Source organism: Zingiber officinale, chromosome 2B (genome assembly GCF_018446385.1).
Source record: "Zingiber officinale cultivar Zhangliang chromosome 2B, Zo_v1.1, whole genome shotgun sequence".
Taxonomy (NCBI): domain Eukaryota; kingdom Viridiplantae; phylum Streptophyta; class Magnoliopsida; order Zingiberales; family Zingiberaceae; genus Zingiber; species Zingiber officinale.
Genome location: NC_055989.1, coordinates 115,239,042 through 115,311,130, shown reverse-complemented (window position 1 = coordinate 115,311,130; position 72,089 = coordinate 115,239,042). Strand labels below are relative to the sequence as shown.

Genomic DNA, 72,089 nt, shown 5'->3' with positions numbered 1-72,089 from the left:
TTATTTACATCATGTTCACCATTGCACTATATGTATGATGATGACCATTACCTTCCTTGTGGTGTGAGAGAATCATCAGTCATTTTCACTGCCCATTAGGCTACTGAGGGGTAGTGGTAGATGGAGTTGGGTGTAGCTTGTCTTGTCGTGCCGCTTGGCCATTCAGAGTAGTGGTAGCTGGCATCATGTAAATAGTGACCCTCTTATTATATAACTAGATAGTTACTCTACATCCTGTCGTTCTCGGCCATATTGATGTAGTGGTAGTTGGAGACACGAGTAGTTGTCAAAGTTCTACCCACTCAGTCATATTGATGTAGTGGTAGCTTAGAGTGGAGAGTAGGAGTGACGCATACATGTTCATATGCATATGATGTGCAGTGCATACTTTTGAGATATATCTGCATGTGCTTGTGATATGTTGTATTTGCTTGGGATATGATTAGTGCACATGGTTGTTATGATTCATACATATTCATTTATTATATGTGTATATGCTATCATATATTACCTAGGTGTTACGAGCATATCTGATATTGAAGATATTTACTATCGTTAATGAGATTTAATAAGGATAGTACATCACTCCACTCGAATATCTGTATAGTTTGAGAATACCTAGATATATTTCTAGATGAATTCCTTAACTTTCCACTTGAAACTCAAGTGGTTCGGGATTATGTTATTTTTGGGTACAACTCCAATACTCTTTGTCAAAACGAAGAATGATGCCTTCCTTTAATTCTATTATTGCTCATGAAGCGATCAAGTTTTGATTGATATTGAGGATGATTTGGGATTTGATGGATATGGTGAAATCAAATTTTGTGATATGTATGATATGATGATTTAGTAGTGGATATTTGACTTGATGATCTACTGTTAAGTAATTATCGTTGATAGTGACATGAGGAGTAGCACGTGTGTGATATTTATAGATTTGATGATTTGCAGTTGGTGATCATATTATAAACTCATTGTCAATGATCTTAAGGTTGAGTGTGCCCATTGTACAAACATTATGTGTAACGCCCGAAAATTCTCAAATTAATTTTAGAAATATTCTATGATTTTTCTAGAATTTTAGAATATTTTTACAAAATTTTTAGAGTAGCAGAAGTAGCAAAATTAAATAAAAACATAAAACGGCCCAAGCGGGAATTGAACCCGCGACCTATGGACTCTATGACTTATAGGGTGAGTTAGTAACCAATGGGGCCCCAGCAGGGGTGTGCTGAAAGAAGAGGAGAGAAATTATATTTATGGGCTACTTGGGGCGTATTTACCACTTAATATAAATAGGAATTTTAAGAGAGGAGTTATTATTCTTGAACGACACCTCTCCCTCACCCTCACACGCCGCCCTCTCTTCTCCCGCACCCTCTCGGCACGCCAACCTCAAGAAGACCTAGGGTTCAATCCCTAGGGTCTTAGGAACACTTTCCGGCGACAACTCCGGCACGAGGACGTTCCTCTCCGCGAGAAGAACGCGTTGATGTAAGAAAATCGTCGAAGAGATCTTCTTCTCCGGAAACCTAGCGATCAGATTGTAAGGAAACTTAGCGCAGGATGTAAGTAACCCATCACCTACAGTATAAGTAGCTAATTGTATGTTTTTATGTCCTTAGTTCGCTATTATGTTCTTAGTGCAGCCATATGCAGAGTTAGAGCACACCAGGTGCTTGATAAAATGCCTAATACAATTATATGCTACAGTAGGCATTTTAATAGCTTAGTTAAATGCCATAGGTGCATTATAAATAGTATACTTAGTCTTGTTTCAGTTGATATGGGACTACGGTCCAATGGGTGGGCTCCCATAGTCGCCTCTAGGTTCAGATAACATAGCTCTAGGTTCAGATAACCTAGTAAAAGCAAGATGAGATAAATCAGTTATGAACAGTATTTTACTTTTATCAGTGGCACTGTACTGGACTCTCAGTTGTTGTTACGCTCCGCAAGTGTACGGAAATGTCGCAAGTAATATAAAAGATTATCGTATCCACAGGGACTGGAATAAGCACTAGAAATGTCTCAATGCGAATTAGCTAAACAACTATCCAATCATTTCAAAAGCAAAGTAAAGGTAAACAAATCTAATATTAGAGATCAACAAACAAGAGTTTAGTGTTTTGGGTTATGATAAAGGGAGATTCTAGGAGTTTCGGATTCTTTGTAAGATTTCTTGAATGTAAATGGTTCACCAATTCTTATTCCTCAATTGCCAAACATGTAGAAAGTTGTCGGTTCCCTCTTGCAATAGACAACCGGCTAAGGACTGAGAAATGTATCTAAATAGGATTAATTAGACATGAACCTACGTTGTCCTTACACAGAAGCGCACCTATTACTATGCCTTCCTCGGATATCAACATAGAAGCCCACACCTTATTAATCTATAAAGATACAAGAAGCTAATCATAGAATCCATCCTACTCTCTTGAATATTCCTATTTCCTCTTCAAGATTATCTCTCAAACGTCCTTACACGGGCTTGCACCTGTCACGTGGATCCCTCGGATGATCGAGTGAGAGTTTATCCTTACCAAGTCCATAAGAAATCCAAACAATCAATCAAGAATGAGAATTAAGCACAAGCCACCATCAATCATTCAAGATCTAATTGATACAAGCAAGATAATGTCATTGAAACAAGAAGATGGCAAATCCATAAGAGATTACATCAATCCATCATACAAATACTCCCTTAATCCTAGAATACAAGATCTACTCCATGAATCGAGGAAGAAAACCCGAAAGAATAGAGATTACAAGCATTCCTTGAATCCCCAATCCAAGAAAACAAGAAGAGGGGAAAAGAGAAAACTTATCTACAAAGAAGCTTCGTCTTCGGATCCAATCCACGCTCCGGAGTAGAAATCGTCGAGATCTCCCTAAGAATCGCCCAGAAATCCTCCCAAGAATGGGAGGAAACCACCAAATCTTGCTTTCTCCCAAAGGGGGAGAGATCCCCTTTCAATTCATGAAGGAAGGTTTAAATAGAGGAGGGAATCGGGCGCCACACGGCCCCTCGACACGGCCGTGTGAGATCCACACGACCATGTCGAGTTCCTTCTCTGCCAATGCTGCACGGCCGTGTGGTGCACACGGCCAAAGACCCTTCTGCTCTCTGGAAATGCTACACGGCTGTGTGGTGCACACGGCCACCACCTGCTTGGCCTCTGGAAACCTCACATGGCCGTGTAGATCCACACGACCATGTCCTGCTTGGCCTCTTGAAACCTCACACGGCCGTGTAGATCCACACGGCCACCACCTGCTTGGCCTCTGGAAACCTCACATGGCCGTGTAGATTTACACGGCCATGTAAGGTTTCAGCACTAGATGGCTTCAAATCTTGACACGGCCGTGTGAGGTTCACACGGCCATGTCATCTTCCTCTTCTGTTGGTGCCAAACTCCACACGGCCCGAGCTCCATCCCAGTGCATGGCCGTGTGAGGTACACGGCCTGGTGCTTTCTCCCTTTGTTTCCTCCAAGGCTTGCCCAAAGATGTAAATTCTTCACCAAATTGACTCCTGCGTACAGTAAATGCACAAAAAGCAGATCTCCGAACCAAAAGAGTAAATATGCTAAAAGGAAAGCTGGAAGTATACAAATGCATAGATCAAGCATGCTCAAAGTATGTAAATGTGCGTAAAAACATGCATAAAAGAGTATATAATCTACGCACATCACATTACATGCTATTGCTTAGCCACTGATCTTGGTCTAAATTCATATGTTCTACAACACATTCATAAAACCCAGTGCACTTTCCTAATTCTATCAAAAAGTTTCATTAACAAGCTTGATCATGGAAACAAGAAAAGTATGGTTCAAGCATAAGAATCTTGTGCGCAGTGTAAAAGTAACTCAACACCCTTCAAGTTTCAATCCATGTCCTAGTCAAGTCGTCATCAAATTTGAATTCCTAATGTTTCCAGTGAAAGACAAGTAACCAGTGATAGGCACTTACTTACCATTCACTTGGTTCATATTTCTCAACTAACCCAAGGTCTCAAAGGTGTGCTCAATCTCAAGGGAAGCTAAGCAGTCATTTCCCCAGTAACCTAACTCGGTCTCAAAGGGGTGACTTGCTAGATTCCACTCATGACAACTATTTTTTATATCCCTTATTGTTCATTTTTTCATTTTTTTTTTTATAAGTGTTTGCATTGTGCAAAACTTATTCACAAATGTACTTTTAGCACACATGTTGGGATATTTTGATTTTTCCAAATGAGCTTTAATGATTTGAGCCTCATCCAGTAACCAAAATGAAAGTTGAGAAATCACCATGGAAACCAAGTACTAAGCAAACAAGATGAATCATGACTATTTCAATGACATCAACTATTCAAGCATCAAGCACAAGTGTAGTGAAGATAAAATCCTTAAGGTTGAACCAAAATTAAAACTCATCACAATAAGATTCTTAGCTTATTAATGCTTCCCAAGATAGAAAAAAGAACTACACAAAGTTTACTACTAGCATCATTCGAACATCATGAATCAAGCCAATAATCGTGCTAACATTTCACTTGAATCCAAGAAAGCATATAAGTGAAGTTTTGATGTTCTCAAGATGTATGCCACAAAAAATCAAAACAAAATGCAAGACATAAGCAAAAACAAAAACAAACAAAGCAAATCAAATGCATCTAATGCATCCCCCCAGACTTAAATTTTTCATTGTCCCAATGAAAACTAAAAACAATGTGGAGGAGATTTTAAGAGAAGTTACCAAGTGATGAGCTCCAAATGGTTGACATTCATGTTTTTAAAGATACTCCTCCATCCAATACTCACATTCCTCCACAACTTTGAATTCTACAACAATAAGATAGACAAGAAAAATTAAGTAGAGGATACATGTTTATTATAAAGAGAGAACTAAAGACATAAAAGAAAATAAGGAAAATGAACTTGGGTTGCCTCCCAAGAAGCGCTTGTTTAAGGTCATTAGCTCGACCACCTCATTAGATTCATCTAAATCTTGCTCTTGGAGGGGTAAGATATTTTAGAACCCTCCTACCAAGGGCTCTTATTATGGAGGAGCTTTCATCAAAGGAGCTACAAAGTAAAGTATAACTCTCTCCATCTTCGTCTTCTTGGAAATTTTTTCAGGTGGTCGAAGACGGTTCAAATTGAGCTTCCAATTATTGGCCCATGTGAAATCTGCACATCCAAAAGAAAAACAAATCTCCCACAAGCATGTTATATAGTATAGAGCTAGAACCATATCAAGATAAGATGAATAAGTAATAAAAACTGAATCACATCCAACAAAGTCAATTATAGGTACCTCCATAAAGTTTTCCAAAAGATCACAAGAAATACTAACCTTACTTTGTTGAGAAATACCTGAAATTTCTAAACATGTAGATGTGACTTCCTCTTAATCAAATGATGGTTCTGGCTCTAGCTTAGGTGTTGATGATATCAATGATGGTGATTCTCGAGACTCTACTAGCTCTGTATAAGTCCCTACACATTGTTCCACAACATGATCAATTCTTAAAACCTCTAAGGGTTGTCTTGACAAAGGTGGTGATCCTTGAGATGCTGCTTCCACAACACAGCTCCCTACACATTCTTCCATATCATCATCATCAACACATACATCAAAAAATAAACCAACATCTATGTCCTCAATAGGAGAATCAATAACAAGAGGATCAATAACTTCACTTGCAGTTTTAAGTTGATCTACCACATCACATTCATCATCTGAAAATTCGATGTCACTATAACACCTTATAAAATTTTGAGATAGATCTGAAAACTTATTTACCACTACATTATCAATAAAATCCTCATATAAAAAATCTTCATCTTCATATATATTCAAAAATCTACACTCAACCATATTAGTGTCATAGGATTTGCCGAAGTCTTTATTTTCATTGACCCCCACTAACCTTTGTGGAAAAGGAACCCTTAGTGAAGGTCCCGGGAGAACTCCTTTTTCCTAAATTCCTTTGAGCTTTTGGAGGAGGTCCAACTTGCTTATCTAATGTTGGTGTGATTAATCGTTGAGGAAAAGGTACTTCGGCCTTTGGGAAATGGAACTGAGTTCTTGTGATCTTCTATTATTCTTCTCCTCAATTCTAAACATGTCGTTCTTCAGAAGTTCTTCATGATTTTTGCCACTTCTCAACCCAACATCATCACACTTTTCTTGACTGTGTAGGAGGGGGATCTTCTTTAAACCATTTTGAAACAATACTATCAAGCTTTGCCCCAAATGTTTGAACTCCTCACTCTGTGACTTGTGAATTTCAACATTTTTAGGTGGTTGAATTTCATTTTGGCTCTCTTACATTTATAGCTTGCACTTTTTGAATATCTGAGGGAAATTCCATCCAACTTTTGTTCGACCATTCATGGAGGTTCAATGTCACTTGATCAATTAATGAATAAGCTTCATCTACACTTTTGTCCATAAAAGAACCTCCAGCTGATGAATCCAATAAACTCTTGTCTGAGAAAGAAATTCCCCCATAGAATATGTGCAAAATCAACCATTTTTCAAAACCATGATGAGGGCATTGTCTTTGAAGACTCTTGAATCTATCCCATGCTTCAAATAATGATTCTCCATATCCCTGAGCAAAATTTGTTATGCAATTCCTCATATACACCGTTCTACTAGGAGGGAAAAAATGATTCAGAAATTGCTTCTCCAATTGTTCCCAACTTGTGATGCTTTGAGGACAGAGAGAATATAGCCAAGTCCTTGCTTTATCCTTGATACTGAAAGGAAATGTCATCAATCGAACTGCATTTGCTGATACTCCTTCACATTTCACCAAATCACAAATCTCTAAGAATGTTTCAAGATGCAGATAAGGACTTTCTAATACTTCTCCTCCAAATTTGTGACCTTGTATCATGAAAATTATCTCTGGGTCTAGTTGGAAACTTTCTACTTCAATTTGAGGTTGCACAATGGGAGATAAAAATCTTGCAGAAAAGGGTGTAGAAAAATTTCTCATGGTGCTGCTTGACATGTTAGTGCTCATGGATATTCAAGAAGAAAAAGAAAATTATCAAGAAAAAACAAGAAATAAAATGCAATATGAAAAGCAAGAAAGCAAATGCAGAATTTAAATTGCAAGAAAGAAAGTGCATAATGAAAACAAGAAAGAAAAGATAAAAGAAAAAAGAAAAATGTCTAGAATAATTCATATGCTAAAAATTGCAAGATATGTTTACAAAAGAAAAGAAGAAAGAAACAAGATCAAAAGAGAAAACAGAGAAAAGTTAGATTAGAGTACTAGAAATCAAGAATGCAAAGTTAGAATTAGAATTAGAATTCCAACAAAAAGAATTGTCAAGAATGTTATTCAAGAAAGGAAAAACTTACGAAAACAGATTTCTAACAATTAGTTATAACTATGCAAATCAAAAGAAAAAAGGAAAAGTTATGTTTAGTCTAACTCAATTGATAATTCCTAATGTTATAGCGCAGTCCCCGGCAACGGCGCCAAAAACTTGTTACGCTCCGCAAGTGTACGGAAATGTCGCAAGTAATATAAAAGATTATCGTATCCACAGGGACTGGAATAAGCACTAGAAATGCCTCAATGCGAATTAGCTAAACAACTATCCAATCATTTCAAAAGCAAAGTAAAGGTAAACAAATCTAATATTAGAGATCAACAAACAAGAGTTTAGTGTTTTGGGTTATGATAAAGGGAGATTCTAGGAGTTTCGGTTTCTTTGTAAGATTTCTTGAATGTAAATGGTTCACCAATTCTTATTTCTCAATTGCCAAACATGTAGAAAGTTGCCGGTTCCCTCTTGCAATAGACAACCGGCTAAGGACTGAGAAATCTATCTAAATAGGATTAATTAGACATGAACCTACGTTGTCCTTACACAGAAGCGCACCTATTACTATGCCTTCCTCGGATATCAACATAGAAGCCCACACCTCATTAATCTATAAAGATACAAGAAGCTAATCATAGAATCCATCCTACTCTCTTGAATATTCCTATTTCCTCTTCAAGATTATCTCTCAAACGTCCTTACACGGGCTTGCACCTGTCACGTGGATCCCTCGGATGATCGAGTGAGAGTTTATCCTTACCAAGTCCATAAGAAATCCAAACAATCAATCAAGAATGAGAATTAAGCACAAACCACCATCAATCATTCAAGATCTAATTGATACAAGCAAGATAATGTCATTGAAACAAGAAGATGGCAAATCCATAAGAGATTACATCAATCCATCATACAAATACTCCCTTAATCCTAGAATACAAGATCTACTCCATGAATCGAGGAAGAAAACCCGAAAGAATAGAGATTACAAGCATTCCTTGAATCCCCAATCCAAGAAAACAAGAAGAGGGGAAAAGAGAAAACTTATCTACAAAGAAGCTTCGTCTTCGGATCCAATCCACGCTCCGGAGTCGAAATCGTCGAGATCTCCCTTAGAATTGCCCAGAAATCCTCCCAAGAATGGGAGGAAACCACCAAATCTTGCTTTCTCCCAAAGGGGGAGAGATCCCCTTTCAATTCATGAAGAAGGGTTTAAATAGAGGAGGGAATCGGGCGCCACACGGCCCCGTGACACGGCCGTGTGAGATCCACACGGCCATGTCGAGTTCCTTCTCTGCCAACCCTGCACGGCCGTGTGGCTGCACACGGCCAGACCCTTCTGCTCTCTGGAAATGCTACACGGCCGTGTGGTGCACACGGCCACCACCTGCTTGGCCTCTGGAAACCTCACATGGCCGTGTAGATCCACACGGCCATGTCCTGCTTGGCCTCTTGAAACCTCACACGGCCGTGTAGATCCACACGGCCACCACCTGCTTGGCCTCTGGAAACCTCACATGGTCGTGTAGATTTACACGGCCATGTAAGGTTTCAGCACTAGATGGCTTCAAATCTTGACACGGCTGTGTGAGGTTCACACGGCCATGTCATCTTCCTCTTCTGTTGGTGCCAAACTCCACACGGCCCGAGCTCCATCCCAGTGCATGGCCGTGTGAGGTACACGGCCTGGTGCTTTCTCCCTTTGTTTCCTCCAAGGCTTGCCCAAAGATGTAAATTCTTCACCAAATCGACTCCTGCGTACAGTAAATGCACAAAAAGCAGATCTCCGAACCAAAAGAGTAAATATGCTAAAAGGAAAGCTGGAAGTATACAAATGCATAGATCAAGCATGCTCAAAGTATGTAAATGTGCGTAAAAACATGCATAAAAGAGTATATAATCTACACACATCAGTTGTCCTTGGGTTGGGCTCCCATAGTCGTCCCTAGGTTTAGATAACCTAGTAACCCTATTAGATTCGGGACTAGCTACCTCGGGCCTAGTTAGGGATGCGCGCATAGAAAGTACAGTTGTCGGGCCCATCAGCAGCATGATTATTATTTTTACCTATGTATGAAAATAATTTTCAAAACTTCACAAACCAGATGGGTGAATACAGCTCATCTTCAGTTTAGTTTCTTATAACAAATAGCTTAGCTTATGTATCGATTTAGTTGCTTGTTGATACAATGAATAGTTTTGTTCAGTATTTGATTAGCATGACTTATTTGTCGATATGCCATGTTTTAGCACTTACAACATGATTATCACATGTACTTCAAATAGCATCTTTTGAAAGCATGATTTCATCGAATGCATGTTTTGTGAGGTAGATGGTTTCCTACTAAGCTCCCAAGTTTATAGTTTCCTTTTTCCTTATACTGTAGATAAAGGTAAAGGGAAGATGGATTAGCGGAGGCTGGAGTTCAATGCATCAAGATGTGTGTGAGCAGGAACTTGGAATAAAGACCCTTGGGGAGTAGCCCACCTAAGGACTCAGTATTTCAGTTTTGGTTATTTTCTGCACTTCTTGGATATTAAGTGTCATGAACTATGAATGTGTGCACTATATTATGCTTAGACCACTAGTTGTCTTGATGTTGGTTAAATAATTAGGTATGATGAAAGTGATGACATGCTTAGTAAATTAGTAATGCTTTTTGATACAATTGTGTTGTATGTGGAATAGTGGTGAAATGCAGTAGGAATCGCAGAAATCAGAATTCCAATCGATCAGCCGATCGATTGGAGGGTCCCCAATCGATCAGCCGATCGATTGGGAAATGATCTGCCGTGTACAGAGAGCTGATGAATCGATCAGCTAATTGATCAGCCATGGATCTATCAGTCGATCGATTGGGAAGTAATCTGCTGTGAAAAGAGAGCTGTTGAATCGATCATTGGATCGATTGGACAGACTGGATCGATCGGCCGATCGATTCAGAAATTCTTCCGTGCACAGTAGCACGCTGAATTGATCAGTGGATTGATCAGATAACTCCAATCGATCAGTTGATCGATTGAAGTGTCTGATTTCAGCTGGAAGTGTATTCTGGATATAATTTCCAGATTTTATAGCAAATAGCAGAGAGTTTTAAATTAGTTCAGCTTTTCTGCACCTTAATATTCAGTTTTCCGCACTTTCTAGTTCAGTTTAGCATAATGTAACCCCCAGCCTCATAGCTTAGTCAGTAGGAGGCGGGGTGTTACAGAGTGGTATCAGAGCAAGTTCCATACTTCCTTCACACACACATCAGCATTGAACCTGCAGCTTCCAAGTAAGAATACCTCTCACTTTATTTATGTTTCTTGCTTTCATGTTAATAGATAACTAAAGCTTGTTTATATATGATAACATCTAACATGATAATAGTAGTTATGTACATATGATTGGATTAGTTATGTATGTCCTCTATTTCTTTAGAAATGGTACGAGGACGCCCAGCTAGAAAGACACCAGCTACTGAGCCCCAGCATGAGGCAAGCAGCTCAGTGCCTCCCCGAGACCTTACAGAGGTAGTGGCTCAGTTACAGAAGCAACTAGCTGAACAGCAACAGGAGATAGCTACCCTAAGGGCTAATCAGCAGAACACTCCCACTGTCACTCCAGAACCTAACTTAGCAACCCTAATAGTGATAGAGGTTCCACCAGTCCAACCTGCAGCACCAGTAGCTCCAGCAGCAGGGGCAAGGAGAGAAGCCTATCTGATCCAGTGGCAGAAGATCAAGCCCGAGAAATTCTTAGGCACCAGTGAACCATGGGATGCCCGAGCCTGGTTCAAAACACTGGAGACTACGATGGAGCTTCTGGACTAGCCAGAGTATGAAAAGGTGAAATACGCCTCCTTCTGTCTGACAAGAGATGCATGTATGTGGTGGGAGAGAATTAAAGCGAAGCGCCTAGTGAACCAGATGACATGGGCCGACTTCGAGAGAGAATTCTTTGAAGAGTTCTTTCACATGCGGGTCACAAACCGCCACTATGACGAGTTCACTGAATTTCGTCAGGGCAACCTTTCAGTTGAGGAAGCCGTGAAGAAATTCAACAGACTGGCTCGTCTATGCCCTGAACTAGTTAACACTGAAAGAGAACGAGTCCGGTTGATGCTCAAAATGCTAAGGTTGGAAATAACAATGAACGTGGCCAGCGGCGTTCATAGGCCGCAAACCACTGAAGAATTGGTAAGTAGTGCTCTGATCACCGAGCACTACCAGAATAGCATCAAGCAGCAGAAGCAAGCCTTCTCAGAGTCCAAAGGCCAAGGAGGCTCAGGTACTCAGAAGCACCAGGGCCACAGCTCTAACTGGAAAGGAACTCCAGTCACAAACGTAAACCAGGGAGTTACCCAAAAGGAGGACCAGCTAGTAAACAGCCTAGTTATCCCAAGTGTTCTACTTGTGGGAAATTCCACCCTGGAGTTTGTCGCAAGGGCACACGAGGATGCTTCGAATGTGGCCAGGAAGGGCATATGGCTAAGCAATGCCCGAACAAGACCAGCAATCCTCGACCACAGCCGATTCAGTATGGAGATAAACCAGGACAGTTACACTGGATGCAGGTTGCTATAGATGGTCCACACATCAGTCAGGGCAGACTAGAAGCCCCCTCAGCCACGACGAACGCGAGGATCTATTCACTCACCAGAGAGGACATAGCGAATGCCTCGACAGTTGTTACAAGTCATATTAGTATTTTACAGCAAAATGCAACTATCTTATTCGATACTGGGGCAACCCATTCTTATATATCCAGGACATTCGCCGAAAAGTTGCCAATATCTCCAGATGTACTCAGTGGTCAGTTTTTGACAACACTACCTTCAGGAGAAATTATGGCATCCACGCACTGGCTCCGAGCAGTGCCAGTCATTATAGCAGACAGAGAGCTTTTTGGTGATCTGATAGTGCTAGATATGGCTGACTACGACGTCATCTTGGGAATGAACTTTCTGATCAAGTACGGTGCCTCCATAGAGTGTCGTAAACAGAAAGTTGTATTCCAACCTGAAGTAGGAGTGCAGTTTGGTTACATCGGAGAACCAAAGAGAAAAGCCAAGAAGTTTCTCTCATCTCTGAAAGCACAAAAACTACTTAATACAGGATGTACGGGATTCCTAGCACATGTAGTCAGTACCATTCAGGATGAGAACCAGAAGCTAGAAGAGTTCCGAGTGGTATGTGACTACCCAGCAGTCTTCCCTGAGGAGTTACCAGGTCTAGCACCAGACAGGGAGATTGAATTTGAGATAGAACTCATCCCCGGTACGAATCCCATCTCCAAAGCACCCTACCGCATAGCTCCAGCCGAACTCAAGGAACTTCAGGAGCAACTACAGGAGATGCTCGACAAGGGCTTCATACGCTCAAGTCACTCACCATGGGGAGCGCTTGTATTGTTCGTGAAGAAGAAGGACGGGAGCATGCGCCTGTGTATAGACTACCGAGCGCTAAACCAGGTCATGATTAAGAACAGGTATCCTCTTCCCAGGATAGATGACCTGTTTGATCAACTAAAGGGATCAGCAGTGTTCTCTAAGATAGACCTCAGATCGGGATATCACCAGGTTAGAGTTAAAGAAGGTGATATACCCAAGACGGCTTTCAGGACCAGATACGGACATTATGAGTTCGTAGTCATGCCCTTTAGCGTGACGAATGCTCCAGCTACTTTCATGGACCTCATGAACAGAGTATTCAGAGAGTACTTAAATAAGTTTGTTATCGTGTTCATCGACGACATTCTTATCTATTCCAGGACTCAGGAATAACACACAGAACACCTGAAGATAGTACTGCAGACCCTTCAGCAGAACCAGCTGTACGCCAAGTTCACGAAATGTGAATTCTGGCTAGGTCAGGTATCCTTTCTGGGTCACATAATCTCCAAGGATGGTGTCATGGTAGACCCCAGTAAGATAGAGGCTGTGAGTAACTGGAAGAGACCTAAGAACGCCAGTGAAATCAGAAGCTTTCTGGGACTAGCAGGCTACTACAGAAAATTTGTAGAGGATTTTTCCAGGATAGCCTCCCCACTGACAGCTCTCACCAGGAAGAACAGAACATTTCAGTGGACAGAGGACTGCGAGAACAGCTTCATAGAGCTGAAAAGAAGATTGACCAGTGCTCCCATTCTGACTCTACCAGAAAACACAGATAGCTTTGATATTTACAGCGATGCCTCTAAATTAGGACTAGGAGTTGTACTGATGCAAAATGGCAAGGTGATCGCCTATGCCTCCAGACAACTCAAGGATTATGAGAGGAACTACCCTACTCATGACCTTGAGCTTGCAGTAGTTGTCTTCGCCTTCAAAATTTGGAGACATTACTTGTATGGAGCTCAGTGTAGAGTGTATACAGATCATTAGAGTTTGAAGTACTTCTTCACTCAGAAGGATCTGAATATGCGACAGCGCAGATGGCTCGAGCTGGTCAAAGACTATGACATAGACATCCTCTACCACTCGGGAAAAGCCAATAAGGTGGTAGACGCACTTAGCAGGAAGTCTAGTGCTATCTTACTATCCCTAGCAGCCTTGTCACCGCCCCTACAGAAGGAGATTACAAATTTCGGTCTTGAACTTATAGTGGGACAGCTCTCTTGACCTTAGCATCAACCCTGCTTGGTGACATCCAGACAGCTCAGGATCAGGACCCTGAAACTCAGAACATCAAGCAAGGGTTAGCAGAATCAGAGAGTGGAGAATTCAAAGTATCTGATAGTGGGGTACTGTATTTTGGTGACAGACTATACGTTCCAGATCAGGAGGAACTACGGAGGAAGATTCTAGACGAGGCTCACAGGACTCCTTATGTGATGCATCCTGGTTCCACCAAGATGTACCAAGACCTAAATAAATGTTTTTGGTGGCCTGGGATGAAAAGAGACATCGCTAGGTATGTCAGCACTTGTCTGACCTGTCAGAGGGTCAAGGCAGAACACCAGAGACCAGGAGGAGTTCTGCAGCTTATTCAGATTCTAGAATGGAAGTGGGAAGATATTTCCATGGATTTCATAGTGGGATTACCCAGAACCATGAATGGTTTTGATGCCATCTGGGTAATAGTCGACAGATTGACTAAATCAGCCCACTTCTTAGCTATCAAGATATCCTACTCCATGGAGCAGCTAGCTCAGTTGTATCTCAAGGAGATTGTCAGACTGCATGGAGTCCCACGGACCATTATTTCAGACAGAGACAGTAGATTCATGTCACACTTCTGGGAGTGTGTACAGTCAGCACTGGGCACCAGGTTAAAGTTTAGCACAGCTTTCCATCCTCAGACAGATGGTCAGATGGAGCGAGTAAATCAGGTACTCGAAGATATGCTCCGAGCATGTGTCCTAGACTTCAAGGGAAGTTGGTGCAAATATCTGTGTTTAGCAGAATTTGCATACAACAATAGCTATCAGGTCATTATCGGCATGACACCCTATGAGGCTCTCCATGGGCGGAGGTGTAGATCTCCAATCTGTTGGTATGAAAGTGGTGAACAGAAAGAACTAGAACTTCAGACAAATCTAGTAGCAGATACCACAGCAACTATACAGCAGATCCGCCAGAGGATAGAGACAACTCAAAGCCGCTAGAAAAGCTATGCTGATACACGGCGCCGACCCTTAGAGTTTTCAGTTGGGGATACAGTATTCCTCCGAGTATCTCCCATGAAGGGAGTAATGCGTTTTGGGAAGAAGGGTAAATTAAGTCCCAGATATGTGGGACTATACCTCATCACAAGAAGAGTTGGCAAGGTAGCATATGAGCTAGGGCTACCCCAAGAGATGTCAGCTATCCATAATGTATTTCAGGTCTCTATGCTGAAGAAGCATATCCCAGATGCCACCCAGGTGATTGAGCCTCAGTCGGTACAAGTCTGCGAAGACCTCAGCTATGACAGTCGACCTATTCAGATAATAGACCGAGCAGTTAAGAAATTACAGAATAAGGAGGTACCATTAGTAAAAGTTATTTGGCAAAATCACACAACAGAGGAGGCAACTTGGGAGACAGAAGCTAGTATGAGACAGAAGTACCCAGAGTTATTCTAAGTTCGAGGATGAACTTTTTATAAGGTATGGGGGTTGTAACGCCTGAAAATTCTCAAATTAATTTTAGAAATATTCTATGATTTTTCTAGAATTTTAGAATATTTTTACAGAATTTTTAGAGTAGCAGAAGTAGAAAAATTAAATAAAAACATAAAACAGCCCAAGCGGGAATTGAACCCGCGACCTATGGACTCTATGACTTATAGGGTGACTTAGTAACCAAGGTGCCCCAGCAGGGGTGTGCTGAAAGAAGAGGAGAGAAATTATATTTATGGGCTAGTTGGGGCGTATTTACCACTTAATATAAATAGGAATTTTAAGAGAGGAGTTATTATTCTTGAACGACACCTCTCCCTCACCCTCACACGCCGCCCTCTCTTCTCCCGCACCCTCTCGGCACGCCAACCTCAAGAAGACCTAGGGTTCAATCCCTAGGGTCGTAGGAACACTTTCCGGCGACAACTCCGACACGAGGACGTTCCTCTGTGCGAGAAGAACGCGTAGACATAAGAAGATCGTCGAAGAGATCTTCTTCTCCGGAAACCTAGCAATCAGATTGTAAGGAAACTTAGCGCAGGATGTAAGTAACCCATCACCTGCAGTATAAGTAGCTAATCATATGTTTTTATGTCCTTAGTTCGCTATTATGTTCTTAGTGCAGCCATATGCAGAGTTAGAGCACACCAGGTTCTTGATAAAATGCCTAATACAGTTATATGCTACAGTAGGCGTTTTAATAGCTTAGTTAAATGCCATAGGTGCATTTTAAATAGTATACTTAGTCTTGCTTCAGTTGATATGGGACTACGGTCCAATGGGTGGGCTCCCATAGTCGCCTCTAGGTTCAGATAACCTAGCTCTAGGTTCAGATAACCTAGCTCTAGGTTCAGATAACCTAGCTCTAGATTCAGATAACCTAGTAAAAGCAAGATGAGATAAATCAGTTATGAACAGTATTTTACTTTTATCAGTGGCACAGTACTGGACTCTCAGTTGTCCTTGGGTTGGGCTCCCATAGTTGTCCCTAGGTTTAGATAACCTAGTAACCCTACTAGATTCGGGACTAGCTACCTCGGGCCTAGTTAGGGATGCGCGCATAGCAAGTACAGTTGCCGGACTCATCAGCAGCATGATTATTATTTTTACCTATGTATGAAAATAGTTTTCAAAACTTCACAAACCAGATGGGTGAATACAGCTCAGCTTCAGTTTAGTTTCTTATAAGAAATAGCTTAGTTTATGTATCGATTTAGTTGCTTGTTGATACAATGAATAGTTTTGTTCAGTATTTGATTAGCATGACTTATTTGTCGATATGCCATGTTTTAGCACTTACAGCATGATCATCACATGTACTTCAAATAGCATCTTTTGAAAGCATGATTTCATCGAATGCATGTTTTGTGAGGTAGTTGATTTCTTACTAAGCTCCTAAGCTTATAGTTTCCTTTTTCCTTATACTGCAGATAAAGGTAAAGGGAAGTTGGATTAGAGGAGGCTGGAGTTCAATGCGTCAAGATGTGTGTGAGCAAGAACTTGGAATAAAGACCCTTGGGGAGTAGCCCACCTAAGGACTCAGTATTTCAGTTTTGGTTATTTTCTGCACTTCCTAGGATATTAAGTGTCATGAACTATGAATGTGTGCACTATATTATGCTTAGACCACTAGTTGTCTTGATGTTGGTTAAATAATTAGGTATGATGAAAGTGATGACATGCTTAGTAAATTAGTAATGCTTTTAAGTTGATACAATTGTGTTGTATGTGGAATAGTGGTGAAATGCAGCAGGAATCGCAGAAATCAGAACTCCAATCGATCAGCCGATCGATTGGGAAGCGATCTGCCGTGTACAGAGAGCTGATGAATCGATCAGCCGATCGATCAGCCATGGATCGATCAGCCGATCAATTGGGAAGTAATCTGCTGTGAACAGAGAGCTGTTGAATCGATCATTGGATCGATTGGACAGACTGGATCGATCGGCCGATCGATTCAGAAATTCTTCCATGCACAGTAGCACGCTGAATTGATCAGTGGATCGATCAGATAACTCCAATCGATTAGTTGATCGATTGAAGTGTTTGATTTTAGCTGGAAGTGTATTCTGGATATAATTTCCAGATTTTTATAGCAAATAGTAGAGAGTTTTAAATTAGTTCATCTTTTCCGCACCTTAATATTCAGTTTTCCGCACTTTCTAGTTCAGTTTAGCATAATGTAACCCCCGACCTCACAGCTTAGTCAGTAGGAGGCGGGGCGTTACATTATGAGTCCTTGGTAATGTCATTTGAGCTTACCAATGCTCCAGATGTTTTCATGGACTTGATGAATTGAGTATTCTTAAGGTATTTGGATCAGTTGTCATTATCTTTATTGACGATATTGTGATATATTCCCAATCTGAGGTGGATCATAAACATCTTCATATAGTTTTGGAGATGCTTCGACTAGAATATCTCTATGCAAAGTTCAGTAAATGCACATTTTGACTAACTTCTATAGGATTTTTGGAACATATTGTCTCTAATAGAGGTATATCAGTGGACCCACAGAAAATAAAGGCTGTTACCTGCTGGGAGTAGCTAAAAATAGTATAGGAAGTTCATAGTTTTCTGGATTAGCTAGATATTACTAAGGACTTGTTGAGAGATTTTCTAGCATTGTTATGTCGTTGACTCGACTGATCAGGAAAGGAATGAAATTTATTTGGATAAAGACTTGCGATGTCAGTTTTCAAGAGCTTAAGCAAAAGTTGATTACTGCACCTGTTTTGATATTATCTTTTGGTAAAGACGGATTTGTATTCTTCACAGATGCATCATATCAAGGATTTGGTGTAGTTCTGATCTAACATGAACGGGTAGAATCATGTGCTTCTCATCAGCTGAAAGATCATGAGAAGAATTATCCAGTTTATGATTTAGAGTTAGCAGCTATCATTTTCAAGATGAAAATTTGAAGACATTATTTATATGAGATCACTTTTGAGAACTTCACAGATCATAAGGACTTTAAGTACTTGTTTACTCAGAAGGAGTTGAACTTTAGACAGAGAAGATGGATGAAATTCTTGAAGGATTATGACTGCACTATTAACTATCACCCAGTGAAAGCCAATGTGGTGGTTGATGCTTTCAGTAGAAAATCTCGAGGGGGTTTTGGCTTGTCACCGAGTTATGGTTACAGAATTGATACAAAGTTTTCGTGGTTGCATAGAGAGGAGACAGACAAAGCGAGGAATACTAGTGTCCGTGGTTGCATAGTCACCTATTGTTGAGTATATTAAGGGAGCTCAAACTAGTTATCAGCATCTGCAATTTTTATATAATAGAGTTCTCTCATGATAGTAGATAGAGTTTTCGTGTGATGAGAATGGAATTCATTATTTCCATGGGAGATTATGAGTGTTCCTAAGTCATATCCTGTCCGGGAGGAGTTATTGCAGGAAGCACATCGATCAAGATTCGTCATTCATCAGGGTGGTATTCGAATATATAGGGACCTGGAGTATTGCTATTGGTGGAATTATATGAAGAAAGACATCGTAGATTTTATAGCTCGATGTGTAGTATGTCAGCAAGTGAAGGTTGAACATCAGACACCAGCAAGATTACTTCAGTAGATTCAGATACCAAAATAGAAATAGGAGAATATTATGATAGACTTTGTTGTGGGATTACCTAGAACATAGAAAGGATATGATGTGATTTGGCTAATCAATTACCAGTTAACCAAATCTACTCACTTTCTACTAATCCATAGAATGAACTCATTGGATTGCTTAACAGAGTTATACTGCAAAGAGGTTATCAGATTTCAAGGTTTCATCTGAGTATCATATCAGATAGAGATCTGTGATTTACCTCATGGTTCTGGTAGTGTTTATAGCATGCTATGGGTATGGAGCTCCGTTTTAGTACAACTTTCCACCTTCAGATAGATGGATAGTCTGAGCACACTATACATATATTAGGGGATCTACTGATAGCATGCGATATGGATTTCGGAGGTAGACTTTGCTTACTACAATAGATAGAAATATCAGAGTAGCGAAAGTTGGGTGATTCGTAACCCACAGAGTCATCACTATCTACTTGGAAGTAGATCATGAATGATCAGAATAGTGATACAGGGGGGGGGGGTGAATATCGCTCATTTAAAAATCTTTTCTGTTATCATAAAATCGAATTAGAGTAAGCAATGGAATAATAAAACAAAAGCAACACACAAGAGACATAGCTATTTATTTGGTTCAGAACCTATATCGACTCCTATTCCAAGACCCGCGATCTTTAATTGCACCGTTGGGTAATCCACTAAAATTCCTCTTTTTGAAACTTAGAAAAGAGGTAATTTATACAATGAGGTTTACAATGAATTATGAAAGATAAAAATAAATTTACTGATAAATAATATTTTAGATTAAGATCGTTGGAGAACTTTGATGTTGTAGCTTGCACATAGAAGCACTGAATAGTAGCAGCATGAATAGAGAGTAAAAGATCAAAGAGTTGCGTAAGAGTTGTTCTGGCTTGGAGCTCGTGATGCACTTTTATAAGCCACGTTTGGTCGACCGAAAAAGCCTTTGGTTGACTGATCCTTTTAGTCGACTGATCTCCCTATAAGTTGACGGATCTTGCGCCCTTCCTTCTTTGTCGAAATCCGATCTTCGTGTCATTAATAGAATTTATTGTTTGGTCGACCGATCACCTTGATCGGTCGACTGTGATGGGCCCAGTAGGCCGCTAGAGGGGGGGTGAATAGCTTGTGATTAAAATTAATAATCTCAAGCTAACTTACTTTAGCAGGGGCACAATGTTAGTTTAACAAAACAATTATTTAAAAACATAAAGCAAGAGACTCAAAAATTACTTGGTTACAACCTAGGTGGTTGTTAATCTAAGGTAGATGAAAGCACACTATAATTCTCCTTCATTAAAGGTGGAGAATCCTCTTACACTCTTTTATAGATCAGAAAGTAACTAGAAAGTGAATACAGAAGTTGCTATTTGATTCCTAACTCCAGGGGACTTTTTATAGCCTCCTGGAATATGTTACTGTTGGTTGGAGGCGCCTCCAAGAAGGTCCAGGGGGCCTCCAATGATGATAGAGTTTTATTTGAACTCCAACGGTCTCCAATGGTAACCGACAACTCATGGCGCCTCTAACCTTGTTGGAGGTGCTTTCCACAAGGCAACTTGCTCAGTTAACCTTCAAAATTGGTTAACTCTTCCTCGCTTGCTTGCGTGATTCTTTAGCCATCCAAAGTTGAGCTCATCCGAACCCAACTCTGACCTTCTCTTTGAGCAGCTTCCTCCCCGACATTTCATCCCTCGGATACGCCACGCGTGTTCTTCTTATCCACTAGTTTACTCTTCCTCAATTTCTCGTCCCTCCGATGCACTAAGCTTGTCGACTCACTTTCCGTGCAATCTTTCTTGTCTGATATGTCTTCCACTCAACTTTTTGTGTTCCTAAACTCCTGCACACTTAGACACATAACATCAAAACACAACAGAACCTAATTTGACTTAGTTGACCATATCAAAACCAATCCGGTGTATTTACAATCTCCCCCTTTTCGGTGTGCATCAACCTAAATTAAGTTAGGGAAAAATAAACCATAAAAACCATTACAAGTAATAGATTTGTAATCAATACTCAAAATTTTGCAATACGCATAATCAGAAGAAAAAAATATGCAATTTATGCGCAATTATGCAATTACCTCCCCCTTAACTTATTCCCTCTCCCAATTTGATCACAAAAAAAAACTAGGGCTACTTAGTGAAAAAATTTGAAATAAATTTTTTAAGGTTGAATGAATTATTAAACAAGTTAGAATATTTTTGAGAGAATTATTTTTCAAATATTCAAATTTTATGGATTAAAACATCAGTTTTGTCAAAAATAATTTTAAAATGAGTTTATGTTTTGAAAAATACTAAGATTTTTTTTATGGTCAAATAGAAAAGATTGGATCAGAGAAAAAATATTTATGAAAAATATATTTTTATTTCGACCATAATAAATATTTTAATAAAAATAATAAAATTTAAATTTAAATGCTTTAAAAATAGATTTTAAATTCACAAAATATTGTTGATTTTTATTAACTTTCAAAATATAACATTCCTTAGCTGAAAATTTTGATTTGTTAAAATTTATCTTAAAATAATTTTAAAATTACAATTTTTTATCAAGAATTCATAGAAAAATAGATATTTACCAAAAAAATATTTAAAAAATTAATCTAACAGAAAATGAATTTGATTATCACATAAAATTTAAAATTTTCAAAAATATTTTTTCAAAATAATTTTAAATTTTAAATTTTAAAAATCCAAATTTTGTATTCATAAAAAATAATACTAAAATCAAAAACATTTTGAAAATTTTTGTGTTAACATATAATTATTTCATTTTTCACATAAAAAATTTAAGAGAAAAAATATCAATAGAAGGCATGGGAAATAATTAATTTGATAAATAAGATTAAAAAAATTAAGGCACGCATAGAAATTAATTAAATCAAACTAAACATGATTTGAACACCTAATATAAGTTTCTACTTATTGGATTAACAAGATAAATTTTTAAGTCACTTTTCTAATTTAGCCCTTGTGATATGTGAAATATTAGTTTAACCCTCTACAATTATTTCTAAATTTTGAAGTTGAAAAATTTGATCATGCATCATTATTTTTCAATAATTCTATTTGCTCTCTTAGTTTATCATTTTCATCCTTGAGTTTGTTAAAATTTTCAACTAGGCCTTCCTAATCTTCCTTTGATTTTAGATAAGATCTAGTTTTACACAAAGATTTACTTAACATTTTAATGCACTTATACAGTTGATCTAGAGGAAGTTTACTTACCTAACTTACTATGTCATACTCATCGGTAGACGCTCCCTCTTCATCAATGCTCTCCTCGGAAGTGGCTTCGTCTTCGAGAAAGTATTCAGCTATTAGTGCTGTATTGGTGATCTCCTCGGTCTCAAATTCCTTTGATGATGAAGTGATGTCAATCGAAGATTTAGATTCTTCTTTTCTTAATTCTTCATGGAGTTCCAAGGACTTTTCCTAAAGTTCTTTTGCACATTTTTAGGCTCCATTTCTTTCGAGTTCTTGAGTAGGTAGCACAATCAGAAGATAAAATTAGGCCTTACCATTTGCCATAAATTCTTCCCGTAGCTTGTTAGTCCAATAATGTTCCTCAAGTTCTTTTCCATCTTTACTTTTGGGCACTTCAAAACTAAATTTAATTAATAATAAAATATTCAAGTTATTTTTAAAAAATACCTCCATGCATTTCTTCTAAAATGCTAACCCCCCCTTGAACTTTGGTGGATAGATGCTAGATTCGACCATTGTCTTGGTACTTCAAATGACGGTTAGTCCTTCGGAGGTTGTTGAGCTCTGATACCATTTGTTGGGTCTGTTAGGCCGGCTAGAAGGGGGGGTGAATAGCTTGCCATTAAAATTAATAATCTTGAGCTAACTTACTTTAGCAGGGACACAATGTTAGTTTAACAAAACAACTATTTAAACATATAAAGTAAGAGACTCAAAAATTACTTGGTTACAACCTAGGTGGTTGTTAATCCATGGCAGATGAAAGTGCACTATAATTCTCCTTCGTTGAAAGTGGAGAATCCTCTTATACTCTTTGATAGCTTAGAAAGTAACTAGGAAGTGAATACAGAAGTTGTTATTTGTCCTAATTCTAGAGGTCTTTTTATAACCTCCTGGAATATGTTACCGTTGGTTAGAGGTGCCTCCAAGAAGGTTTAGGGTGCCTCCAATGAGGATAGAGTTTTATTCAAACTTCGACAGTCATCCAATGGTAACCGATAACTCAAGCCGCCTCTATTGGAGGTCCGAAGGGGCCTCCAATAGAGGCATGAGGGTGCTTCTAACAAGGTTGGAGGTGCCTTCCACAAAAAGGCATGAGGGTGCCTCTAACCTTGTTGGAGGTGCCTTCCACAAGGCAACTCACCCAGTTAATGTCTAAAACTGGTTTACTCTTCCTCGCTTTCTTGGGTGATGCTCCGGCCATCTAGAGTTGAGCTCATCCAAACCCAACTCTGACCTTCTACTCAAGCATCTTCCTCCCCGGCTTTTCATCCCTTGGATATGTCACGCATGTTCTTTGATCCTGTCCGAATCAGAAGTCAACGGACGCTGGGGACGTGGCGCTCCCTGCTGGACCCTCGAGTGCTCCGGCGAATCTGCAACAAACCGAGCCGGGAGGGGTGTCCCGGCGACGGCCCTCCGACGCTCAAGTCAGGCGAGGAATAACAAAGAGGTGACTTTAGAGATTAAGACCCGCGTACCTCCGATGAAGAAATGGAGGCCTTATATAGACCTCTCGAAGGAGCCTGGGCGCGCCAATCAAAGCAATCACCTGCTTTCGACCATGCTCAGGTATGGGTTTGTCAGAAGGGCATCCGTAGGGCCATACCGCTACTGTATCAACCTCTCCCTGATGTGACGGCGAGATCCTCCATCGTGCACTCTTGTGTACGGCGTAATCATCAGACATGCCATTGCTGACATCCCATATCCTGAGCCGAACGAATAGGCCGCTCGGCTAATCTTTGTATCCTCGCCCTTATCCTGGCCGAGCGGACCACCCGCTTGGCCCTTCGGTCCCACCAAGGACACCCGCCGCCATTCAGCCTTCCCGCCTTGGCGGAAACCCAAGCCCATGGTTGGGTTATCTTTGGCTCGCCGACCTACTCAATCGCTTGCCATTAACCGCTTAGTCGCCCCTCCATCTCGTCCTCGCTAGGACCCTTCGTGAAGTGGGTCCCCATTCTTACCGCCGATCACTTGCCTTCCTTCAAGTCTAGTCAAGGAGGTAGTGAGTCCGACCGACTGGACTATGTGTCCGAGCGGGCGGTCGTTGCCGCCGCTTATAATATCCCTTGAGCCGCTCGCCCTTCGCTTTGATGCCTTCGCTTTGTTGTCTTGTCGCTCAACGTGGATGTTTGCTTGTCTAAATCTTCTCGAAAATCACGTAGATCCTCTTCATTAAGCCGAAGCATGCACGGTATGGGCGCATTAATTACGCCTGGTGACAGAGAGCCACGTGGCTCTTCTTGCGTGGCGGTGATGATCCGTACGATGGGACGCCGATTACTTTGAAATGGACGGTTAGATGATGACCTCGCCTCTCGTGACCTGCATCCGACGGACGAGGCCGACCAGCCTCGTTCGCATAAAGCCTTCGTCTTCGCCTTTACGCTGCATTCCCTGTTTCATTCCGCGTCTTCCGTCGAAGGTGCCCGGGCTGCCTCATTCTGGCTGTCCTAGTTCTTGCCTCTTGGTGGTTTTCGGCTTTCTGATGATCTTCTCCGCTCATCTTCCCTCAGTAAGCTTCTCCCTTCCTTTCGTTCGGCCTTTCCCTTTCGCGTGGGACTTCTTTCGTTCCCTTGCTTGCGAACTTTTATCTGTCCTCCGTTTCCGAGTTTCTTTCGGCTTCCTTCTTTCTTTTTCTTGGTACTCTAGTCATGGCAAGCACTTCCGTACCCACTGTTGATGTTCATGGCCCTTGGTACCTGACCATGGAGAGTCGATTTGATGAAGAGGGCGCTCGGCGCCTTGTTCGGGCGTACGGGATTCCTGATGACCATGAAATAGTTATAGCCGACCCGACCAACCGGCCCCATGACCCTCCGATCGACACCGTTTGTTTTTTTCTAGACCAATTCCAGGGCGGCCTTAGATTTCCTACCCATCCCTTTATTTTGGAGGTTTGTAATTATTTCCGCATCCCGCTCGGCCAACTTGTGCCGAATTCCTTCAGGCTGCTGAGCGGGGTGGTCGTCCTCTTTAGGCTGCACAGTATCCCACTCGACCCCCAAATATTCCACTACTTCTTCTACCCCAAACAATCCGAGTTGGGTACTTTTATTTTCCAAAGTAGAATAGGCTTCAAATTTTTTGAGAATATGCCGACCTCCAACAAGCACTGGAAGGAGTTCTTCTTCTATATACGACTTCCCGAGCGGCCAGCATTCAGAACCAAATGGCAGACCGCTGTGCCGACCCAGCCGGAGCTCGGCAAATTCAGAAGCAATCCAGCCTACCTTCATGCGGCAAACTGGTTGTCCGGTCAGCGCTACAAAATTGACCAGTTGCTTCTCAAGGGGGTGTTGTACATTTTTGGACTATCTCCCGTTCGGGCCAATCTCCCCTACCGCATGAGTAAGGACTCTTTACTCCCTTCGCCTTTTTTATCTAACTGATTTTAATTTTTTCCACTGCAGCTGAAGTCATGTGGCGCTCCAAGGCTACCGATCATCTGAAACTGGAGGCCGTGGAAATCGAGGCGGCTACCAAAAAAGAACTCGCCGAGCGGGGTCTCATCCCCAGCCGCCCGGCAGATGCAAGAGAGGGGGGGGGTGCAGTCCGCCCCTGAAACAGAGGTTGCCCCGTCCGCTTCAACGGAGGTTGAGGCGGATCCTGTTTCCTCCGCTCCAGCCGAGCTGGGAGTCCCCCGGGCCGGGGATTCACCACTGGAAGTTCGGCGAAAATGCCGAAGAGGCTCCAGCCTTCCACCGACCCAAGAGGGCGATCCACAAGCGCCGATCGGGGTCGCTTCGCCAGATCGCACGCCATCACAGATCGGGACCCCAGTGGCCTCGCCCACCGCACAGCCCTCTGGCTCTCCTCCACGGACTCGTCGTCGCTTACGACGGCTGGGCGAAACTTCAACCATAGGGGAGTCCTCGGGCCAGGCGACTGCGTCTGAGGAAGTGCCGGCCAGCCACCCTACCATCAAGACTACCCTTCGATTCCCCTCGGAGGAATATTTATTGTCCGTCGATCGGCCATCAAGCCCCGTTCATGAAATAACCTTGACGGGTCCGCTCGCCAAGCTTTTCGAGGACGCCCAGATTCGGGTGGCCCTCATGACGCCTAAGCAGCTAGGCGATAACAACATGCAGCAGGCCACTCAGGTAAGTTCATTTTTCTTCTTGTGCCCTGCTACTGTTCGGTTCCTGATTTTATTATTTTCCTTACAGCATTGGGCCGAGCAAATCGCCACTAGCCATCGGCTAGCCGAGCTGGAGGATCTCATGGAAAAACTTCAAGTCTCGGGGGGTCCATCAGCCGAGCGGGAGAAACAAGCCCTCGAGGCCGAACAGAAGAAGGCCGCCGACCTGGCTACAGAGGTGGCTCGACTCGAAGACTTGGTGAAGAAGCGCGACGGAGACGTGAAGCGCGCTAGTAGCCGGAAGAGGCGGGCGATTGCTGATCTGGACAAGATGAAAGTTGAAGTCCAAGCCCTAGATCAGCACTCTAAGAAACTGGAAGCCCAACTAACTGCTGAACGGGAGGGGCGCTCGGCTGAACTTACTAAAGCGGAGGTCGACCAGAAAGTTCTACAAGATTCACTTATTGCCTCCCGGGCGGCGCTTAGAAAATATAAAGAGGGAGAGCCGAGTCGCCTAGCAGCAGCGCGCCAAGAATACCTCCGCTCGGAGCGGTTCGGCACAAAATTCGGTGGCAACGTCTCCTCAACTTTCGCCGAGGTGGTCAAGGTCACCATGGCGTACTTGAAGAAGGGTGGCCACCTTCCTGCGGGAATGCACATTCCTGCCTCCGACCTAGCGGCCATGATAGATGATATCCCGGACGCCTTTTTTAATTTTGAGGACCCGGAGTGAGGCGAGTTCTTCCAAGTACTTCTTGTATTTCATCCGCTCTGCTGATGTAAATTTTTGCATGTGCCGATCAGCCAAATTGTGTTCCTTTGCCTGTATTTTTGTTTGCCCTTCATTGCCCTTTTTTAGTCTGTTTGGTGCTTATTCGTAGAATCAGTTAAGCTCCACGTGTTTCCCACTGGACGACCGATCAGGTTAATCAATTGGCTTGTTTTCCTCGAAATCGTTTAGCGATTGGCTGCACTATTTGTATTCAGTGAATGCGAAGTATTGGCAAACCGATGGCCGATCGGACTTAATCAATTTAGTACTTGCGAACGCTCGTTATTTGGCGTCCTTAGTTCCGTCCAGTAAGTTCACAGTCGGGGGCCTTCGCTCTCGAGCTCCCAGCTCGAATATTTATAGCCGATCGGCGCGGCTCTCGATCTTTAACGACGGAGCTCGTCGGCGCGGATATTTATAGCCGATCGGCGCGGCTCTCGATCTTTAACGACGGAGCTCGTCGGCGGATATTTATAGCCGATCGGCGCGCTCGATCTTTAACGACGGAGCTCGCGCGATATTTATAGCCGATCGACGCCTCGATCTTTAACGACGGAGCTCCGCGGATATTTATAGACGATCGGCGCGGCCTCGATCTTTAACGACGGAGCTCAGAGCGCGGTTATTTATAGCCGATCGGCGCGGCTCTCGATCTTTAACGACGGAGCTCGTCGGCGCGGATATTTATAGCCGATCGGCGCGGCTCTCGATCTTTAACGACGGAGCTCGTCGGCGCGGATATTTATAGCCGATCGGCGCGGCTCTCGATCTTTAACGACGGAGCTCGTCGGCGCGGATATTTATAGCCGATCGGCGCGGCTCTCGATCTTTAACGACGGAGCTCGTCGTCCTTTCAAGGCTACCTCCTTACCAGGCCGAGCGGCCTTGGCCTTCGTTGGATATCCCGTGCTCGAACAATATTTATGCCCGGCCGAACAGCACGGGCTATTTGCTTACAGAGTCTTTAAATATATATAAACCTCCCGGCCGATCGGCTCGGGGGCCTTCGTTCCTCGAGCGCTTGGCTCGACCAATTTACCTCCGACCGAACGGCGCGGGGCCTTCGTTTCTCAAGCGCTTGGCTCGACCAATTTACCTCCGGCCGAACGGCGCGGGGCCTTCGTTCCTCTAGCGCTTGGCTCGACCAATTTACCTCCGGCCGAACGGCGCGGGGCCTTCGTTTGATATCCAGTGCTCGAACAATATTTATGCCCGCCCGAACAGCACGGGCTATTTGCTTACAGTCTTTAAATATATAAACCTCCCGGCCGATCGGCTCGGGGGCCTTCACTTCTCGAGCGCTTGGCTCGACCAATTTACCTCCGGCCGAACGGCGCGGGGCCTTCGTTCCTCGAGCGCTTGGCTCGACCAATTTACCTCCGGCCTTCGTTCCTCGAGCGCTTGGCTCGACCAATTTACCTCCGGCCGAACGGCGCGGGGCCTTCGTTCCTCGAGCCTTTGGCTCGGCTAATATACCTTCGTCCGAATGGTACGGGGCCTTCAGTCCTCGAGCCTTTGGCTCGGCTAATACACTCCCGGCCGAGCGGCACGGGGTCTTCCCATCGAGCTCGGGGCTCGGTTAATATGATCCTGGCCGAGCGGCACAGGCTTCCCGCCGAGCCTTTGGCTCGGCTAATACACTCCCGGCCGAGCGGCGCGGGAGTTTTTACTCAAGAAACTACAAATTTATGAGCAACAGAAATAATTGAAGAACTGACCTGCCGACCAGCAGGGGATCTGACCCAATTTCTTGACTCCCGAATACCCGTGGAGTGAGAAGAATATATATACTTGTCGAAACTCATCAAGGCTTCCTCGTCGGACCGATTTCGGGGCAGGCGTTGCTCCCACTTGAATTCCGGTCGGACCCCCATTTTTAATGCTTCTCCGGTCGTTCCTCCAGGGCCGCTCGGATATCCGCTCAGCTTGAGCCTTCTGTTTCTGTTGCTCCACGAGCTTAGCTGCTCTTGCCTCAATTAGAGCGTCGAGTTTCTCCTGGGAGAGCGTCACGGTGAGGTCGTCCAGCTTCGTCCATTGTTTCCGATCGGAAGCAGGAGCGTTCCCACAGACGGCGCCAAATTGATCCTGTCCGAATCAGAAGTCAACGGACGCTGGGGACGTGGCGCTCCCTGCTGGACCCTCGAGTGCTCCGGCGAACCTGCAACAAACCGAACCGGGAGGGGTGTCCCGGCGACGGCCCTTCGACGCTCAAGTCAGGCGAGGAATAACAAAGAGGTGGCTTCAGAGATTAAGGCCCGCGTACCTCCGATGAAGAAATGGAGGCCTTATATAGACCTCTCGAAGGAGCCTGGGCGCGCCAATCAAAGCAATCACCTGCTTTCGACCATGCTTAGGTATGGGTTTGTCAGAAGGGCATCCGTAGGGCCATACCGCTACTGTATCAACCTCTCCCTGATGTGACGGCGAGATCCTCCATGATGTGACGGCGAGATCCTCCATCGTGCACTCTTGTGTACGGCGTAATCATCAGACATGCCTTTGCTGACATCCCATATCCTGAACCGAACGAATAGGCCGCTCGGCTAATCTTTGTATCCTCGCCCTTATCCTGGCCGAGCGGACCACCCGCTCGGCCCTTCGGTCCCAGCCGGGCGGACACCCGCTCGGCCATTCAGTCTTCCCGCCTTGGCGCCGGAAACCCAAGCCCATGGCTGGGTTATCTTTGGCTCCGCTCGTACCTACTCAACTACTCGGCGCGGCCATTAACCGCTTAGTCAGCCCTCCATCTGTCCTCAAGCTGGGACCCTTCAGGAAGTGGGTCCCCCATTCTTACCGCCGGATCATTCTTATTGTCCACCGGTGTACTCTTCCATAGTTTCCATCCTTCGGATGCACTAAGCCTATAGACTCGCTTCCCGTACGATCTTTCTTATCCTCTACATCTTCCACTAGACTTCTTGTGTTCCTAAACTCCTGCACACTTAGACACATGACATTAAAACATAATAGGACCTAACTTGACTTGGTTAACCATATCAAAATCAACCCGGGGTACTTACAGACTAATCCCTCTAATTTCCATCTTTTGTTGAGATCTAATCTGCCACTATGTGTTACCAAATTAGGTTTGGCCAACCAATCCTTTGATTCGATCCACCGATTAGCCTGACTTCCAACTCTACTCTATGCGAACTAAACCCTACCACATCAACTAGGTTTGGTAGACTAAACCTCCTGTTCAGTCGGTCTATCCCATCAGTTTCTGCAAAACAGAATTAGTTCTATAGTATAAAAAATATCACTGTAATACAAAGTTAGGATAGTAGTAAAATTCTACATGAGTAAGAAAAGATAGTAAGACCTGTCTTGATCTCAACTTGGAAACCTCCTTGTTTCTTCAGTTGGATCAGTGACCTAGGGTTTGTCCCTTCCCAAGACATAACCTTCCCGTTGCTCCACTCTAGTTGCTTACTTCAATATACCTGCCAAACATTTGGTCCTCCAGACCTATTTGGACTTTTTCTACTTAGTGTTTGATCGTCTGATCCACTAAGACTTTTTCTGTAATACTAAATGAGCCAATAGCAATAATAGTAATGAAAAAATACTATGATAAAACTAAACTTAGATTTTTCAAGATCTACTGGTTTAGTTGACCGTGTATGGTTGATTTGAAACCTTTCGATCAACCTTGTTTGAAGTGTACTCCTCCAAGACTTCTCGTTACCTAATGTTACCTCCCCCTAGGTTTTCACCACCTAGCTGTTGAAGATTAGTGGCGGTTAGAAGGGGGATTGAATAGCTTGGTCACCCCAAATTATTTTCCTTCCTACAATGTTAGTACGTAGCGGAATAATAACAATAAAAACTAAGTAAGAGAGAAAACAAACGCTAACAAGATTATGTAACGTGGTTCGGAGATTGCTTGCTCCTGCTCCACGTCTTGTCCTTGAGATGGACGATCCCTCAATTCGTCGGTGGATTAGTCCCTGGCAATCTCTAGCTAATTGCTTTCTCCTTCTCGGCGGAGCAAACCTCTCACAAAGCTCTCTTCCTCTTTACAAGATGAAAACTTAGATTAGGAGGAAGAGAATTGGCTTGAAAGCTTGAGGGAATGACTTAGGAGAATTTTAGCAAGAATCAGTAGTCTCCTTCATCCCTTAAAGCCCCTATAAATAGAGTTGAAAGAGTTGATCCCAATCAACTCATTTATTGCGCAACACTCGACTGACAAATCTATCGGTCGACTGGTGCTACCGTTGGATTTAACCAACGATTACTTCACAGAATCAGTGATTCTGCCAATGGTCACCAACGATCACTTACCAGTCGACTGGTCGCTGCTGGCTGAGCGAAGTTAACTGGACCAGTCAACTGCTTAGTCGATTAGACCAGTCGATTGTCACTTCCATCAGTCGACTGATCTTGATTACACACTTACACTCATCCTATCTAAAGTCGCCCTTGAAGTCTTCTTCCTTAACCTTTGTCCCTCAAATGCACTCGTGCCCGCAGCTCCTCTCCATGTATCCTTCACTTTGCCTTAAAGTCCGCTTCCCTCAGCTCGACTCTATTGCTCCTCGTCCAGTGGTCCCTCAAATGTACCATCCTTCACCGGTCTCAAGGACCCGAGCCATAGGATGAGTTTTTCCTAAGCTTGGTCGCACTAAGCTCCTCATGTGTGTTTCACTAAATCCTGTATGACTCAAACACACATATCAAACATATATGAATCCTAACTTAAACTCTTTGACACACACATCAAAACCATGATCGTACTTGATCAAACTTAGGTTGATTGTACCCACACTGGCTTCACTCACAAAGACCTAGGATTACCTTTCCCTAGGGTTTTCACTACCTGGCTTCACTCACCAGGGCTCAACATGGGATCGGCCCACCAGGGATTCGATATTAGGTCCTCCAAACCTATCGAATCCTACATGACTTCTATGATCTATCGAGATTTCCCTTGTCTAGCAATGACTAGGACTTCCTTTTTCTAACCATAGTTAGGACTTCCCTTGCCTAACTAAAGTTAGGACTAGTCACTCGGTAGACTTCTCACCCTTCCCTTGCTAGTCATCCAGTCAACCTTGACCTAACTAGATTCTATTAAACATATTATCAAATAAACATCAAAACCTTGGAGTCAATTGTACTAACATATCATCATGTCTATAAGGGAACCTTAATCCCTCACGATTGGAGATTTATTCATGATATTAGGATAAAGTAGCATATGAGTATGCTTCTTAATTGTTACTTTTAGATGAGGATCCCTGAGTATGAGTAGTAAATTTAGGAACTAGATTTTTATTAATGGGAGAGAATGTAAGATACAATAATTAAATAATATGATTAATTGAGAAATAATTTTGTAGGAATTTTTATGGATTTTTAGAAATTTTTCAGGATTTAATCTGATTTTGGATGACACGTTTTAAGGGGTAGATTTATTAGGCTAAGAGGAAGCTTGTTTAGATATCTCAATTAAGTTGGGAGTTGATTGATTAAATTAACATATAGTTGGTTAATCAAATTCTAGGTATAAATATCTAAACCTAAATTCTCCTCATTTCCTTCTCCATTTTCTAGAACCCTCTTCTCTCACATCTCTACTCGACGTCGACGCCCCATCACCGCCACCGGTCATCTCCACCTCGTCGTCTCCTCAGCCAAATGCAGCTCACAGCCTGATGCATCTAGTCTGTGGTCGGACACGACAAATCCACGGCCAAACGCGAGCAGCAAGCCGCCAGACACGAGCAACAAGCAGCCGGACGCGAGCAGCCAGCGGTCGGGCATGGGCAACCAACGGCCAGATGCGGCCAACCCACAACCAAATGTGGCTAGCCCACGACCAAACATGGCTAGCCCACGACCTTCACAACTCAACCCTTATCTTTTGTGTCTGAGATTGCCGCAGCTGACCATTGGAGTTGTTGTCCATGCTGTGTCATTCATCGACGGTGCATCCCCTAGCAGCTACCAGGGGCTAGCCAGCCATCCCTCACACCCCTCTACCCTAACTCTAGTCCACTGCCACTTCCCATTCTTTCCCAATTCATCACCGGCGTAGCACCTCAGCTCCTGTTGACGCCACAGATCTCCCGCCCTTCTTCATCGTTGCTCCCTCACATCATGTGAGGCTAGCCTAGTGACACACTGCAGTAGCCACCGTAATGGTGTGACCTACCGCAGCTCTGAGTAGTCATGGAAACCATTGTGATCTATCCTGCTTCATTGGGTGTCGTTTCGTATGATCAGCCATAGCTGCTGACCCTCGATCACCTACACCATTCCATTGTACTACCGGAAGAGAAGCCATAGGGTAACAATTTCCTTACCCTATTAGTTCTATTCATTTAGTTTTGTTTATGTTACAATCAAATTTGAGGAACATTATGGAGGATTTAGATTGTTGATAATGATGTTAATCTCGATTTGGTGGATTAGATTGATCGGTTGTTGATAGAAGTTGATTTCACCATGTTCCTAGGGTTAATCAGAATCCCATCACTGATTTGAGTGGAGAATAGGATTGGAGGATTATATGGATCTATGATTAATTAGATTGATTAATTAATTAATAGGATGATATATATATATATATATGTATATATATAGAGATTTTAGATCCTTAGTTTTTCCTCATATCCTGTATTGGTAGGATTCAAGCTAGATGTGATCTCATGGATTTGAAGATAGTTGGAACAAACTACAGATAAAGGCGGGTATTTCTTGACTTGCTTCCTTAGTGCTTTGACCTTAGTGCATGAGCTATGTTTAGATAGTTGCCTATTTTTACCTTGACTCTATTCGCATTTGTTTCATGAGTTTAATACTTACCCTACTTGATCTTTGAGATGATAGTCTCTATATCTATACAGTCTCTCATTGTCATCTATGATATTTAGTAGATATTGAATACCTTATTTATTTGCATTGATTGTTATATATACATGTACTCTATTGGATATGCTGATTTTACCATGACATAGTTGTTTGCCTTATTTGTGGAGATGATTATTCGTATCTTGCTCATCATATCATTGCATGCATGCCAACGACTATGCCTCACTTGTGGTTGAGAGAGTTGTCGACCATGGTTGCTCACTCAACCGCTTAGGGTAATGTACTTGGAGTGAGTGTAGCTTATCCTATCGTGCCCATTGCTTCACTCGGGGGTAGTGGTAGTTGGAGTTGCGAGCAACAGGGATCCCATTTCTATGTTGCTAGATAGTTACTCTACAAATTGTCCACTCGAACACTCAGAGTAGTGGATGTTGGTAGTATTGTACAGCTGTTATTGTCTTGACCTTTGGATTATACAGGGGTCGTGGTAGCTGAGAGGTGGGCGGGAGTGACCATGTCGTGTATATACATATTATATGTGATTGCATATGCTTATAATTGATTGTATCATTAAAACCCTAGAGGTCAATTGCACCAACAATATCCATATGTTTATGATATGTTTACATATAATTGAGATATATATGTTGCATGCACTCAACATTGGCCTGCCTATTAGTAGATGGATAGGCCATATATGTTGCTATAGTGGATACAAGCAGTACTATCGTAGATCCACCTTTGCACTTGCTTTTATTACATGCTTGACATATAGTTCAGGTATGGACACATATTATGACATTTCTGTTATGTTTGCTGATTGTTTCCCTATGAGATTGTATACCTTTGAATCTCTAGATATATTATAATCATACACTATCGGTCTTATATCCGCTGAGTCAGTTGGACTCACCACCCCATTTGTATTATTATTTTCCCCATGTATCATGTAGATGCTTCGAGGTCACACTTGAGGACAGTTTCTATTTATATCTTCTGCTTTACCTACATTTTGGATTTTATGGACTTGACATTGTAATAATTTGACTCAGACTTGGTATTTAGCCTCGTGACTCCTTTTGTTGTATTTTGTGGTTGTTGTCTAAACCGAGTCGACTCACAGTCAGTTATTTTGGTTTATGTGGCTTATCTTATGTCTTTTGCTGTATTTTTATTTCATCCATGTGGGATGCTCATTATCCTATGTGGTTTTATATGATTCCAGCCATGTGGGCTGTAATTATTTTACTTGTAGAACCATGTGATAATGTATCTAGGTTCCATATGTTGTCATAAGGGAGGAGATGTTGTCCATTTGTCGAGCAAGCATACCCCCTAAGCGTGACATCAATATTTCTTATCCTCTTAATTTTAATATATTTTCCATTTTCTATTAATTTACAAAGATTATTGAAATTTTTAAATGTTTCATTTTTAGTTTTTAAAAAAATTACCTAGGTGAATCTTGAGTGATCGTCAATTATTACTAAACAGTACTAGTGTATGCTCAGTGACTTAATCCCGTGGGAATCGAATAGGTCTAAGTGTAAAAGTTCAAGTAATGAGTTGGTTTGATTTAGATTAGTTGGTTAGTGAGTTGACTTATTCTATTTTCCTTGTTGACAAGTATCACAAATTATATTTTCTAAGTATTTTAATTTTGGTAGACCTCTAGCTAAATTATTTTGACTCATTTTTGAAATAAGTCTAAAGTCGGTGTGACCCAGTCTTCTGTACTACAACTTAATTTCCTCTTGTTGTGTCAGTAGATACTTAAGTGAGAAACTTGGTAGATTTATTATATAGATATTATTTTTCCTAATTCCCTTAAGTGTTATTTTAGGACTTTCTATTTTTAATTAAGTATTCTGAGTTAGAAAATATTACTAGCTAATCAGAGTCACATAATTGACTAACAATAACCATATTGAATTCAAATTTATGTACTAGCAGTACTTTATAAATAACAAAATTTGAACTCCATTTAATGTTACATGTTCTAATTACCTTAAGTTTTTCATTGTTGTCAAATGCAACTAATCTTAGGTTCTTGAACTTTAATCTATCTCCAGTGATGTATTTAGAGCATCCATTATCCAATATCCATTAGTCCAAATCTTTATATTCCTACACATAAATTATTTTAATATGGATCCAACTTTTTCGGGATTCTAAGATAGATTGATTGAGTTTATCTAATTATTCCATCTCACCAAATCTAAGTTATCAAATATATTATTCCTCTATTTCTGAGACGAAAATTGTTGGGATTTTCGGGCCGCAAAAACAATTTTTTCGCGTTGCGAAAACCCCGATTCCCATGCCACCGGATCCGTGCGAAGTAAAATAAAACAAAATTTTACATGTACGAGTTTCTTACATCTAGATCTACACTAGAACTATATGATTGAGAGATTTTACCCTTGATGTGATGCCCTTCTCAATCCCGCTCGTCCAAAGGTTCGCCGGATCTCGAGATCGTCAAGTGTACGATCCTCTATGCGTATCCACACGAACAAACTAGGTGGAGAAGACCAAACAAAGGTGTGCTAGCACCTTAGGTGGTTCGGCCAAGGACGAGGAGAGGGAGAGGAGAATGAGAAGAGGAAGAGGATAGAATGAATTAGCTTGAATTGAAAAACAACTCATTCACTCCACAATAAGTGGTCGGCCACATTAAGGAGTGTAACCTCCTTTCTCATTTAATGTGGCTATTAAAGAGGAGATTTGTAACCTCCATGAGGTGGCACACACATGTGCTAAACTTAATGATGTGTAACACTATTATTGGCCACTTAATGCCAACTCACAAATGAGGTGGCATATAGTCAAGTCAAACTTGACTTTTCTTCTTCCTCTCAAGTCAAGTCAAACTTGACATTATAACTCCCATGGTTGATCAAATCCAACCATTTGATTCAAGCCAATTTAATATAATGGATCTAATTCATTTAATTAAATTGATTCAATGAATCATAATCTAAATTAGACTCATTAAACACATGAATCAAATTGAGTCCAACTCAATTAGTTCAATTAGGATTACTCTTAATCCAATTTGATTCATCACATGAATCTAATCCTCTTGGTTCATCATATGAACCTAATCTCCATCTAATTGTCCTTTGTGTGTGACCCTATAGGTTCTTGTAACGTTGGCAATGCTTCTAGACTCATTTAGAAGCATAAGTAATGAGCGGTATCTAGCAACACATCATTACTACCCAAGTTATAAGAATGTTGAGATCCAACATCACCTTGTGACTACTAATTGTGACTCCTCACAAAATATGACAAGTGTCCTTCTATCCTTGACATCTAGATTGATCAATGTGAGGCATAGACCGTGTCATCCTCTAATCAATCTAAATCTTGAACTCCAAGTAGACTCACTCAATCAAATGAGCTCAACATCTCATATTGACTCATTTGGGCATGGTCATGCACTTAGTGGTCTCACTCTATCAAGAATATCGATGTCACTCCCGTCATATAGGAGGGATAGATCTCATCTACATCACTCACATCCCTTCGCATAATTTGTTACATACCCAGTAATCGCCTTTATAGTCCACCCAGTTACGGGTGACGTTTGACGAAGCCAAAGTACGTAACTCCTTATATAGGGAACCATGGTGACTTCAAGTCCAAGGACTAGTAGCCATACTAATAGCCACATGAGAAAGTATATGACACTCATATAACGATCCATGATACTTTCTCATGGCGGGTCATTCAGTATACATTCTCTAATGCATACCCATGTGCCAACTTGATATCTCCATATCCATGACTTGTGAGATCAAGTCATCGAGTTGACCTACATGCTAGTCTCATCGCATTAACATTGTCCCTGAATGTTAATACTTGACTAGGAATGATTAAAAGTAGTGTTCCCTATATCATCTCACTATCGATTCAACCAATCGATTGATATAAGTAAGAACCTTCTACTCAAGGACACTATTATACTTAGTTATTTGACACCAATACAAGTAAGTATAATAACCAAAACAAATATCTTTATTTATATAAGAATATGATATAACGAGTCCATACAACAATCATCAAATGATTGGCTCTAGGGCTCTAACTAACAATCTCCCACTAGCACTAGTGCCAATCAGTGTAGGCTCTAAGCCCAAATGACCTAGTGTGACCATCATGCTTCTTGTGTGCCAAAGCCTTGGTCAAGGGATCTGCGATGTTAGCCTCTGTGGGTACTCTGCAAATCTTCACATCTCCTCTCTCGATAATCTCTCGAATGAGATGGAAGCACCGTAATATGTGTTTGGTCCGTTGGTGTGAGCGAGGTTCCTTAGCCTGCGCAATTGCTCCATTGTTGTCACAATAGAGCTCAATAGGGTCAGCGATGCTAGGAACCACCCCAAGTTCAGTGATGAACATGCGGATCCAAACTTCGTCCTTTGTTGCTTCTGATGCAGCAATATACTCAGCCTCTGTTGTAGAATCAGCAACTGTGTCTTGCTTCGAACTTTTCTAGCTCACAGCACCACCATTTATACAAAACACGAACCCTGACTGCGATCGATAATCATCCTGGTCGGTCTGGAAGCTGGCATCACTGTAACCCTTTACAGCTAGCTCGTCATCACCTCCATATATCAAGAAATATTCTTTAGTCCTTCTTAAGTACTTAAGAATATTTTTGACCGTTATCCAGTGACTTTCACCTAGATCTGACTGGTATCTGCTCGTCATGCTCAAAGCATACGAGACATCAGGATGAGTACATAGCATGGCGTACATGATAGATCCTATGGCTGAAGCATAAGGGATATGATCCATGCGGTCTCTCTCCTCTCTAGAAGAGGGACCTTGAGTCTTTGAAAGACTCACACCATGTGACATCAGCAGAAATCCCTTCTTGGAGTTCTGCATGGCAAACCGAAGGAGTACCTTGTCAATATATGTACTCTGACTTAGGCCAAGCAACCTCTTAGATCTATCTCTATAGATCTGTATGCCTAGAATGCGGGATGCTTTACCTAAGTCCTTCATTGAGAAACAAGTCCCTAGCCAAGTCTTGACAGACTGTAGCAAAAGAATGTCTTTCCCAATGAGTAGTATGTCATCCACATACAATATGAGGAAGACAACAATGTCCCCTACAACCTTCTTGTAAACACAAGGTTCATCTTCATTTTTGATGAAACCAAACTGTTTGATTGCATCATCGAATCGAAGATTCCAGCTACGAGAAGCTTGCTTCAGTCCATAAATGGACCTATGCAGCTTGCATACTCTGTCAGTATGCTGTGGATCTTCAAAACCCTCAGGTTGTGTCATGTACACATCCTCGAGCAGGTTTCCATTCAGAAACGCGATTTTGACATCCATCTGCCATATCTCATGGTCATAATATGCTGCAATAGCAAGCATGATCTGAATGGATTTAAACATCGCTACTGGAGAAAAGGTTTCGTCATAGTTAATACCATGAATCTGCTTTTAAGCACTCTGCTTTTAAGCACTGTTCACAGGTCGTGAAAGAGAGGGGGAATTTTTGGGAGGCGGCGGCAGAGATCAAGGAGAGGGAGGGAGAAACGAAGGGCACGGTGTTCTTCGAGCCGCAACCACCGCGAAACAAGAGGTTGGCGCTCGTGATCTTCTCTTCCGCCGCTGTCACCCTCGCGAGCTCTCCCCTTTTACCCCTCGTCGGAAGCCTTGATCTTAGGCACTGTTGAAATCGCCGCCGCCCCTCTCTTCTCCGGTCTTCTCAGCCGATGGCCCCCTCGGAGCGCTTTTGTTGTCCGCAGCCACCATCAGGGACAGAAGCAAAGGCTTCTCTGTAAAATACCGAAAATAGGCGAATATTAATAAGGGAATTTTTCGAAATTTTTGAAAATTTTCCGGGAATTTTTCGGAGCTCGTACGGACGAGTTAACGGGGATAAAAACGGGATCCGGGAAAGTCTGTTTAGGCTACCCCATTTAAGTGAGGAAAAGTTATTTTTATTTTCCTTTTAATTTGTTTTTCCTTTATTTTTATTTTCTTTCTGCCGTTTTCTTTACCTCCTCGCGCCTCCTCTCCCGATTATCCCCGACGACGTGCCCTAATCGTCCTTCTTCAACCGACGTGACGCCGACGCCGGTGTCGTTTCCTCTCTTCCTCTCCGGTACAAAGGCAGTAGCCGAGGGAAGCTTCGAGTTTCTCCTCTCCTCTTCCCCCATCTATGCTTCCTGTCCTCTCCACGCAATCTTCTTTGCACCGAGGTTGTGCCCTAGCCTCTCCCGACACCGCCGAGCCATCGTCCCGCCGAGCCATCGTCGCCTGATTCTGCCGTTTTCTTGAGCCATAGGTTGGGTTCACAACCGACCGTTTCCTCCTCCCTGGGCTCGCGACACCGCCGCCTCTTCTCCCGATCGCCGGTGTGAAGAGGCGACTAGGGTTCTGAGGATCTTTGATTTTCCTTTCCTTGCTGTGATAGAAGTCTTGATTGAAGGTAAGTTTGTGTTTCCGAAATCAGGTTATTGATGTTCTGATCCGTGACACTCTTCATGTTCTATGCAAGGAGAAAGAAAGGGTTGAATTGGAGAATTAGTTTTGGAGATCAGCAATTTTATCGGGCCGACTACAATTTTCAGCGGTGGGCTGATACAAGAGCAAACGGCTATAGGTAAGCTATGTATATTGTTTTGGTTGATCTCTGGTTCATATTAGGTTGATATGGATTGGTAACAGATTTTATTTGAGATGTTAATATGTCATAACGTGACTAATGAGTAATTAGTTATCTTAGGTTGGAATTTCAGATGTGATTGGGGTGCGTATTTTGGATGATTTACATTGAGGGTAGTAGCTTCATGGTTGCTCTGACTAGGATTTTCTGACAACCACTCCTCTGACTGTGAGGTAATAAAAGGATACTCACTATTGGGTAAGTTTAGTTTGATTCATGATGGTTATTTGGTGGTTGGTTGGTTCAGATGGATGATGGTTGAATTGAGTGATAAAATGAATTGTATTAGTTGAGATTGTTCTTGAGTTATAACAATTGGGATCACTTGGGATTGACTCAATTTGGGTTTCCTTAATCAGAAAGGAAATAGGTTTATTTATTTGGTCCTGATCTTCAGTTAGCTAAATGATACTTAGTAGAGTAGCTAAATTGAATATTTGTATGCAGGACCCTGATTACGGGACGATTGTTCTGATGTGAGGATTGTTTATCACGGACTACAGTTAAAGGCGGGTACCTCTTGACTTATCTTTTATGATATTGTCATTGGATATGCATAGTATTTTATAACTACAAGCAATGAACATGTTTGCCTTTGGTATGTCACTGTTTGATATCCATAGCATGTTAGATTTGTCGCCTGTGAAGTATCCGTACTTGTATCTCGTGATTTGTTACCATGAGTATCTTGTTGCCATGAGTACTTAATTACCATGAGTATCTTAGTTTCTAGAATAAGTGACATACCATGTTTTACTGAGGTTAGGACTAGGTTCTGGACTTTTGGTTTCAGTCATGTGTATCGAGACTGTCTGATACTTAGGTTTTATGCCATGACTGGCTTGTGTACCTCTATTTGTATATCATATATGATTCGTGTACCTAGACCTTGATTCTTGATATGTGCATATTGTTGGTACATATGTTATGGAAGGAGATATGTTTAGGATCTAGGTTGCTATACCATAGAGGACATGTATGCCCTAGATCCGTGGATTGACCTACTGATACTGTGGTACCCATATTATGTATATATGGATTTTTCTATGCTGATCAGGATATTCCTTACTTATTATGTTCAGGACATAGGTTTTTGATATTCTATCTGACCTGTGTACTATAGATTTTGGTATGTGACCATCGCTTTTACAGTACCCATTTTGTATATATGGATATGGTTATGTTGATCAGTTTTTGTTATGCATAGTGACATGCATCATGATTGCATGCTGTGCGATTGTCGGCTCCACTATGGTAGAGCCCATCGCCAGTTACATGTACTGCACACACCCCAACTCATGGTTTAGTGGTATATCAGGCAGGTGTGTGGCGGTTCTGCTGTTTGGCTCCGTTGGTCATATGACCCAGTGTGGTAGCCGGCAGTCAGTTCCGCTCTATTTGGCTCCGCTGGCATTTAGTGTAGCAACGTAGTAGCCGGCAGACGGTGGACTCTGTTTGGCTCCGTTGGTCAGGTGACTCAGCGTGGTAGCCGGCAGAGATACCTCCCCGTCATCGTGTACCGGGAGTTGAGAGCATTGAGCTCCCCCATTTATGATTTGGGGTCACAGGACAGGAGTACTCCGACAGCATCCCGTCCACTCGGTCACTCATCAGGAGCAGTGACGACAGAGTGCACGGTTGTCATAGCCCTACCCAATCGGTCTCACCATTTGTGTGTGAGAGGACTGACTGGCGTCAGGGGTGACCAGGACGCATCATTAGCATCATATGCATTGATGTATTTATATTATTGTGATTATGTTTGCTGCATTTGGTTGCTGCATTTTGGTTGGATGCATACCTTTGACCTGCATACAGGATTATTGACACTTTCGGTTTGACGACCCTTTTGTCTGGATAGGAGTTCCTGGTGAGTACAGCTTCCTTCGCTTTTCATATTCCCTATATATATGATTAGGAAGCTGTATTCCATGTTTGTTGCTGTTAGATATATCTTACTACTCATGTCCATTGGTATTCGCTGAGTTGTTGAACTCACCCCCGTTGACACTATATTTTTCAGGTACCAGGTTATTTATGGTGTCGCTTGGAGCATCCTGTCTGCTGGTCCCCACGTCACATCAGAAGACTTATCGGTTTCACGTATGTTTTGCTTGTTTTATGTATCAGTTTGTTTAGCTCTGTACTCTGGTTTTATTTTTGGAGTGTTGATGTTGTTATGTGGTATTTTGTATTTGTTATTGGTTGTGTAAGCCTAGCCGGCTAGCAGTTTTGTGTTTTGGTTTTGGTACAGCCAAGTGGGCTGCTTTATTTTTAACTGCGTGGTTGTGTCAGCCAGAGGCTGAATTTGATATTAATTGCGGGGTGTTTGTTTTCTTTTATTGTTATTATTCCAGCCGCATGTGGCTGAGGTATATAGTGCTTGTAGAAAAGTTTCAGATTGTCCGCCGTACAGGGGAGATGCTGCCGAAATTTCTTCGGACAGAGACTACTCCGGGGCGTGACAATTTAAGTGGTATCAGAGCAGGTATACGATACTTGCTATATGTTCTGGATTTTCGAGATTTATTTGATACCAATTTATTTGGTATCAGAGATTGGCTTACGAGTCTTATTTTTCCTGTGTTTCGGATTTTGTGTTTTGGTCTTCTTGATGTGACTTTTCGGGTTTTGGGACCTGGCAGCAGCAGGACATCTCCAAGCTATAGGAGGTATGTTGGTATATGTTATCCTACCTTTTTGATTAGTTTATGCCCTGTTCATTATTACAGTCTATAACATGTATTAGCACTCTTTACTAGTACCTGTCTGGTTGTTGTAGCATATATTATATGTGATGGGTTAGCCACTGATCTTGATTGACCTTAATATAGATTGAGGGATTACAGTTTCTGGCGATTTTTCATATCATACACCAGTAGTTATAGTTCTGTTATTACTAGTTGGTTAGCAGATTGAGGCACATACCAGCCTCTGCTATTATTAGCTAGGTAGTGACTAGTAATTATATATTCTAGATGACCCAGCCAGTAGAATACAGATATACTTTAATTAGTTTTCGTCGGTAGATGATTAATGTACTCTGGTTAGATCGGTCAATAGAAAACTGATTTACACATGTTGATTTAGTGGTCGTGAATGTATTTACCTTAAATGCTTATGGAGGATTAATGTAATCTTGATCAGTTGATAGGTGACCGATTTAGTTTTGTTGGACCGATCAGTAGAGGACAATCATACCCTATTTTATGGAGATGCTGATCTTTGGGTTGTTTGTGCTTAGTTTGGTATCTAGAGCACATTTGAGTACATGTTTTGTACTGACGTGGAAAAGACTGAGTTATCTCATTGTCGATTTTGGTCAGTCTTTAGAGGATTGATTTATCCTATTCCGTGGGTACCTTAAATTTAGACTGTATGTACCTTGTAGGATAACTTAGAAGGTGGCGTAGGGTTTGTGTGGTAGATTGGATTTAAAATATGTTGATTATGCATATTTATGTGGCGTGTACATATGATTGTAATGAGTTGTAGGAGTTCTCTGATGGTTGGTTCATTTGCAGGAAGTGTGAGTATTCACATCTAGATATGGTTATTGTATGTTCCTTGTGGATTATAGTTTTTTAGTTAGCTGTACGTGTTTGATTGACATATTGGAGCTATCTTATTGATTTAAATCTGTGTAGTGGTATGTGCACATGGGTGTGAATGTCATGTTGGAGGTATCACGGTGATTTGTACCTATGATGTGAGTATTTTTGGTGTGTACCAATTGGAGGATTATGTCGATCATACATATGTTGTGTGTGCATGTGTGTCAGATGTATGGTTGGTAGCATCATGATGATTCTACCTATGTTAAATGTAGAATATTAAATGTCTACATTATGATATTGGTTGTTTTACCCTGTCAACTAATTCTCCCATTAGTGGGTGACCGACCCACTAGGATGATGATAGAGTTGACTATGGATTTGATTTGTTTACTAGGTTGTTTATACCTTTGGCTGCCTACTATGATATGTGGTTGAGTGATCTCGTACAGCCTCTAGTTGGATAGTTAGGTGCCTTGGACACTTATGGATCGGTTGTGGTGGAGCGGAGTTCCCACATATACATATTTCGGATTGCTGGTAGCGGAGCATTGCTCCCATATCTATTGCAGATACATGTTATAGATTATTTGTAGTGGAGTGTTACTCCTACATATTGAGGATTTCTTGTGGTAGAGCGTTGCTCCCACATATGTGGTATTTTCTGTGATGGAGCGTTGCTCTCACACTGGAGGATCTATGCTTGGTGATTTATATCGTTAGTGATCAGATCTGTTTATTGTCGAGGATCTTATGGTTAGGAATGTTGTGATACGGACATTATGTGTTTTGGTTTTACCAGTAAGGCTTGCGGAGCCTTAGATGTTATCATGGACTCAATGATTTTGATATTCCCAGGATGTTTGGATCGGTTTCCATTGTCTTTGTTGATGGTGTTGTGATCTATTTCGGATCCACGATGAGTTACGCACTTCATCTTTGCATAGTTTTAGAGATGCTTCGATGGAAACGTCTAGATGTGAAGATCAGTAGTGCGTATTTTGGTTGTCTTCTGTGAGATGTTTGAGACTCACGGTCATGAGTAGGAGTATACCGTGGTTCCACAGGAGATTGAGGTTGTTACCGTTGGGAGTAGACGGAGTCTATAGAAGAGGCTCGCAACTTCCTTTGTTTGGCTCGATATTTCCGAAGATACGTTGAGGGTTTCTCTCGGATAGCTATGTCACTGACACGTCTGACCTGGAAAGGCGTGAAGTTCACTTGGACTAAGGATGATAAGACCAGCTTCTAGGAGTTGAAGCGAGGACTAGTGTCGGCTCCGATTTTGGTGTTACCTTCTGGAGAGGACGGATATGTCCTCTACACCGACGCATCTATTCAGGGTTGAGCGCTGTTCTGATGCAGCACGATAGAGTAGTCTCCTATGCTTATCGTCGGTTGAAGAAGCATGAGAAGAACTACCCTGTACATGATTTGGAGCTAGTCGCCATTATTTTTACCATGAAGATTTGGCGACATTATTTATATGACGTTACATTTGAGATTCTCACTGACCATAAGAGTCTCAAATATCTATTTTACTTATAAGGAACCTAATCTCCGACAGAGGAGATGGATGGAGTTCCTGAAGGATTTTGATTGTACCATTAGCTATCACCTAGGAAAAGCTAATGTGGTTGCCGATGCACTTAGCAGGAAGTTGAGAGGGACTTTAGCTTGCCACGGAGTTGTGGTCACAGACTTGATTCAGGGCTTCTCCGAGTTAGACCTTGAGGAGAAGGGACAGACAGAGCAGGGTATTATTGTTACCAGGGTTGCTCAGTCGTCGATCAGGACAGGATCAGAGAGCCCTAGGCTGCTGATCAGTATTTACAGTTTATTTGCAGCCGGATAGTTTCCGGGCAGCAGACCGAGTTCACACGAGACGAGGAGGGTATTATATACTTCCGAGGTAGATTATGTGTACCTCAGTCTCATCCGGTCTTATAAGAGTTACTTCTGGAGGCTCATCGCTCATGATTTGCTGTCCACCCAGGCGGTACCCGTGTGTACCAAGATTTGAGGTGTTTCTAATGGTGGAACGACATGAAGGAAGACATCACAGATTTTGTAGCTAGATGTCTCGTCTATCAGCAAGTGAAAGCCGAGCATTAGAGATCTGCCGGCTTACTTCAGCAGATTTCTATTCCTGAGTGGAAATGAGAACATATTATTAAGGACTTTGTGGTGAGTTTGTCGAGGACATGACGAGACCAAGACGCGATTTGGGTAATCGTTGATCAATTAACCAAATCCACGCACTTTTTAGCGATCCGGAAGACTGATTTCCTGGATCGATTGGTAGATCTGTTTTGCCGGGAGATCATCAGATCACATGGTGTCCCGTTGACTATTATTTCGGATAGAGGCCCCTGTTTCACGTCTCGTTTCTGGCAGAGTCTACAGCAGCCTTTAGGCACTGAGCTCTGTTACAGTACAGTTTTCCATTCGCAGACAGATGGACAGTCAGAGGCGACCTTTCAGACTCTAGAGGATTTGCTGAGATCGTGTGTGTTGGATTTTGGAGGCAGTTGGGAGGACCATCTGCCGTTTGTAGAGTTCGCCTACAACGACAGCTTTCTTTTGGCTATCCGGATGGCACCTTTTGAAGCGTTGTAAGGTAGGTCTTATAGGGCACCCACCCTCTGGGATGAGGTTGGGGAGACCCAGTTGATGGGACCTCATAGAGCTCAGCATAACGAAGAGTTAGTCCGTATTATCAGACGGATGATGTTAGAGGCACAGGATCGCCAGAAGTGTTATGCTGATCGAAGATGCAGACCCCTAGCGTTCTCTATTGGCGACCATGTATTTCTGCGAATTTCACCCACAAAAGGAGCGAAGAGATTTGGCTTCAGAGGTAAGCTAGCTCCGCGATACATTGGACCTTTCCATATCTCGAAAAGGATTGGAGTGGTAGTTTACCGGTTGGCACCACCATCGTTCCTGGTAGGAGTTCATGACGTATTTCAGGTATCTATGCTGAGGAGATACATAGCAGACCCAGCTCACATGTTGTCTGATATCTCAGTTCCTATTCATCCTGACGTCACTTATGAGGAGATTCCGGTACGGATTCTAGACCGGGAAGAGCGTCAGTTGCGGAACAAGACTATCCGACTGGTTAAAGTCGGATGACAGTATCATTTGGACGAGGAGGTTACTTGGGAGCTCAAGGATACTATCCGAGCTTGATACCCCATTTTTCATTAGAGATATGTGATTTTATTTACCGTTCAGCATTTATACTTGTTACCTGTTGTTAATATTTGCTGATGGTAGATAACGAAATTTGGGGACCAAATTTTTATTAGTGGGGGAGAATGTAAAATACCGAAAATAAGCGAATATTAATAAGGGAATTTTTCGAAATTTTCCGGAAATTTTTCGGAGCTCGTACGGACGAGTTAACGGGGATAAAAACGGGATCCGGGAAAGTCTGTTTAGGCTACCCCATTTAAGTGAGGAAAAGTTATTTTTATTTTCCTTTTAATTTGTTTTTCCTTTATTTTTATTTTCTTTCTGCCATTTTCTTTACCTCCTCGCGCCTCCTCTCCCGATTATCCCTGACGTCGTGCCCTAATCGTCCTTCATCAACCGACGTGCCGCCGACGCCGGTGTCGTTTCCTCTCTTCCTCTCCGGTACAAAGGCAGTAGCCGAGGGAAGCTTCGAGTTTCTCCTCTCCTCTTCCCCCATCTATGCTTCCTGTCCTCTCCACGCAATCTTCTTTGCACCGAGGTTGTGCCCTAGCCTCTCCCCACACCGCCGAGCCATCGTCCCGCCGAGCCATCGTCGCCTGATTCTGCCGTTTTCTTGAGCCATAGGTTGGGTTCACAACCGACCGTTTCCTCCTCCCTGGGCTCGCGACACCGCCGCCTCTTCTCCCGATCGCCGGCATGAAGAGGCGACTAGGGTTCCGAGGATCTTTGATTTTCCTTTCCTTGCTGTGATAGAAGTCTTGATTGAAGGTAAGTTTGTGTTTCCGAAATTAGGTTATTGATGTTCTTATCCGTGACACTCTTCATGTTCTATGAAAGGAGAAAGAAAGGGTTGAATTGGAGAATTAGTTTTGGAGATCAGCAATTTTATCGGGCCGACTACAATTTTCAGCGGTGGGCTGATACAAGAGCAAACGGCTATAGGTAAGCTATGTATATTGTTTTGGTTGATCTCTGGTTCATATTAGGTTGATATGGATTGGTAACAGATTTTATTTGAGATGTTAATATGTCATAACGTGACTAATGAGTAATTAGTTATCTTAGGTTGGAATTTCAGATGTGATTGGGGTGCGGATTTTGGATGATTTACATTGAGGGTAGTAGCTTCATGGTTGCTCCGACTAGGATTTTCTGACAACCACTCCTCTGACTGTGAGGTAATAAAAGGATACTCACTATTGGGTAAGTTTAGTTTGATTCATGATGGTTATTTGGTGGTTGGTTGGTTCAGATGGATGATGGTTGAATTGAGTGATAAAATGAATTGTATTAGTTGAGATTGTTCTTGAGTTATAACAATTGGGATCACTTGGGATTGATTCAATTTGGGTTTCCTTAATCAGAAAGGAAATAGGTTTATTTATTTGGTCCTGATCTTCAGTTAGCTAAATGATACTTAGTAGAGTAGCTAAATTGAATATTTGTATGCAGGACCCTGATTACGGGACGATTGTTCTGATGTGAGGATTGTTTATCACGGACTACAGTTAAAGGCGGGTACCTCTTGACTTATCTTTTATGATATTGTCATTGGATATGCATAGTATTTTATAACTACAAGCAATGAACATGTTTGCCTTTAGTATGTCACTGTTTGATATCCATAGCATGTTAGATTTGTCGCCTGTGAAGTATCCGTACTTGTATCTCGTGATTTGTTACCATGAGTATCTTGTTGCCATGAGTACTTAATTACCATGAGTATCTTAGTTTCTAGAATAAGTGACATACCATGTTTTACTGAGGTTAGGACTAGGTTCTGGACTTTTGGTTTCAGTCATGTGTATCGAGACTGTCTGATACTTAGGTTTTATGCCATGACTGGCTTGTGTACCTCTATTTGTATATCATATATGATTCGTGTACCTAGACCTTGATTCTTGATATGTGCATATTGTTGGTACATATGTTATGGAAGGAGATATGTTTAGGATCTAGGTTGCTATACCATAGAGGACCTGTATGCCCTAGATCCGTGGATTGACCTACTGATACTGTGGTACCCATATTATGTATATATGGATTTTTCTATGCTGATCAGGATATTCCATACTTATTATGTTCAGGACATAGGTTTTTGATATTCTATCTGACCTGTGTACTATAGATTTTGGTATGTGACCATCGCTTTTACAGTACCCATTTTGTATATATGGATATGGTTATGTTGATCAGTTTTTGTTATGCATAGTGACATGCATCATGATTGCATGCTGTGCGATTGTCGGCTCCACTATGGTTGAGCCCATCGCCAGTTACATGTACTGCACACACCCCCACTCATGGTTTAGTGGTATATCAGGCAGGTTGCTATTTGGCTCCATTGGTCATATGACCCCGTGGTAGCCGGCGCCCGCTCTATTTGGCTCACGGCATTTAGTGTAGCAGTAGTAGCCGCAGACAGTGGACTCTGTTTGGCTCCGTTGGTCGACTCATCGTGGTAGCCGGCAGAGATACCTCCTCGTCATCGTGTACCGGTGAGAGCATTGAGCTCCCCATTTATGATTTGGGGTCACAGATGGAATACTCCGACAAGATCCCGTCCACTCGGCCACCATCGTGAGCGTGACGACAGAGTGCACGGTTGTCATAGCCCTACCCACTCGGTCTCGCCATTTGTGTGTGAGAGGACTGACTGGCGTCAGGGGTGACCAGGACGCATCATTAGCATCATATGCATTGATGTATTTATATTATTGTGATTATGTTTGCTGCATTTGGTTGCTGCATTTTGGTTGGATGCATACCTTTGACCTGCATACAGGATTATTGACACTTTCGGTTTGACGACCCTTTTGTCTGGATAGGAGTTCCTGGTGAGTACAACTTCCTCAGTTACCTTTCAATTTTGCATATTCCCTATATATATGATTAGCAAGCTGTATTCCAAGTTTGTTGCTGTTAGATATATCTTACTACTCATGTCCATTGATATTCGCTGAGTTGTTGAACTCACCCCCGTTGAAACTATATTTTTCAGGTACCAGGTTATTTATGGTGTCGCTTGGAGCATCCTGTCTGCTGGTCCCCACGTCACATCAGAAGACTTATCGGTTTCACGTATGTTTTGTTTGTTTTATGTATCAGTTTGTTTAGCTCTGTACTCTGGTTTTATTTTTGGAGTGTTGATGTTGTTATGTGATATTTTGTATTTGTTATTGGTTGTGTAAGCCTAGCCGGCTAGCAGTTTTGTGTTTTGGTTTTGGTACAGCCGAGTGGGCTGCTTTATTTTTAACTGCGTGGTTGTGTCAGCCAGAGGCTGAATTTGATATTAACTGCGTGGTGTTTGTTTTCTTTTATTGTTATTATTCCAGCCGCATGTGGCTGAGGTATATAGTGCTTGTAGAAAAGTTTCAGATTGTCCGCCGTATAGGGGAGATGCTGCCGAAATTTCTTCAGACAGAGACTCCTCCGGGGCGTGACATTCTCAGTCCCTCGCTATCGCCGCCAGAAAGAGCTACCGGTGACAGAGGGCCACCTCCTCCCTCCTCCTCTTCACAGCGTGGGAGACTCCAGCGATCACCGCTGAGTTCAGCAGTCACCATCGCCGGGCTCCAGAGGCTGCCGCCGTCGGCACCTCTCGCTGCAGCCACTGTCGCAGCCGTCTCCGGCCACTAGTGCCATCGTCTCGTGCGACCACGGCCATAGCCGTCTTTGATGGCCATCACCTCCGGCGTTCGACGCCGTCTACAGCGACCGATGTAGCCATGGCCAGCGCTGTCGCCTCCCGCGGCTGTCCCCGTCATCTATAGCGGTTGTCGCCATCTCCACCCTCCAAGCAGCCGCCGTTCAGGTATCGTACTATGTCTATATGTCGGCCTGCGAGCCGAGAGTGTATTCGGCCTTCGTGCCGTTATTGTATCACGGCCTGTGAGCCGATGGAGTGTTCGGCCTTCGTGCCGTTGTTGCATTCCGGCCTGCGAGCCGAGGTTGTGGTCGGACTGTTTGTCGTCTTGCGAATCCACAGTGCGTCCGACTTTGAGCCGCAGGAGCCAGCTATTTAGCCGGTGGACGTCTATCTACTCTCCCCGGCCGAGACGGCTCGATCAGCGCCGCAGCTAGTTCTGCCGTCCATCCGAGGGCGCCCCCCTGGGCCAGGGTACGTTCTCGTACCTTTTCTGCATTTAGTTAACTATTCTGTCATTAGTATTCGGTTGCTCATATATCTATGGAATTCGCCTCGAGCACCGAGGTACCAGAGGCCGGGGCGACCCGGTCGCTGGATGCAGGTACAGTTGACCGGAGGAGGACTTCAGACGACTTGGTCAACGCAGCGGACAAATCACCACCGGGTCATGAGGATGCGGTCCACATTTCAGACACGTCATACCGGCAGGTTCGCCTTCTCAGCTTCCCGACAGGATCAAATTGGCGCCGTCTGTGGGAACGCGCCTGATCTGGAACGTGAAGATGGACGATGCCGGAGAGTTCTGCCATTCTCATGACCCCGGTCAGTTTTTTCGTTATTTATTCTCTGTCAGTTATATGATCTGCACTAGTTCCTCGGCCGAAGACCCCCGAGCCGATCGGCGGGGCGGATTATATACGAGCCACACGCTCGATGGCGAAGACCCCCGAGCCTATCGGCCGGGCGGATTATATACGAGCCACAGGCTCGATGGCGAAGACCCCCGAACCGATCGGCCGGGCGGATTATATACGAGCCACACGCTCGATGGCGAAGACCCCCCGAGCCGATCGGCCGGGCGGATTATATACGAGCCACAGGCTCGATGGCGAAGACCCCCGAGCCGATCGGTAGGCGGATTATATCGAGCCACGGGCTCGATGGCGAAGACCCCGTCGATCGGGCGGATTATATATGAGCCACACGCTCGATGGCGAAGACCCCGAGCCGATCGGGCGGATTATATACGAGCCACACGCTCGATGGCGAAGACCCCCCGAGCCGATCGGCCGGGCGGATTATATACGAGCCACAGGCTCGATGGCGAAGACCCCCGAGCCGATCGGCCGGGCGGATTATATACGAGCCACACGCTCGATGGCGAAGACCCCCGAGCCGATCGGCCGGGCGGATTATATACGAGCCACACGCTCGATGTCGAAGACCCCCGAGCCGATCGGCCGGGCGGATTATATACGAGCCGCACGCTCGATAGCGAAGACCCCCGAGCCGATCGGCCGGGTTTGAATTAGCCCTCAGGGCCGTCTAGCCCAGACGTTAAACCGTAGAGTCGAACCAGCGACTATAAAAATCCCGGCTTGAAGACCGTCTAGCCCAGACGTTAAACCGTAGAGGCTTGAAGACCGTCTAGCCCAGACGTTAAACCGTAGAGTCGAACTGGTGACTATAAAAACCCCAGCTTGAAGACCGTCTAGCCCAGACGTTAAACCGTAGAGTCGAACCGGCGACTATAAAAACCCCGGCTTGAAGACCGTCTAGCCCAGACGTTAAACCATAGAGTCGAACCGGCGACTATAAAAACCCCGGCTTGAAGACCGTCTAGCCCAGACGTTAAACCGTAGAGTCGAACCGGCGACTATAAAAACCCCGGCTTGAAGACCGTCTAGCCCAGCCGTTAAACCGTAGAGTCGAACCGGCGACTATAAAACCCCGGCTTGAAGACCGCTGCATGGACTAGTTATCAGATATTCTATCTCCCCCGTTCGGGGTCGAGCGATTATCACTGGCCTCGAGCCAGCTTATCAGCATATCGAATTTCTTATCTCCCCCGTTCGGGGTCGAGCGCTTCTCGCTGGTCACAGATCAGATTATAAGAGCATCTTATCTCCCCCGATCGGGGTCAAGCTATCTCCGATGGTCGCAAACAAAGAGTATCTCTACTGGTTTCAAACCAGAATATAGGTTATGCGCCCGTTCGGCTCGTGAATTTCGCCTCCACGAGCCTTCGATTCACGGGCTACACTTCCGATCGACTCACGAGTGATGCGGTCACTCGACATCATTCCACTTAGTTTTACTCGATTGCTGGGTTGGCACCTTACGATCGCCCGTTGACTATTTTTGGGGCTGCGCAGTCAGCACTTTCATAGCCGTCCGACCGGTATCGCGCGGCATCGTCCGCCCGGCATCTATTCAACCGATCGACATCATTCCGGTCACACGCTCGGCATCGTCCGCCCGACATCTATTCGACCGATCGACATCATTCCGGTCGCACGCGCGGCATCTCCCGCCCGGCATTTATTCGATCGATCGCCATCGTTCCGGTCACACGCTCGGCATCGTCCGTCCGGCATCTATCTGTCCGATCGACATTATTCCGATCGTACATTCAGCATCTTCGGTGTCGTGTGCCCAGCATCGCTCATTTGCTCGGTGTACTCGTTGTCCAGCGTGTCGCTCAGTCTACTATCCTTGTACTCGTCGGTCGTTTGTTGTTTGGCCGCTCGTTTGATGTTTTGTTGTTCGCTCAGCATCGGGCCGGCCGGCTATGGACTTGATCCACTCGGCACGATTACCATCTCATGCGACACCACTATTATAGCGACCGCTCGAGCGACATTATATTATTGGTTCAGCGATTTGGCTTTGACATCGAGAGCGGTTCAATTCTTTGCAATAGACTGTCCAGTCAGTCGGACTCACGCCTCCTTCGACTAGACTTGAAGGGGAGGCTTGTGATCTGGAGATAGTGGGGGCAAGGGAGGGATTAAGGAGAGGGATAAGGGCATTTTTGTCTTTTGGGCGCATTGAGGGTTTGGAGTGCTTTTAAGCACTGTTCACAGGTCGTGAAAGAGAGGGGGAATTTTTGGGAGGCGGCGGCAGAGATCAAGGAGAGGGAGGGAGAAACGAAGGGCACGGGGTGTTCTTTGAGCCGCAACCACCGCGAAACAAGAGGTTGGCTCTCGTGATCTTCTCTTCCGCCGCTGTCACCCTCGCGAGCTCTCCCCTTTTACCCCTCGTCGGAAGCCTTGATCTTAGGCACTGTTGAAATCGCCGCCGCCCCTCTCTTCTCCGGTCTTCTCCGCCGATGGCCCCCTCGGAGCGCTTTTGTTGTCCGTAGCCACCATCAGGGACAGAAGCAAAGGCTTCTCAGTCCCTCGCTATCGCCGCCGGAAAGAGCTACCGGTGACAGAGGGCCACCTCCTCCCTCCTCCTCTTCACAGCGTGGGAGACTCCAGCGATCACCGCTGAGTTTAGCAGTCACCATCGCCGGGCTCCAGAGGCTGCCGCCGTCGGCACCTCTCGCTGCAGCCACTGTCGCAGCCGTCTCCGGCCACCAGTGCCATCGTCTCGTGCGACCACGGCCACAGCCGTCTTTGATGGCCATCACCTCCGGCGTTCGACGCCGTCTACAGCGACCGATGTAGCCATGGCCAGCGCTGTCGCCTCCCGCGGCTCTCCCCGTCATCTATAGCGGTTGTCGCCGTCTCCACCCTCCAAGCAGCCGCCGTTCAGGTATCGTACTATGTCTATATGTCGGCCTGCGAGCCGAGAGTGTATTCGGCCTTCGTGCTGTTATTGTATCACGGCATGTGAGCCGATGGAGTATTTGGCCTTCGTGCCGTTGTTGCATTCCGGCCTGCGAGCCGAGGTTGTGGTCGGACTGTTTGTCGTCTTGCGAATCCACAGTGCGTCCGACTTTGAGCCGCAGGAGCCAGCTATTTAGCCGGTGGACGTCTATCTACTCTCCCCGGCCGAGACGGCTCGATCAGCGCCGCAGCTAGCTCAGCCGTCCATCCGAGGGCGCCCCCCTGGGCCAGGGTACGTTCTTGTACCTTTTCTGCATTTAGTTAACTATTCTGTCATTAGTATTCGGTTGCTCATATATCTGTGGGATTCGCCTCGAGCACCGAGGTACCAGAGGCCGGGGCGACCCGGTCGTTGGATGCAGGTACAGTTGACCGGAGGAGGACTTCAGACGACTTGGTCAACGCAGCGGACAGATCACCACCGGGTCATGAGGATGCGGTCCACATTTCAGACACGTCATACCGGCAAGTTCGTCTTCTCAGCTTCCCGACAGGATCACTAATCGTTATGCACTAATTAATTACTAATCTAGCATGCATCACATACACACACACAAGCAATTAATTAAATTTTGTGATTAGTCATGGCCCTACTACGATCTTCTCAAGCCAATGAGAAGATCGGATGGTCAACCTAAGGTCAACAGCTTCTCAAGCTCCTCCTTTTGACCACCTTGTGTTGCTCGCACCCTCCTCGTAACTCCGTCTCGAGTGGACCTTCCACCGCTCCATTTTGTACATTATAATGGTGAAACTCGAGTTACATTCGAGTCTAAACTATTGCAGCATACCACGATTATGAGATCTGGCAGATGGATGTCAAAATCGCTTTCCTGAATGGAAACCTGCTCGAGGATGTGTACATGACACAACCTGAGGGTTATGAAGATCCACAACATACTGGCAGAGTATGCAAGCTGCATAGTTTAGACTGATGCATAATGTACAAGAAGCTGCTTGGAATCCCCTCAGTCCAGCTTCTCACATGCATCACAAAGTTAGCTCAAAAAAACATAATAATGATATTTAGCATAAAAAGAGTCAGTCTAATTTGGATTGTTTGGTCTTGACTTTTGGATTTCCTATGAAACCTTGGTTCAGACTGATGCATACTGTTCCCTCATTGGGAATGCGCCCTCACCCAGTCCTCTCAGGAGAGTTTACATGTTTACCAAACATCTGGTCTTGTAGACATGTTTGGACTTTTGCTCAGCATCCGATCTTGACCTTCGGAGCTTCCCGCTAGACGTCCGGTCTTTGACCCGCCTAGACTTTTGACTCGTGTCTGCGACCCCCATGAGATTCCTGTCTAGTGTCTTCAACCCCTAGGACTTTTGCTCAAGGGCGGATCTAGGCGAGGGCTGGAGAGGACTGAAGCCCTCGCCAAGATTTTCCGGAGAAGGACCCAAGGAGGAGTCCGTGGCGTGAGAAGTTCGACCTCTGACAGTCGAAGAGGAGGTCAATGGACAGTGGTGGAGACCAGATGGTGGCTCTTTTAGATCTCTCAGGTGGCTATCGGGACGAGGAGGATCAGGAGGTCGCCGAACTGGCCAAGCGGAGTTGGATCTAGTCGAAGAAGCTGTGGCAAATCGTCAACTTGGCCATCTTCAGCAGAGTCTCCCTTTACAACATAAACGTCATAACGCAAGCCTTCGTCGGCCACCTCGGTGACCTCGAGCTCGCCTCCATCTCCTTCGCCGGCCACCTCGGCGACATCGAGCTCGCCTCCATCTCTATCGCCGCGAGGAAGTTTGGCGATAGAAGCACAAATCGAAAAAGGTTTTCATCTATTTTTTACTTTTATTTTATAAATAAAATACATATGCCTCACTTTTCTTGCAGGCTAAAAGATGCAGCCCAAGCCCAATAGGTCATCTATTTTTTTTTCTCTTCGTTGCACTTGCGCTGCTCTCCCTCTTCGTGACTCCACGTCACTCCTTAGCGCTTCGTTCGTTGCACTTTTTCTTTGCCACCGCCCATTCATCATCAGTCGTTCATCGTATGTCATCCGCTGTTTGTCAGCCCGTTGCCCACCAACTGCAGCAACCACGCACTATGTCCGCCGCCTCCTCTCATTTTTTTCTCTACTTTTATTTTTTTCTTGTGTTGATTAATTGATTTGTCATTGGATTGTGTGTGACTTTATTCTCTTGATCTCTTCTATTTTAAATTACTCTATTGACTACCAACTACCAAGTACCAAGTATGAAAATCAATATTATTCAGTGTTATTCGAGGTAAATAGTAAACTCATTGTGTTGTTTTCTCGGCTTCTCGCTTATTTTGCAGAGTCATTGTCTTATTGGGAAACCCCCCACCAAGCTAAGTATGAAAATCAATATTATTCAGTTCTTTTTTATTTCAATTTAAATTAGGGGTTTTAGGGTTTAAAATAATTGTGAATATTAATTTCATTACATAATGTATATGACTCTATTTTTAATTATTTATTTATGTAGATTATGGAGAGGTTTTTTAAAACTAAATGTTTTCGTGAGGGTTCTTCCAATGATCTTAATATTAGTGAAGTTGTGGAAATTCAATCTCATGTGGAATTAGATTTAAATAATATTGTTAGTGATCCGAAATGACAGTCTAGCCGTATACATCGAGAAAGATATCTTTTCAACAATTGAAAATGAGCAAATATTGCAGCGTTTTCAAAAGATGAAAAGCCGCACGATGCAGTGACCTCTTCTTTCTTATCCAACGACCACCTAATATGTCATCAAGTGTTAACCAATACTTCAAAAAGTAATAGTCTAATTGTAATTTATTAATTTAGTATTTTATCTTTTTACGATGTCAAATTGAACTTTTTGTTATTAAATATATTTATTATGTTGCAAAAAATATTCTGTTAACCCTCGTTAAAATTTATCTCTGAATTCGTCCCTGCTTCTGCCTGATATTCTTGATCTACTAAGACTTTTATCCAGTCCACTCGACCAGGACTTCCTTACCTAATCCACTCGATCAATACTTTTTTGCCTTACCTTAACTAGGACTTTCTTGTATACTTAGTTAAGCTAATTAGAACATGATAACTCTTAACTTTAAACTTTTAACAATATCAAAATACATGTTTAATTAATCAGTGCTTTTAGCACCAGCACTCAGATCTGCTATCCACTAAAGAGAAGATCCCTTATAATTTACTGTAGCTATATAAGCCTCGACTTGAGATCCTTAGGATCCGCACTTGGAGGTCTAACCACTACCTAGCCCTAGGGGTAATATTGATTATTAATTATTAGTAGAAAGATGAATTAATTGGTTAATCTATTAAATCGTGTATGGATTATTTAATTAATGAGTTTAATTATGATGATTAATTTGAGATAATAGATTATTAATTGGGATAGCTAATGGATTAACTACCTAATTGATTTATTTGTTACACTGTCGCCTGTAGTTCGTATATACGTAATTAAATAGCTGCACGTTTTATCTTTCTATTATACTATTGTTAGTTCGCTCGGTGACTAAAGACTTATTTTAAATTTTTATTTCTCAAAAATCTAATCCTCTTTTCTTTTTTGAATAATATATTTGTTTTCATATCATTAATTACCTTTTAAAACCCTATAATTGTTTTTTATATAATTTAATTATCTTAAAACTGTGGTGGATAGATATAGTAAAAATTGATAACTAATAATATTTAACCCGTATTAATTTGATCAATTCAATTTTTTAGCCTGTAATAATTTTGTAGACTGTAGTAATGTTTTACTTGCTGAGACAGTAGCGTCCCAGACAAGCTGCCAAAATTATAATAATTATGCAAACTTAATTTTCCCGACCACGCGGCGGGACCCATTCTCTATTTATGACCACCACGTACTTGCTATTTTTGTTTGTTTGTTTGTTTTCGAAATCAATTCTTTTTTACACACACCAATCTATGCTCTATCTCGCCGTTACCCTCGTTGACGCATTGACTAGTACGGGCCATCTAGCACGTAGAAAGTTGATTAAGGGCAATTAGGTAATATCCGTCCCCATCCTACACGGCGGGACCCATTCCCTATTTATGACCACCACGTACTTGCTATTTTTGTTTGTTTGTTTGTTTTCGAAATCAATTCTTTTTTACACACACCAATCTATGCTCTATCTCGCCGTTACCCTCGTTGACGCATTGACTAGTACGGGCCATCTAGCACGTAGAAAGTTGATTAAGGGCAATTAGGTAATATCCGTCCATAACGAGGCTAAAGAAGTCATAGCGAGAGTCTTTGGTAAAGCAGAATTTTGGATTTATAATTCTGCGTAGATCTTTTAATTTTTAGGGTGAGGGAGATGACAAGGGCGGTACCGCAGCGAGCCTTGGTCCTGGCGACGGCTGCGGCCATCCTCGTCGCCGGCGCCATCCTGCTCTCCAACTTCCTACGCAACGCTGATCGCGGCCTCGTCTGCTCGTTTCCACCTGTCTTCTCGCATATTTCCTCCGGCAGCAGCGGCGACGTCAAGGGTGAGCTAGCGGAGGCCTTGCTCTACTACGTTACCACGCCTCAGATTCCGCAACAGTCGCGGGCGGAGATCCAACTCACATTCGATGTTCTTCGCAGACGTTCACCTTGCAACTTCTTGGTCTTCGGGCTCGGCCGCGACTCTCAGATGTGGGCCGCGCTCAACGCTGGTGGCACCACTGTGTTCCTGGAAGACGACAAGGAGTGGTACGAGCTAGTGCTCAAGGATAACCCTTTCCTGCGGGCGCACTACGTCAAGTACCGCACCCGGGTTGACGAGGCGGGCAAGCTGCTGACGGGCTACCGAGCGGAGCCTGAGTGCCGGCCGGGGCAGGCGGATGGCATCGCTGGGCTCCAGCACAACGGCGGGTGCCCTCTGGCGCTGGTAGGGCTTCCGCAGGAGATCTACGAGCGGGAGTGGGACGTAGTGATGATCGACGCGCCGAAGGGGTATTTCCCGTCGGCGCCGGGGAGGATGGCGGCAATCTACTCGGCGGCGGTGATGGGGCGAGGAAGGAGGGGGGAGGGGGAGACCGATGTGTTCCTCCACAATGTCGACCGGAAGGTGGAGAAAGCTTTCGGCTTGGAGTTCCTGTGCCAGAAGAATAGAGTTGGAGCCACCGGACGGCTGTGGCACTTCCGGATTCCGAAGGCGAGACCCAAAGAGACCACCTCCGGAACTACCTTCTGTTGATCTTCATCAATTCAGTTTCTGTTATCTTGGTCGACTTACCGTAGATTTGGTCATTTCTGTGGCAATCACTTGTGTTGAGATGTTCAATTATTTATTATGTATTATTGTGGAAGTAGAGTATTTTATTTTCCATAAAAAGGACTATATGAATGGTCACCTCATTCTGGATAAATAGATAAGAACTTTATTTCATATGCAAAGATCCGGTGATAAAGTTGGGACTTTAAATTAGTAAATTAGAGAAAATTTTTTAATCATAATATTAATTTACATGTAATTTTCATATTTAAAAAATTTTATTTCCACTCTTTGCATATAAAGTATTATTTGTTTCAGCTCTCTCATGCAAATATTGATACCTAAATTGCCCCTCAAATTTTTTAGGTACAAAAATTCTAAAATTGAGTACAAAAAATTCAAAAATGAGTATAATTCTTCTTAAAGTCAGTACTTTATATTAAAAATCAAGTATATTTTCTATCAAAATTGTCCCTCTTATTTTTTCGATATAAAAAGTCTAAAAATAAGTATAATTCATGTTAAATTCAGCACTTTGCACTATAATCTAGTACTCTATACTAGGATCGAGTATATTTTCTATCGAAATTAACCCTCATATTTTTCGGTACAAATAGTCTAAAAATGAGTATAATTCCTATTAAATTCAGCACATTAAACTAAAATTGAGTATATTTTGAGGTGAAAAAAGAATCGTACTCAATTTGATAGAAAATATATTAGATTCTAAGTTAATATACTTAATTTAAGAGGATTTATACTGATTTTTAGACTTTTTGTACCTAAAAATATCATAGGCAATTAGGTAAAGATGTTTGACTAGGAAGTTAAAACAAAGTTTTTCATGGATGGGGACTGCATACAAAGATTTGTTTACCAATAGGGACTGCATGCAAAATTACCCTTAAATTAAATCACAAGGAGGTCATCTACAAATATACGATATTTTATTAAATCATTTATTCAATTATTTGTTGGACACAAATAATTTGTTACCGGAGATATATAGTGTATTAGTTAAATTTAAATTGCTCTGAATTAAATTTAACTTAAGTAAAGATGATCTGAGTGGATAATCTCAGACTACCAACAGGGACTGGTTTCTGCTATGAGTCGAAGAATTACCGAGCAAGAAGATCGGTTGAGCCGCTAGTCTGTATTACCGAGCGGGCGGATCGGCCGAGAGGGCGGGTCGGACGAGAGGGAGGATCGGTCAAGAGGGCAGGTCGGTCAAGCAGAGGGCGGATCGGCCGAGCAGATGGGTCGGCCGAGCAGATGGCGGATCGACCGAGCAGATGGTAGATCGGCCGAGCGGGCAGATCGACCGAGCAAATGGCGGATCGGTCGATCAGGTGGGTCGGCCGAGTAGATGGCGGGTTAGCCGAGTAGAGAGCGGATCGGCCGAGTTGAGGGCGGATCTGCCGAGCGGGCAGGTCAGCCGAGAAGATGGCGGATGGTTGAGCGGGCGGATCGGTCGAGCGGGCAGGTCGGCCGAGCAGATGGCGGATCAGGCGAGTAGATTGACCGAGGCCTGCGAGAGTCGTAGTTTCCTTGAAACAGATTCGCCCTCACCTTCGGCTGTGTTTTAAGGCTTATTCGGGTCGTCTGTTTCCAAGGATACAGCGGTCTAACCGTGAACTCCACCAAGCACTGGTGGGCACGGTGAACTGAGTGGCACCATCGCTACCACGGGCACTCCGCCGAGCAGGAGTTGCACGACAGAGGAGGGAAATGAGGTGGAGAGCTTATGCTTGCTTCGCTGTGTGTACTCTTTGTCTGTGATCGCAGCCTCCTTCACTACAAGAAAAAATCTAATAGACAACGCTTTTAAAGCGTTGTCTTTATACCTGAAAAAGCGTTGTTAAAGGCACTGTTGTTAAAAGTCTGCTCAACGACAATGCTTTTAAAGCGTTGTCGTTTGTAACAAAGACAACGCTTTAAAAGCGTTGTTGTTTTTGGCAAAGACAACACTTGTGCAACGCTTTAAAAGCGTTGTCTTTTTAAAATAAAAAAAAAATCTATTTACAAAATCATTTTTTTTATATTTACAAAACTATTAATTTTCTTTTACCATGTCTAGATTTGAATTTGACATATAAAATAACATTAATTAGCTCAACTAATGATTTTAAACTCGTACAAAAATAATAGAATTCAATTACAAAGTATTAGTATTTACAGGAGAATTCAACTATACACAAAAACTAAATAGTTCTGTTTCAAAGTAGATAGTGACATTCGAATTTAAAACAAAAAAAAACACAAAATAGCTAGTCGGCCTCGAAGACAACGATCTACCGTTAATGACCATTACCAGCCAAGCAGTGAAACATCTACCGTTTTACTCATTATTACTCGAACGTTTAGATTATGCATTAATTTCAAATTAATGCATCTGTTACACAGTAACAAAAGGTTTACGTGGCAAAACGTTGGTTGTTCCACTTGGGCGAATTTTGCCCCGACCGGTCCGGCATTCGACGCGCGCAAGTTTTGCCCGCACACGAGTCAACATGGTTCAGTGTAATCCGGACCTTGGATTTGATGTCAAATCTTGAGTTCAACATATCTTTAGTGGATTTGATTATCTTATCATTACTCCTAATGATAAGTATATCATCTACATAGAGGCACAAGATGACATAGTCACTCTCTATGTCTCTCATGTAGACACATTTATCACATTTATTGATCTTGAATTCACATTCCTTCATGGCATTATCAAATTTCTCATGCCACTGCTTTAGTGCTTATTTCAAGTCATATAATGACTTCACCAATCTACAGACCTTGTTTTTATGTCCTGGCACAGAAAACCCCTCAGGTTGGTCATGTTGGCGCTGGGAATTCCGTTCTATTTAACTTTTCCGTACAGAAAATTGTACAAGTACAGAACTATTCCTAGCAACCCGCACGTTCTATCAGGCATATGTTTGATCAATCAAGCAAATTCTTGAATGATCAAAGCACACCTTGATCGAAGTACAAGATCGCTGGCCTCTTGTGTTGGTATTCAAAATTGATATCCAAAATCGACACGAAGAAAATAAAACCAATTACGCAGTGGAATTAAAGAACTAGTTGTACCTTTCTTCGTAGCTAAAGACCTCTTGATCTTCTGTCGTATTCCTCTCATCTTCATGGACGTCGTATGAGCGACGATCTACCAAGACAACACCATCCTTCTTTTCTTCTCTTCCAAACCGTCGGCTACAAAAGGAGCTGCTAGGATAGGGTACCTTCTAATCTTCTTCCTTCTCTTCTTCTTCCTCTTCTTTCTCTTCTTCCCTTTCTTCAAGCCGCCGGCCACCAAGATGAAGAAGTGGCGCCGGCCACCAAGGAGGAGGAGGGGTTAAGGGCACCGACCCTAAGCAAGGAGGAGGAGGGGGAAAGGGGCGTCGACCCTAAGCTAGGAGAGGGAAAGAGCGCCGACCACAAGGAGGAGGAGGGGGGTTTGTGCCACCGGCCCTAGGAGGAGGAGAGGGGGCGGCAACCACAAGGAGAGAAGGGAGTTCTGGAATAATAGTAAGTTAGGTTTTAGGGGCTACATCCTACTCCTTTTTATAGACTAGTCGTCGATTACAAGGAAAGAAAAATTAACAAAATTTTATTTTGAAAAAAATCTAAACAAACTATGTTAAACCAAACCAAGTTAAGTTAAACTAAACCAAGTTAAGTTAGATTAAATCAAGTTAAGTTAGACCAAACCAAGTTAAGTTAGACCAAACCAAGTTAAGTTAAACTAAACCAAGTTAAGTTAAACTAAACTAAGTTAAGTTAAACCAAACCAAGTTAAGTTAAACTAAACCAAGTTAAGTTAAACCAAACCAAGTTAAACCAAACCTAGTTATGGATGGGTGGATGCGAGACTTTATATATAGAGGCTACAACAGGGACCTAGAGGAGGAATTGGTTTAGGTCTCCTGATGGGCTTGGGTTTTCCATGTTCGCCCTAAACACCCAACTCAAATCCATCAATAATAACTCATACCACTAAAGGGTTATTATTGAACTACCGTACCAATCCCATATTACAATATGGGCTCCTTCTTATCATGAGTGAGTTAATCTCCCCGTGTTTAAGATATCGCATGTCCGTTAATTAAATGAGTTACTGACAACTCAATTAATTAACATCTGAGTCCAAGAGTAGTACCACTCAACTTTATTATCATGTCGGACTAAGTTCACTTGCAGGGCTTACATGATAATCCTTATGAGCTCCTCAAGGGGACATCATCAACCTAAATAATTAGGACACATTTTCCTTCTATAATCAACAACACACCATATAAAGAGTACTATTTCCTAACTTATCGGGCTTATTGATTTAATGGATAAATCTCACCCATTGATAATTTAAAGAAATAAATACTAATTATACGTGTTTGTTATTATATAGGGATTAAGAGGATGTACATTTATAATAACAGAGGTTCTGTTCTTTTATATAGTCAGTATAAATCGAATAACCTCAAATGGTCCTGCTTAATACACACATAGTGTACTAGTATAATTTTATAGTCAAGATAAACTAATACCAAATTACACTACAACCGTTCTAATGGTTTCTCCCTATCCATCTTGGTTGTGAGCTACTATTTATAATTTATAAGGAACCGATAACATGATCTTCTGTGTGACGTCACACACCATGTTATCTACAATATAAATTAAATGGACAACTGCATTGACATGCAGACATTTGACCAAAGTGATTCTCATTTCAAAATATTTCAAAACAGATATTCATACAAAAGTTAGGTTTATAGTATACATCCCAACAGGTCCATGTAGATTTCCTCTTCTAAATCCCCATTTAGAAAGGCTGTTTTTACATCCATTTGATGTATTTCTAGATTCCATAGAGTGACAATAGCCAACAATACTCTAATCGAAGTTATTCTCGACATCGGAGAGTATGTATCAAAGTAATCAAGACATTCTCGTTGTCGGTATCCTTTGATTACCAATCTGGCCTTGTATTTATCGATTATGTCATCTGATTTCATTTTCTTCTTGAAGATTCACTTGCAACCTAGTGGTTTACTTCCCAGAGGAAGATCCACAAGTTTCCAAGTGTGATTTTGCAAGATAGATTCTATCTCAGATGCAATTGCCTCTTTCCAGTGAGGTCCATCAGAAGAGCCTACAGCTTCTGAGTAACTTTGGGGCTCACTCTCCAACATGAAAGTAATAAAATCCGATCCATAGGATTTTTCTACCCGAGCTCTTTTGCTCCGTCTAGGCTCAACCTCCACGGGTTCCTCGTCATCATCATCTTCTTCTTCGCCTTGTGTTTTGTTTGCCCGTTTTGAGGAGCTAGCATCCTCTTGGGTTTTATACGGAAACACATGCTCAAAGAATGAGACATTTCTCGATTCGATTATCGAGTTCTTGTGTATCTCTGGTATGTGTGACTCATACACACAAAATCTATAGGAAGTGCTATTTTGTGCATATCCAATAAATATGCAATCAATAGTCTTTGGTCCTATTTTAATCCTTTTCGGATCAGACACCAACACTTTGGCAAGACGCCCCCATATTCGTAAATATTTGTAGGACGGTTGTCTTCCATTCCACAACTCATAAGAGCTTTTATCTATTTTCTTCTGGGGCACCTTATTTAAAAGGTAATTAGCTGTTAACACAGCTTCCCCCCACATGGACTCTGGTAATCCAGAGCTCAATAGAAGAGCATTCATCATCTCCTTTAGAGTTCAATTCTTTCGCTCAGCAACTCCGTTTTGCTAAGGAGTATAAGGAGCTGTTGTTTCATGTCTGATCCCATGTTCAGCACACAACTCAGCGAACGGTGACACATATTCACTGTCTCGGTCACTTCGAACCACCTTAATTTTCCTATTAAGTTGGTTTTCAACCTCATTCTTATAGAGAGAAAATTTCTCTATAGCTTCATCCTTACTTTTGAGAAGATACACATAACAATATTTTGTGTTATCATCTACAAAAGTGATGAAGTATTTATTATCACCACGCGTTGGCGTACCTTTTAGGTCGCACACATCAGTGTGGATTAGGTCAAGTGATTCATTACTTCTTTCAATATGTTGAAAGGATGACCTTGTCATTTTCGCTTCAACACAAATCTCACACTTGTGTTTTGGATCAAGGTGGAATATAGATATGCTTTGCATATTAATTAATCTACGCAATACATCATAGTTAACATGTCCTAGTCTACCATGCCACAAATACGAAGACTCAAGCATATAAGTGGAAGAGCTTTTAGTTTTATTTATCTTAGACTTAATCGCCATTACATTGAGCTTAAATAGCCCATCAGATACATAGCCCCTTCCTACAAACACTCCATTCTTGGACAATACAACTCTGTCCGACTCAAAGACAATGTGAAAGCCATACTTACTTAACAGTGATTCGAACACTAGATTCTTTCGAATCTCCAGAACATACGACACATTGTTCAGAGTGAGATCCTTACCCGAGGTCATCTTCAGCACCACCTTTCCTTAGCTCATGATGTCCGAGGTTGCTCAGTTCCCCATGAACAGCGAGTCTCCAGTGACTTCTTCAAGGTTGTGGAGAAGCTCCTTATTACAACAGACATGTCGGGTGGCTCCAGTATCGATCCACCATTGTCGTGGGTTTGAACCAATCAGGTTCAACTCAGAGACCACAGTGCATAGGTCATCCATTTATGGTCCCTCGTTCAGGTTGGCCTCTTGCTTCTTCTTTAGCTTTCTACACTCCAAAGATTTGTGACCCACTTTGTCACAGTTGAAGCACTTCCCAGAGAACTTCTTCTTGCTGATGCCTCCTATGGGTCCCATGTTGGAAGATTTGGGGTTCTTTCATTTTGAGCTTTGACCATGATCGACGACGTTGGCTTTCATAGTAGCTTGAGAGAACAGCTTTCTCTCCGAACTCTTGTTGTCTTCTTTGATGCGAAGTCAAACAATGAGTTCTTCCACATTCATCTCCTTCCGCTTGTGCTTCAGGTAGTTCTTGAAGTCCTTCCAGCTGGGAGGCAGCTTCTCAATGATAGCAGCCACTTGGAAGGTTTCACTCAGAACCATACCTTCTGAGTGGATCTCGTGCAAGATCACCTGAAACTCCTGGACTTGGCTGATCATCGTCTTAGAGTCAACCATCTTGTAGTCCAGGAATCGACCCACGATGAACTTTTTTTCCCCTGCATCCTCCGTCTTGTATTTCTTGTCCAGGGACTCCCACAACTCCTTAGCCATTCTCTTCATGCTATACACAGCGTATAGCGAGTCGGCAAGACAATTGAGGATATAGTTTCGGCAAAGGAACTCAGAATGAGTCCATGCATCTACTGTACTGATGGTTGGTGCATCAGCATCCTCAGAATGCTCGGGAGGGTTCTCGGTCAAGAACCGAGCCAGATTGAGTGTTGTCAGGTAGAAAAACATCTTCTGCTGCCACCTCTTGAAGTTCAGTCCACTGAACTTCTCTAGCTTTTCCCCATGACTGATTGACACAGTTTCAATCGGGGGCGGAGGGGGCCTGCACGTATTGAGTCTGTTGCACCTCAACATTTCATTATGTGGCCATCTCAACAGAATCAAGTCTGTTTCAAGATTGTTGGACACAAACAATCTGTTGTCGGAGATATACTGGGTATTAGCTGAATTTAAACTGCTCTGAATTAAATTCAACTTGCAATAAAGATGACCTAAGCGGATAATCTCAGGCTGTCAGCAGGGGCTAGTTTCTGCTACGAGCTGAAGAATTGTCGAGCAAGAAGATCGACTGAGCCGCTAGTCTGTATTGCCGACCGGGCGGATAGGCCAAGAGGACAGGGCGGGCGAGAGGGCGGATCGACAAAGAGGGCAAGTCGACCGAGCAGAGGGTGGATCGGCCGAGCAGATGGCGGATTGGTCGAGCAGATGGCGAATCGGTCGATCAGGTGGGTCGACCGAGTAGATGGCAGATCGGTTGAGCAGAGAGCGGATTGACCGAGCTGAGGGTGGATCGGCTGAGCGGGCAGGTCGGCCGAGCAGATGGTGGATCGGCCGAGCGGGCAGGTCGGCCGAGCAGATGGCGGATCGGCCGAGCAGATTGACCGAGGCCTGTGAGAGTCGTAGTTTCCTTGAAACAGATTCGTCCCCACCTCTGGTTGTGCTTCGAGGCTTACTCGGGTCGTCTGTTTTCTAGGATACAGCGGTCTAACCATGAACTCCACCAAGCATTGGTGGGCACGGTGAACTGAGTGGCACTCGATCGCTACCACGGGCACTCCACCGAGCAGGAGTTGCACGACAGAGGAGGGAAATGAGGTGGAGAGCTTCTGCCTGCTTCGTTGTGTGTGCTCTCTGCCTGTGATCGCAGTCTCCTTATATAGGAGCTTAGATCAACGACAGCGTTAATGACCATTACCAACCGAGCAGTGAAACGTCTACCGTTTCACTCATTATTACTCGAACGTTTAGATTCTGCATTAATCTCAAATTAATGTATCCGTTACACAGTAGCAAAAAGTTTACGTGGTAAAACTTTGGTTGTTTCACTTGAGCGAATTTTGCCCCGACTGGTCCAGCATTCGACGCGCGCAGATCGTGCCCGCACACGAGTCAACATGGTTCAGTGCAATCCGGGTCGGATCGGTCGAGCAGATTGACCAAGGCTTGTGAGTCGTAGTTTCATTGAAACAGATTCGCCCCCACCTTCGGCTGTGTTTCGAGGCTTACTCGGGTCGTCTGTTTCCTAGGATACAACGGTCTAACCGTGAACTCCACCAAGCACTGAAGGGCATGGCGAACTGAGTGGCACCCGATCGCTACCACGGGAATTCTGCCGAGCAGGAGTTGCATGACAGAGGAGGGAAATGAGGTGGAGAGCTTTTGCTTGCTTCGCTGTGTGTGCTCTCTGCTTGTGATCGCAGCCTCCTTATATAGGAGCTCAGATCAACGACAGCATTAATGACCATTACCAGCCGAGCAGTGAAACGTCTACTGTTTCACTCATTATTACTCGAACATTTAGATTCTGCATTAATCTCAAATTAATGCATTCGTTACACAGCAGCAAAAGGTTTACATGGCAAAACGTTGGTTGTTCCACTTGGGCAAATTTTGCCCCGACTGATCCAACATTCGAAGCGCACAGGTCGTGCCTGCACACGAATCAACATGGTTCAGTGCAATCCGGGCCCTGGATTTGCACCCAGGGCAGTAATTAAGTACTTAAACAAAACCTTGTTACCCAACACTTGAAGATTATTAGATCGAGCTCTGTGTCGGACGACTTCTCAGCAGTAGTAGGGCGTAGTAGCATTGCAACACAGTGGGAGGATGAAGTCAGAGCAGCTAGAATTTCAAATAATCATGTATAAAAGTTATCTTTTGAAGGCTGGCCGAACCTCCCTTTTATAGAACATTAGAAGCACCTCTAATTCCACTGGAGGCATCTTCAACCCAAAAATCCATCCCTAAAGACATGCCTCTTATCGTCGACGAAGCCCTCTACCTTATCTAAGAGAAAGGGCTTTCAAGGATCTCTAAGGCGCCTTCAGTGACAGGCTTCAAAGTGCCTTCATCTGCATGGAAGGTGACTCTATGCCCTTCTGCACGGTGACTTTGACCAAAGCCTCCAAGGTGTTGGTTGCTACTCGGAAAACCTAATGGTTCCACTGTACAAAAATTTTGTACAAAGGTCTGAACCTTTCCTAGCTACCATGTGTTCTTTTAAATTAAACTTGGATCGCCTGTGGAACTTAACACGTTTGATCCAAAGTTTAATTTACTTGTTCTTTTAGGTTTAGACTTGGATCTCCTGCGGAACTTAACACGTTCGATCCAAATCACCTAGGCTATTAATTCCATTAAATATTAATTTCCAAAATTGGCTTCCAGGACTGCATGGCGAGGCACATGGCCTTCTTGGATATGAGAACAACCACCACCGCCTAGACAAAGCCTTTTAAGGAAAGCTAATATTTAATTTCCTTAAATAACTTTAGGTCAACCGAAAAGAACAATCAAATCACAAGGAAAAGAAAAACAAAAGAACACAACATCGAAAACAAATTTGAAATACTAGAATCGTATGCCTATTGTATTTGGTATTTTTACATGAAGATAAAACTAGTATTATGCGGAAATTAAATACTAGTATACCTTTTCTTTTGCAAGCAAAAACCTCTAGGTCTTCTACCGTATTTCTCTTCTAACCTCAGACATTGTGTGGGCAACGATCTTCCGAGATGAGAAACCACCAAAGCACCTTCTTCTCCTTTCTTCAAGTTTCGGCCAAGCACTATGCTTCCAAAAGATGTAGATCTTTTTCCACCAACCAAGCTCCAAGGGATGTAGGCTTTCTCTCCTTCTTCTCCAAGCTAAAATCCGGCCACCACTTGATCTCCAAGGAGGAAGAGAGGTTCGGCCACAAGATGGAGAGAAGAGAAAAAAAAAGAAGCCGACCACACCAAGGAAGAAAAGAGGGAGAAAATAATAGAGGTTGTTCACCTTGAAGGCTCCCAAAACCCCCTCTTTTATAATCCTTAGCTTTGGCAAATAAGGAAATTTAATTACAATAAAATTTTCTTAACTTTCCTTGACATGAATTAATTAAGAAAAATTAAACAAAATTTCCTAATCCTTCATGTCATGGCCGGCCACCTCATGGAGAGCAAACAAGGCAATTTTCAATCAACAATTAAAATTCTTTATTTGTCTTCGGAAATTTTTTAAAAAAATAAAATTTCCTTTAAAATCCCTTCATGGTTGATAAAAATAAATTTCTATAATTTTAATTTTTCAACATGTGAATAATTTACAAAGAGACAATAAAATATCTTTCCAATCTACAAATAAGGAAAGAGATTTAATCTCTTTCTTTAATCTTTTGTAGATCCTTATAAAAGAGATATTTTAATTTTTAATCTCTCCAATAAATTATATCTTTCACATAAGAAAATTTTAAAATTAAAATTCTTTTCTAATTTAATAGGGCCGACCACCTAAGCTTGGGTTCAAGCTAGGGTCGGCCACCCATAGACCAAGGTTTGGCCGGCCCTAGCTTGATCCACAAGCTAGCTTGGCCGACCCCTACACCATGGGTATGAAGGTGGGTATAGGTGGGTATAGTACTCTATAAATAAGAGGCTACGATAGGGACCGAGAGGAGGAATTGGATTTGGTCTCCCGATAAAATTAAGCATCCCGTGTTCGCCCCGAACACACAACTTAATTTTATCAATAATAATTCATTCCACTAGAGAACTATTATTGAACTACCGCACTAATCCCAAATTATATTTTTGGGCTCCTTCTTATTATGAGTATGTTAGTCTCCCTGTGTTTAAGATGTCGAATGTCCACTAATTAAGTGAGTTACTGACAACTCATTTAATTAATATCTTAGTCCAAGAATAGTACCACTCAGCCTTATCGTCATGTCGGACTAAGTCCACTTGCAGGGTTTAACATGACAATCCTTATGAGCTCTTCTTGGGGACATTATCAACCTAGATCACTAGGACACAGTTTCCTTCTATAATCAACAACACACACTATAAGTGATATCATTTCCCAACTTATCGGGTTTATTGATTTATCAAACTAAATCTCACCCATTGATAAATTAAAGAAATAAATATCAAATATATGTGTTTGTTATTATATTAGGATTAAGAGCACACACTTCCATAATAACTGAGGTCTTTGTTCTTTTATAAAGTCAGTATAAAAGAAACTACCTCTGATGGTCCTACTCAATACACTCTAAGTGTACTAGTGTAATTATATAGTTAAGATAAACTAATACCTAATTACACTATGATCTTCCAATGGTTTGTTCCTTTCCATTTTGGTCGTGAGCTACTGTTTATAATTTATAAGGTACTGATAACATTATCTTCTGTATGTGACACCACATACTATGTTATCTACAATATAAATTAATTGAACAACTACAAACAAATGTAGATAATTTGACCAAATGTGATTCTTTATTCAAAATAAATGTTTACAAAAGCTTAGACTTTCAGTATACACTCTAACACAAGGCACCTCCAGCAACACA

The 72,089-nt window shown here is 42.9% G+C and overlaps 1 protein-coding gene and 1 non-coding gene across 2 annotated transcripts; both read left to right on the top strand.

The window, feature by feature from the left end:
- The first annotated feature begins 6,536 nt into the window (after window positions 1-6,536).
- Window positions 6,537-6,642, top strand: LOC122049797. The gene has a single exon (XR_006131054.1). It is a non-coding gene; the product is annotated as a small nucleolar RNA R71 (small nucleolar RNA).
- A 52,499-nt stretch (window positions 6,643-59,141) lies between these two features.
- LOC122046871 (probable methyltransferase At1g27930) lies at window positions 59,142-60,235 on the top strand. Its single transcript, XM_042607784.1, has one exon. It carries the CDS (start codon window positions 59,172-59,174, stop codon window positions 60,033-60,035), a length of 864 nt encoding a protein of 287 aa, XP_042463718.1. The 5' UTR covers window positions 59,142-59,171; the 3' UTR covers window positions 60,036-60,235.
- The last annotated feature ends 11,854 nt before the right edge of the window (window positions 60,236-72,089 follow it).

What these genes read in the sequence shown, in the direction of transcription:
- LOC122046871 (XM_042607784.1), top strand. Translation starts at nt 59,172, where the DNA reads ATGACAAGGGCGGTACCGCAGCGAGCCTTGGTCCTGGCGACGGCTGCG.